The following is a 72,089-nucleotide window of genomic DNA, read 5'->3' on the forward strand; positions in this document are numbered from 1 at the left end:
GGAGTTTCTTTAACCGAGCAGCATATGGCATCTGTTTTAGCCCTTTGATCCTCTTGGTGAGCTACTTTTGGGGTCTTTCCAGTTGCTGTAGGTGTCTGTTAAGGTACATCCCAAAAGGGGCATTGTACTCAATTATGGGCCTGATGAGGGATGATTAGAGAGGCACGATGACCTCCCCTGATCTAGATGTGAATCCATTCATGATTAGGTGGGCTACATAAAATGTTTTTCTAACCACTTTGGCGACGTGGTTGTCAAATGAGAGATTGCTATCAACTTGTGTCCCCAGGTCCCTAATTACTTCTTCTGTAGTTAATGGATTACCAGCTATGTGGTAATTTGTGGGCACTTTGTTTTTGCCAAAGGGGATGACTATACACTTTTTGGCATTTAGCTTGAGGCCATGGCTCTGGCACCAGTTGTCTGTTTCTATGAGGCCCTTTTGGAGGATGCTTGTGTCGTCTGGAGAGTCGATTATGGCGCACAGTTTGCAGTCATCTGTGAACTTGTTCAGCCACAGTCCTTCCATGTTGGCCTGTACCTCCGAGAAATATATACCGAACAAGAGAGGTCCCAGGACTGAGCCTTGTGGGACACCACTTGTAACTGGTTTGGAGTATAACATGGCTCCAGCAATTCTAACCATGTGGGTTCTGTCCTTGAGCCAGTTTGCAATCCATCTAGTGACATAGTGGTTTATATTTAAGCTGGTGAGCTTATCTGTAATGCCCGAGTGGGGTATTGTATCGAAGGCTTTTGCAAGGTCCAGGTAGGTTGTGTGGACCACCTTCCCCTCGTCAATGGCCTTGGTGACTGTTTCAAAGAAATTAACCAGGTTTAAGAGGCAGGATCTGCCCTTAACAAAGCCAAACTGGGTAGGATCCAGTGTCTGTAGGTCCCCAATATCTTTATTTATGAGGTCCATGATGATCCTTTCCATAGCTTTGCAGACCAAGCTAGTCAGGCTTATGAGGCGATAGTTTCCAGGATCCGTTGAGGCACCACCTTTATGGAGAGGGACCACTGTTGCTGTACGCCACTCTTTGGGTACATATCCTGTAGTTAGGCTGAGACTGAACAGTAGTTTTATGTTTGTGTTTAGCTCTTCTTGGAGTTCATGTAGGATGCAGCCAGGGACACCGTCTGGTCCCATTGATGCTGTGTTTTTTGCTTTTGGAGAGGGCAGCTCTTACCTGAGCATCTGAGATGTCCGGGTGGCAGCACTCTGCTGGGATAGATATTTGCCCTATTGGTGGGTGTATTTTTGGCCAGTGCAGGTTTAGTAGGTCTATGTGAGGCTGGAGGTGTGGTGCAAGTATTAACCTTCTCCTCATGACTGTCTGTTCCAGTCTTAGCCAGAGTGACCTTAGCCTCCTCGTTGGCTGTATAATTGCATCTCTCGCATAGGTAAGTGTTTTGTGGTAGTAGCAGAGGGCTGTCTGTGTACATGAGCCACTTGTAACATTGCCTCAGGATACACAGATTCACCTGCTGGACTGGATAGTACATCTGAATTTGTCCTTTGGTCATGCATTTGTCCTTTGGTCATGCATGAATATTACGGACAGCTGCTTGGTTAGGGAGGGGTGGCTGAAGAGGCTTGACCTGCTCTGCAGTCAAGTCTCGGGGTATATTACTGCTTGCTTTTACGTCATGAGCAAGTGCTTGACTCTAGGATGCTTTTAGAGTGCTTAGGTTGAGAGTTAGACTAGTTTCAAGTGTACAACTGAAGCGGAGACTTAATGGAGCCATGAATAAATTAACCCTGGCTAACCGGTGCTGCACGGCACACAAAACCATGCAAACGCAGTTTTTAAACTACTAACTTCAAGGCTGGGACCACTCTTCCAGGGACAGTCTGATGCTCAAACTTACCCTCTCTCACAGGTGAACAGAGAAAGTTCCCTCTATCCAAGTAAGGCATGGGCAACTCAGACACTTGTAACACAGCCCTGAATTCAGCATTAGCCTGAAAAAGTTGAGTGAAAAGTACACTTAAAGCAGCTTGAAATGACTACAAGCGATCAGAAAAGGCTATCGCACTTTTTTGTGCAGCCTACAACAGTACCAAAATTTATATAAAAAAAAAAAATTTTTTTAAAAGTATGGGCAGTCAAATAAGTAAAACATATGTAAAAAAAAAAAAAAGCTTTTCAATCGCAAGTGCTGGGAAAATCAGCATTGAGGTGGAAAACAGTTAAATACAGCAAGAAAATACAGAAAACTGCTACTCAATCACTCCAAAGTCTCTCTTTTAAGCTAGAAGGCTTGTATCAAGTGCTTTCCATTTGGTTAGGTACAGGTAAAATGGGAAACAAGCACAGATGTGGTCTTTTAAAGCAGAAAGTTGAAATAGATGGGCAACTTTCCGAATGATCAATAAACTACAATTCCATTCAGTTTTGGCCCCAAACCTTGAGTGGGATGATAAAAAGCTGAAGCTGTAGATGAAGCGGAATTTCACCTTTCATCCCAACAATGACCCCAAGCTGACATCCAAATAAACAAAAGCATGGCTGGAAGAGATGAGAATTATACTTTTGCAATGGTCCAGCTAGAGGGCATACACAAATTCTATAAAAAATACTTGGCTGACCTGAATAAGACTGCGTACAAGAGATGGCCTTTTGCTAGGAAGAATGGGCAAGGCAAGATGTGCCATGATGATTGACTATGACCCAATCAGACTGAATGCTATTATAAAAAAATAAGGTGCCTCAACAAAGTATTAGTTTAAGGGTGTTGACACTTCTGCAACCTGCTTATTATTCTATGTTGCTGATTTATTATGTTTTTGACCCTTAACGAATTGTTTATATGTCAACTGAATTGTACAGATTAATGGTAAGACAAAAGTATTGAAATGAAGTTGTGTTCTCATTTGTTAGATCACAAACACCTGGCATTTTAACAGCATTGTGTAGACTATTATATGGACTGTACATAGATATGAAGTCAGGAGTACATACATTTAAAAATATGAGATAGAAAACTATTGATTGCACTGTGGCAACATGTGACTACATACAGCATGCTCAGCTGGACACATAGATCCTAAGTAAACAAGAAATGTCTACTATCAAAGATGACCCCATACATATGCAAAGGCAGTGGTGTAATACAGTGGAAAACTTTCTGTGGAGCTTCTATCAGCTGAGCTCTATACATTCAAATTAAAATGCAGTACAAAGCATAAGAATTAATGGCAATGGGTGGATGCAAAGACATTTACAGGAAAGCATAACACTAGTAACTACATATCTAGCAGTTGACATCTCATTACTTCAAAGGACAGCAGAAAAGACATGCACAGAAACAATTGAATAGCAAGGAAACTGATTACACTAGGAAAGGAGAGACTCAAAGAAATTGGGAGTCATTCCTTATGAAAGGCAAGTGCAGACATCAGGACTGCTATGTAAATACATTTGATTTCTGAAACAAAGGGAGTCATTCCTTATGAAAGGCAAGTGCAGACATCAGGACTGCTATGTAAATACATTTGATTTCTGAAACAAAGGGAGTCATTCCTTATGAAAGACAAGTGCAGACATTAGGACTGCTATGTAAATACATTTGATTTCTGAAACAAAGGGAGTCATTCCTTATGAAAGACAAATGCAGACATTGGGGCTGCTATGTAAATACAAATGTTTTGTGAAACAAAGGAAGACCAAGTTTGTAAAGACTAAAGTGTTGACAGTTCTGACACAGGTTGCCATGACACCCCATGGTGTCCTAATAGTGCTACAGGATGTCTTATGCAAGTAACATCTAAGAAAAGAAAGATCATGTTGTGAATGGCTGATGTGGAGGTTGAGAAATATGCCACATTTATCATGAAGGATCCTTCTATAATATGTTGCAATTTGTACAAACATAACAATTAACCGTGTTTCACATATGTTGTGGTATGTACAAGCAGTGAAATGCAACATTTCCCGAAATGACTAATTACATTATAAACTGTTTTTACTTGCATCAGTGTCTACAATGAAATGGCAGAAATGTGATGGTAATTAATGTGCATAATGCCAATTCAGGGGCAGCCAGCACTGCCAAGCAGTGCATCTTGACAGGGACACTTTATGCAGAAATAAAGAAGCGAAATGTACATATTTCATGTTATAAATAACTCTAACCAGACATATTAACAGGATAGTCTTGGATACAGGGTGCATATAGGCATTTTTCTTGATCCATATTCACAGCAACAGAGAAATTAATTGTGTGATTGTGGTAAATGTCTTGATTAAACATATCTTTCCATGTGTATTTCTATAATTTACTTTGTAATATACTTTATAAAACCAGTGTGCCACACAATATAACATACCCAACACACTAGAAATAGGTGCCTCTGTAGTCAGGCAGACTGACATCCCACTCACTATGCTGAACAAGGAGAATGTTCCAGTTAGCTGCCTGATGGGTACCATGATCTGCCACATAACACAAGCACTCAGGTCACTCCAGAAAAAGTACAAACTTGAGTCTGTCACTGTCCATGTTGGTGTGAATGACCTGAGCCATACCTCCATGGAATACATGAAAAGAGAAAGAGAATATGTCTGATGACGTAGCCCATGCTGGTATGACCCTGACCCTGAGTAGCATCCTTCACTCACCAAGAATGATAACACGGAATAGATAAAATAATATTAATTACAACAATTGGCTAAGCTTCTGGTGTCATTCAAAGGGGATTCAGAGTATGTCAGCTGTTCAACTATGCATAGACACTGGTAAATAGGTGACCCCATCTTACCCCATCTTTAAGATGTACAAGTAAGCACAAATGTCAATCTGAACCATATACTTAAACAACCCATCACTAATGTGTTGAGGGAAGCATGACTGGAATAATGACACATTAATCAAGTTAACCCCATGCCCCAGCATCCACAAAAAAAAAGTGAAACATAAGGATCCTGCAAGTATATGACCAGGTATGCACAAACACCAAATTACATTTTACGAAGTGAGCCCAGAAGTAATACGTTCAGCTATGTATGTGTACGGAAATGAAACATTTCACCAAGCAACCCCTAAAGTCAGATGTCCACTTATGCACAAACACTAGAAAAGAAACAATTACCCACAGTCTGTTGTCGATTTGTGTAGACGTCTGCAAGCATGCAAATGAACCGGTTACACTAGTCATACTATCAGTAATTAGTCGTACTATGCAGAGCCAGTAGAATGACTATTTTACCCATGGGAACCCCTTCATTAAAATGTAATAGTATGCTGAAACACTGAAATAAAGTGTACATCCCAGCAAGATCACCATTTATATGCCCAAGTACTGTATAGAAACACTTCCCTAAGCAAATCCCCTTAGTAATATGTCAAGCTTTGTACAAGTTCAAAAAATTAAATGGTTACATGAGTAATCTCTTCATTAGTATATTTTTGCATGTGCAACCTCGAGATTAACCATTTACCCAAGTGACACCTTAAATAATATGTTGCAGTATGCATACACATAAAAGTAAAATATTAACCACAGCAAACAATTTACTTATATATCCAGGTATGAGCAAATAAGCACAAACTGCAAGCGTGCACAAGCACAAATGTGAAACATTTACACAAGTTCACCCTTCATAAATAAGTCTCAGTATGCTGAAATACACAAACTAAATCTTTTACCCAAGCAGCCACTCGAGTGACCTGTTACAGTATGCAGAGGCACAATAAAACAGGTTACGCCTCCTGTAATATGTAGAAATAAGCCCAAATACAAATATGATGCAGGTAACCAAATGGCCCGGCGATATGTCCCAGTATGCATAACTACAGTAAGACACCCTCAGGACTATGGCCAAGCATTTGCAACAAAACCAGAAACACCACATTGAAATTGGTATCCAAGTTACCCCATCAATAGTATGTCCAAGTATCCACATGTACCATAATGAAAGGGACCTCCTCAGACCAATGCTAAAATATGCAAAAGCACTGCAAAAGAAACAATTAATGAATGTAGTTCGTCTAAAAATGTGTATACATGAACCAGTACATTAATGTTGGATGACCATCAAAGCAATCTATTTTCCTTACAGAGATGCAATGCTGATTGTCAAAGGTGCTAAAATTCTTGTTCCTGCTTCCTTACAACATGAATATATCCAGATTTAGCATCGTGGTTACACAGGTTTCACATCCAATAAGAGAAGAGTGAGAGAACTATCATTTTGGCATTCATTACTGAAAGACATTGATAAAGTACTTTCTTCTTGTTCAGTATGCAATAGTACTAAAGCACATTTGAACAGACAACCACTTCAGCTAAGTATAGTGCATGAACTGCCTTGATTAACAGTAGCCACTGATATCTTTGAGTGGGACAATAAACATTAATTAGTATTGGTAAACTCTTACTCAAGCTGGTTTAAGATTAATCTACTACCTAATCTAACTTCCACTACTGTTATTACTAATTTGAAATTTCATTTCTCAGTCCATGGTAGTCCACACAAAGTTAGTTCTGACAATGGTACTCAAATTACTATTATGTTATTTAAGAAATTTGTACATGTGAATAGCAGTCCAGAATATTCACAGTCAAATGGACTAGATGAACATGCAGTGCAGAGTGCAAAGCAATTACTGGAAAGTTCAAAGTGTGGCAATACTGACCTCTTTTAGAATTTACTTAATCTCAGTAACATACCCTGCGATAATATACTTGGCTCACCTGCTCAAAGACTTCGATCCAGGCAAACCGGAATGATGCTACAAATTAGTTCCAGTGTATTGAAGCCTAAAGCTATGAACAGCAGAACCATCAAGGCTCACTTGTTCAAGAAGCATGATATCCACCAGTTCAATTATGATAAATCCAGCAGATTTCTTCGTCTATTGAGGAAAGAGACAGTGAGGAAATAAATGCTGAAAGGTTTGGACTGGATTGGTCCGGTAGCAGGTATATGTACCAAGCTGAGATCCTACCTTGTAGAATCTGAGGGTGTGCAGTACAGGAGAAATTGCAGACATCTTCCTCCTGTACCAGAATCATCATCATTGCAACATTGTTCATGTGATACAGACTCTAGATCTCAGGGTGAAACGGGCATTGTTCCCATCCCAGGGTGTGCTTCAACCTGTACTTCCATTCCTGAGGATGTTCCAAATACTCTCAAGGTTGAACATTCTGTAGAGACAGCTCCAGTTGACAAACCTAATTCCCATTTGTATGTCACACGATATGGTCAAATTTGCTGGCTCTGTGTTAAATACACAGCAACATGGACATAACTGAATATATGTAGTCTTATATAATTGCATGACAAAACTACTTGTATTATGTGTATGCCAAATAGATTCACACTGTTAAATGATCTATTTTTCAAAGAGGGAGGATGTAGATCAGAGTGTGTGTGCATCAAGGACTGAACATGCACATATAAATACCAGGCACGTACCATTCCAAGTGCCATTTTAAGAGTGCAACCAGAGAGTGCGCATGTATGATTACAGTAGTTATTTTATATAAGTTACTTCAGTTACAGTCAGTAAACTACGATTGTCATGTGGTTGTATATAATAAAGCTGCTTGAACAGAACCCATGAAGACTGTTCTATTGTGTCCAAACTAGGAGACTGACAGTCCCCTAGCAATGAGCAGTAATACCTTTAGATTTTATTGGTTTTGCTTTGCTATGTTGTATGTATTGTTAGTTTGTAATTGCCTAAAAAAGGCACTCTGGGAGTGGGCACTATGGGAATATTTGGATGTGTATCCCATGGGTGGCCATTCCTTCAGGAGTTTTTGCTGCAGTATCAGTTCTTTCATTCTGAACTGTATGTGGACGGAAGTGTTAATGGCTCTTATATAGCTGACAAAAGCACAGGTGCAAGACTGGACATCTGTTCGCTGATGATGACTCTAATGAAATAAAATTAAGTGATTCAGTGGCAACCTCTTAAAATGTTGCAGGACAAATGATGTGTTTTCAATTGTCAATCTTGCACTGATGGATTCAAATTATAATATGGACACCCTCTCCCAGTGCAGGATGTTTATGTTTCATACATGTCCAGCATTTGGAGCCTTAAATAGGCAGTGTGGGTAGATTTATGATATATACAAATGCAGTGGGAGAAAGTATTAATAATCTGCATTTAAAAGACTCTCTTAAACCCATGTGAATTACTAAGTACAGTTTTTCTAAGTGTAGTGTTAGCTATTTGAAGTACAGAAAGTAGATGTTTAGGTTTTGATAGTGTGCAAAACAAACTTTCACCACTACTTTAACATTTAATTTTATCTGAGACTATAACCTCATCCTTGGTTTATATAAGATTGTAATATATATTTGTCTGAAGAAAAATCCATAACTTATGTCCCCAGGTGAAAGACTAGCTAGAATGCGTTATAATAAGTATTCTGTCTAGCGCATTATACCTATTACAGATACATACTATAGAATACAAGTATTGATTTACATTTATCAATCAATTTAGTCTCTCTGACAGGAAGTGAGCACATATGTGTATTACTAATATTTTCAGCTTCTACCTTATCTGTCATTGGATTCATATTCCACTGTGATAAAATTGAAATGGAAAGCCTGTGGAACAAATGACTTTGGATTCGGCAATCCACAGAGAAGAACACTGACTACTTCTTGTGCCTTATGATGAAAATATTTTATTTTAAACCATACATTTAACTCTCTTTTCCTTAATTCAAAGAGTCATATAGAAACTCATCAATGCCGGGTGAGTCAGTTAGCAAAAGGGACATTCACATAGCTAGACATAACTGACTTGATTTAAGTTGAAGCTCAAAGTGCCAAACTAAAACTGCCTGAATAAATCTAGCACATTTTAATTAAAACACAGGTAATGTTACTTTATGGACAATTGGGAAGCACAGAAAATATTCTTCTGTGTCTTCAAGAAATGCAGGTATCATTTATGTTAGGGTATGTGCTTTCCAAGATAAGCAGGCTATTATCAGTTCAGAGTCTATGTGCATTTACCTTATCAGATCTGCTGCATTTAATAGTTTCACCCCATCCCTGGATACCCTAGAGTGATACCTTCAATGATACTCAGATAATAGTAGTAAAACAGTTATTTCCTTTCCCTCTTCCTTTTAGTTTACGTGGTACTTGAAACTGTGGGTAAGGTCGATAACCTATAAGTATGACGTGGTACACAGGCAGTAATCTGTATTATTTATAAAAAACTAACCTAATATTCATGCAAACAGCATTTGCACAATATTAGTCTCTCTTTCTGTGTGCTGACTTGTATACTTAGCTCATGTTAACTCACTGGTATTGGATTAGTTCACAACAAAGCTGTGGTGGATGACATAGCACAGTAAAACCAATCACACTTTAATTGGATTGTGGCATGAAATTTCTACAAAATGTATAAGAAGATCAAAATGTTCAATAGTTTGGGTAAGAATCCTAATAACATTTACAAATGAACCACACCATTCACTATGACAGATTTATTGCCATTATTAACATTAGAATTTTGGAATGGCAAGCCATCTCCATATTCCAGAATGTCAGTCCCTCGTTTACTGAAAGTGCTAAGTATACCAAAATACTTCTTCCATGGGAACTAACACTATACATAGTCATTGAAATGCTAGTCTTACATATTTCTTTGCATATGCATTTTTTTAAACTGTTTAACATAAGTTTAATGACTGGCTTCATCCGTGATGAGTGATGCACTGCAATCTTTATGTCTCCTCCAGGGTGGCCTTAAAACTGAAGCGGTTAATAATAACTATAGACCTATTAGACTTGTACCCATCATCTGCAAAGCCATGGAACATATAATAACAGGCCTCATTACCTGTCATATCAAGAATATTATTCAATTTCAATTTCACCCCTGTGAAAGGTAGACCCTTACTACTGGATCTGCTTAACTTCTTTGCAAGGGTATCAGACAATGTGGGCAGTGGCCATGCAGTACTAATGGTATGCCTTGAACTGGCTGAAGCCTTCAACACCATTCCTCATGCTGTAATGACACACAAGCCAAATGCATTAAAATGAACCCAGATGTATTAAGATGGATAACAAGCTGACTGAAAAACAAAACGCACACAGGGAGAGTTGGTGGACGTCAGGGCTTGGTGCTAGGACCTCTCCGTTTTGGCCATTGATTCTCAGATCTCCAAGTCCTGTAGCAAAATTCACACAGTGAGAGCTGCAGGAATATCATCAACATGTCTGAAAGTTACAAGACGTTTACGCAGGGCTTAAGCCTAGGAACTGTCTTTTTTGGCCATTACTTCTCAGATCTCGAAGCACAGAGCCAAGTCCTATGACTATCAAAGTTTGCAGATGACTCCAAACTGAGTTTATATTGTTAAGGCACCCTCTGCCACTCAAACCCTCCAGCATGAAATTGCCCTGGTAAAGTTCAGGTAGTGTAAAACTGGATTCAAACTACATGTAAAAAAGTGTGATATGTTCATGTTTAACAGACAGCCTCTGACCTCATCACGCTATATAAACAACCCATACCTTCATAATTAAACTGTATTTATGACCTTTACATTTGGATCGATAACTCCTTCTCTTTTGACCATTATGAGACAATAGTTGTCAGGAAATACTTTTTAATACACCTAATTGCAAAAGGAATACTTTTAAGATCTAAAGAGGCAGTCATTCCTTTATAGTCAGCATTGATCATTGTTGTTATTAAGTACAATGCTGCCTGTGAGATGTATCTCACTGAATTTTTCAAACAACTAGAAAAATCCGAACGTTTCTTAACTGTAAAGACCACAGGCCTACAGTCCCTGAGCTACCAAGAGAGGTTGGAATCTATATATCTCTATTCAGTGTCTTCTAGGTATTTGAGAGAGCATACTGGTTTAATCGTGCCATAAAAGACCTGATTGTCTTGGACCTCCTGTATAACTGCATGTCTAGGGCTCCAAAAATACTCTAACCAATGCCATCAAGTTTTACCTAGAGATGATGAAAATATGGTAGATGGGCGAGCAGCTTCCAAATCATCTGGAATAAACCACCTCTAGATAGTAATCAACCCAGCTTGCTATCTTTTTTCAGGCATAACCTAAATGACTGGGTGGATATTCAAACATTTACTCTGGGAGGGACTGGTATGGTTGCCCTATAGTAAGGAGATGCAGTCTGAGGGAAGGCAGTGTCAAAGTGTAAATTGTCATGACACTAAATGGCCTAAGAATATCTATGAAAGCTATGAAAGTCATCACCAAATTTAACTACCCACAACCCCAGACAGTGAATGAGGATTTCTGGGGAGTATATCTTTCTGGTATTATAATAAATAAATTAAATACAATCAACTAAACAATTTAAAATGCCATTCAGCCAAAAAAAATCTAACTATGAACTGTTGCAGATAAACCATATAACAACAAATCCCAGAACATATCAATTCAGAAAATAGATAAATTATTTTTTAAAAAGTGTATGCCTGGCTACGTCATGGTCAAGAAAAAACTGTGATGCCACCAAAAGACATGCAGAAGAACTTTTTCGTCTGTCATTTAAAAAAATGATATGTGTTTCTAAGACATTACCTTATTTTTTCATGCAAGAACAAAGAACTTGTATTTCTGACTGCAAGTTAGAGAACAAATCGGGTAATGGCTACTTAGCAGAATAGCACAGCCTTGAATACCAAATTTAAAAAGCAGTATTGAATTCCACATATTAAAAATCCCAGAAATGCACCAAAAGGCACAATAAAATACAGAAACAAAATTTCTTGTGGGGGCATAAACCCCAGAAGTCTCTGCTTGTAGCTTTGTCTTCCTCATCTCCCTCTTTAAACCCCCTATACTTCACTTGTCTCCTGCATACCCTACGTAAACCCACTAAAAGTCTATGCTGGGGGCTGTATCTCCTGCATCCCCTACTTAAACCTCCTATATGACTGCACTGGGCTGTGCCACCTGCATCACCCTGCTTAAAATCAGGTCTGAAGTTGCCATATCATGACCCAAAGAGATGGCTTTCCCTGATCATTACCTACCTTAAAGACGCACACACTCACTATAATACCAAGATATCAACAGCAAGGCATTACTTATCAATGAATGATAATATGCAAATAATTCAGTTAAGCTAACATTTTTAAATCAAATATGTGTGAAGTTCAGGTTTATTAGCATGTTTAAGATTGTTAATGTTAGACACATATTTTGGAGGAGAAAATACCGAATAAATAAAAAATCTTTGGAAAATATGGCTAACAACATAACAAGAGAACATCATATTCCTGACTCCATTTTAACTAATATAGAAACTACATCGATCATCCCTCCAGTTTCACCATCTGTAGTCAAGTATGACAATAAACATAACTTTCTTTTTCAAAATCTCAAAATTCTTTACAATAAACTCTATGATGAACTATTCCAATTTACTTCTAACATCACCAGACCTGGTAATGATACAACTGATGACTAGACATATAACCATAAGGGGGTCATTAAAGCCCTTTGTATAAGTGTTTTAGTATTGTTTCTAGCACGGAAGCCAGAAAAAATATCATTGATATAGTTTTTCCAACTGTAGATGCAGTTGGTCATAATTCATATGACTAATAGCTTGAACTACAACTCTATTTGCATGCTTAAGATTAAGCATCACTATATAACTACCATCAAAGTATGGGATTTAATAGAATATAAACATTACAGTATGGTGCTTAATTGCAGATGTTTTAAAATAAGCAAGCATTGTGAAATGATAAAAACTAAAACAATTAATGTAAATGCAAACAATGACAATGTCTAAATAGTCTTCTGTGAGAAAAGTACTTGCAAAATCACCATAGGAAGTGTAATTTAGCTAACAATTAACCAGATGTATGGCAGTATTCTTGTCAGTCAGGTGCTGGACCCTGCCATGAATCTCATTTCTACAGCTGCATGTAGTATTACCATTTCCACACACTGATCGCTCAGAAAAACAAACATAAGAACATGAAAACATAAATAAATAAAGTCTTAATCTGTTGTAGCATGAGTACGTTAACGGTAGCATTAAACGCTGTCAAAATGCACCTTGCACAGACAATACGAGGTGAAGTTACAGCATTATCCGAGCACAAGCTTAGATGTAAAGTTTTAGCAGCAAATCAAGAACCAAAACGCCAACAGCACATTAGTTAACAACTGCAAAACCCACAGCACAATAATTTCTCACAATAATGACACATTGCAATAATCTTGGGAGTACTCACGAGGTAAGAGAAGGCAGGACAATCCAGAAGTTCTCACAGATTTATTTCAATAAAACGGCAGCGCTTTTCTGTAAATCCTGTAGCAGCTCTTAGCTGTAAAGCCCGAAGCAGCAAAATGATCCGATGCAGAAACAAAGACGTGCAGGAACAAATTGATAAGAAAGAAGTTCCTGCCTGATTTTCATGCTTGTTTTATGCACTTAGATGGGCGCGAGTGACGCCAAGGTCATGAATATTTAGCAAGTGGGTGTGTACCGGGCGAAAATACTGAACAGTGGGCGTGTAGAAGAAAAAAACAAGAAAAGTACTTGCTTTGTGATGGGCGATTTGTCGTGGAAAACTACAGGCGCGAGAGCAACTTACAATTTAAAATGGACTGCAGTACCGGTAAACGATCACCGGTAAGATCAAAAACAGTAGAAAATATATATATAGGGATACCAAATTATATTTTACTGCAACTGGAAGACTAGTAAGGGAGAGAAATAACCTTAATGAACAGAATTTATAGGCAGTTTCCCGTAGTTGTCCTTTAATGTTCTGTATGTCCAGAGATGGTGTCCTCTGAAAAAGTGAAAAGTTAGAGTTTTTGGCTATATGACTGGCTATGAAGCCCTTTGGTTGTCTTATAGGACTCTCTGCACCATCTCCAAATGCAGTAGACACTGTATTAGTAGGGTATAGGTATTTTATATCTGGTCTGGAGCAATTATTTGTCTGGTACGGCTCTCTCAGTATCATCTTTGCATGGCAATGGCTGTATGGATGATTACATAAAAGCACATCTGGAAGGACTGGGATGTCTGTCAACTTTTTTATGAAGTTTTAGTTGTTGTCAATCAGTAGTGTAAAAACCTATTATTTTTGCCTTGCCAAATGCCAAAATGCTGCATTTTTAGATTAAAGGCAAGGTGATATTATTACACTCTTGTGTGTAATGGTAAGTGCTGTTTGAATGGAGATTGTATCAACAGGATGATGGAAAAAATGCTCCCACAAATGCATTTGTTTGCACATTTTGTGGAATTACTCGACACATGGCGTGGGAGTTGGATTAATGGTTAAGGTGCTTACCTCAGAGATGTGAGGTACCTGGTAGGATGTTTCCCTTAGGGTAGCATGGCTAGGCTTAAAAAGGCCCTCTTGAATTGTTAAGCTAGTAATAACCTATGAAGAAAAGAAGTCCAAAAAGGAGAGGCCCCTTGCGTGATGATGATAGGCGTTCTCTTATTCTTACCTGTTGTATGCACCCATGTAGCCAGTTGTGAACTCAGCATATATGGCTTTGTTTGCTTTCACAGAAACAGTTTAATATAGTTTGCAGGGGTGATGGTCCCTTACCTGTACACTGGCTGATCTTGCTGGGCTGTAGCCCCCATTTACAAGGGCACACACAGTCCTACCCCATATGCAGAGGTGCAGTACCCATGTAATTTATACTCACTCTTTTTAAATGCAAGTCTCAAATGCAGACTGAATTTTTTGTATGGTTGAAATTTCTCGATGGGCAAAATAATACATTCATAAATCCAAGTCCAAATCTGGAAAAAGAAATGAGTAAACAGTGGTCAAAGAGTCATCCTTGTAATTGTACTGCAAAACAATGAAATGATGTACTTAAGTAGCAAAAATGTAGGAGTCTGACATGTAATACATAGAGAAAGATTAGAAACAAAGATGTGTGATTTGAATATCCCAGCAGTGGGGTGGAGTGATAACAGTAGAGTTACTGACATGCTGGATGTAATACTGTGCCTTACTCTAAAATAAGGCTCTACAAAGAACTGTAGGTCCATGAATTTTAGAGGTCTGTCTTAGGAAAGGCATAGACTGCCCACACCAGAAAGGCCATCGGCAGTCATACAACCATGTCAGATTTCAAATGAGAAAGGTGAAAGAGAAATGAACACATGCAGCCTAAAAATCACACTTTTGTACATAGTGAAAGAAATGGTAATATAGGACAAAAGTCTATTTGTTAGAAGACGGGCAGTTCAGGACAGATATGGAGTGATATTTGCCAACTCTTTCAAAAGAAAAATGGAGGACAAATACAAAACTGTATTAAAAAAAAACAGTTTAGAGGCAAGCAGAAATAAACTGAAAATAACTATACAGAGTAAAAGCCTATACTCTTTAAAGGGCCAACAGTTTACATAGGGTGAGAAAAATGCTAATTACCATATTTATTAGTTCTAATTCTCCTAGTTCTAATGAGAAGAGAAAAAAATGAAAAATACCAGTGTGTTACAGTGTTTTAAATGTTAACATCTCATAAGCTGTCAGTCTGCACTTGTGTACACATAATTCTCCATGACTGTAATTAGTACTATGTGGGATGCCCCAAGGGAATGAATAGTTTAGTAACACAATCAAGCTTTTAGTAATCCAACTCCACAGAAACTGTTTTTTGAACACTTTGAGAATTTTTACAGTCATTACATTTTTTATTTGCTGGAACTAATCATATACAGAGTCTGGAATGGTAATGACATGACAGGAAAATAAACTTTTTTTTTTTGAAAGCAGAAATTATTTAACAGCCTGAATGCTTAATATCCCAGTGTCTTAAATACAGTTAACTCATGTTCAGAGAGCCAGGGAGAAAACTTTCATTGTAAATACTTATAATATTATTAACAGTTTCATACTACAGAAAAGTGAATGTGCAGTATCAGTGGGAGACCTAAATATGACAAACTCAAGTTGCAGATTCATGGAAGCTCAAGATAATGCAAATTGTTTGTAAATATAAGTAAAGAGTCTCTTTTGGGTTAGCGGTGGTGGTGCTGCGGTAGCATTGCCGCCTCACAGTAAGACGCTGTCCGGTTCGATTCTCAGCTAGAGCATTTTCTGCGTGGAGACATGCGTGAATGGGCGTACCTTCGTTGAAGGTTGTGCGTCAGGGCTGGTAACTTGGCATGTAAAACTCAACTACCAATCATTAGCGGACCGGACTTCCGCTGTGGCGACCCCTAACCGGGAAAAGCTGAAAGACACAAACAAACCTGACAGCTCCCAGTAACCTACATTTTGCAGACCAGCTTATCACTGGCCGATAACCCTTCACAGTATCCTTAAAGGATGAACGATTCTAACAGATTTTCTCAGGGTCCCTTCAATCATGTAGTATAATACCTCCAAGGTCACACCACATCAGAGCAGAGGTTTATACTATTATTCCCTTTTATCTGAGTTTCTGCAACCTCAGAGGTAATATATTTAGAGAGAAGATATGCAATGTGTCAAAAAGACAACCTGATGAATTGGGAAAAAAAGTCGGTACACCAAAATCAACTTATCACAGGTACTGACTTTTATTTTGTGTTTGAGATAGCAGTACATTGGGGATCAGGGAATTTTCCCTTCCCATCTTGGAGTTGGTATATATATATATATATATATATATATATATATATATATATATATATATATATATATATATATATATATATATATATATATATATATACATATATAAAATATTGTTGTTGTGTCTTTCGGCTTTTCCCGGTTAGGGGTCGCCACAGCGGAACTCCACTCTGCTAATGATTGGCAGTAGAGTTTTACCTGCCGAGTTGCTGGCCCTGACGCACAACCTTCAACGAAGGTGCGCCCATTCACACATGTCTCCACACAGAAGACACTCCAGCTGAGAATCAAACAGGACAACGTCTTACTGTGAGGCGACAACGCTACCGCACCACCACCACCACGGTACACATGTATATAGTATGTGTATGTGTGTATGTATATATATATATATATATATATATATATATATATATATATATATATATATATATATATATATATATATATATATATATATATATATATATATATATATATATATATATATATATATATATATATAGGTTCATAGGTTAACTGCCCTTGCAAGCCAAGCCATTTATCCCTTGTGAGACTCGAACCCTGCACTTTGTGTTTGTAAGGCAAACACCATAACCATTAAGCCACCCTCCCAACTGAAATTCTAATGATGCTACAGTTTGTTAGGCAAACCACATAATTGTAATATATTATCACAAGAAGCAAGAGAGCCTTGAATAGATTAGTACTAAGCTAAATGCCTTTGCGAGCCATTTTAAGCTTGGCCAGTTATCTCTTGTGAGACTCAAACCCTGTATCTTGTGTTTGTAAGGCAAACACCTTAACCATTAGGCCACCCTCCCAATCCCCATAATTCACCGAACACACTTTGAAAGTGCTTTTACCAAAAAAGCACTTTTGCTAAAGTGCATTAAGAAAAAAAACAATAAAAAAAAGTTTATGCAGGGGGGCAAGCCCTCCTGCACCCCTACTTTAATATTCTCACTCCGAGATCGCACTACAGTGGGGAAAAGGAAAAAATTCCATCATGCGCACCATAGTACGATCTGTGTAACAGTCATTCCCCCACGACTCCCACTACCTGCAGGCATACTTCCACAAAAGTGCTTCTTCGGTGAAAAGTACTTTCGCGGAAGTATGCCCGGCCGTTTGAGTTTCAGTGAAAAGTTCCTTCAGGGATCAGTATGGATCCCATAGAGATATATATATATCTATATATCATTATCATCATCAGTCCCCTTTTTCCCATTTTTCCACATGCGGTTGGGGTATCATGTTAACTGTCGCAAGCCCTCTTGATTCAGTGCCACACTCCTGCTTTGTTCAACACTCATGCCTGACTGTCGCAGATCTTCTTTTACACAATCCATCCACCCACCTCTTTGCTGGACATCCTCGCTTCCTCTTACCTTCTTCCTGTCTGTCCCAAATCTTCCTCACCAGATTGTCTTCTGCTTTTCTACACTTGTGCCCAAACAACCATAATCTGTTCTCTTTGATCTTTTCTGCAATTCGAGCTACTTTGGCTTCTGCTGTTACATCCTCATTTCTTTGTCTGTCCAACAGTGTGCTTCCCACCTCTCTTCTCAAGCACTTCATTTCCATCACCTCTAGCTTCTTCAACAGTTCTGCCTTTAGTGCCCAGGTTTCTGTACCATACAGTAGTACTGGTCGTACCACTGTCTTGTATACCTTACTTTTCAGCTTCTGTGGCATTATTCTGTCATATACTACACCTGATTCTCTATGCCAGTTGGCTGCAGCCCCTCTGATTCTAGCTTTGACCTCTTCATTCAGACTACCCTTCTCCTCAATTACCCCTCCCTGATACTTGAAGCTGTTTACCTGTTCCACTATCTTCTCTTCTATCTCTATTCTAGGCTTCTTCTGATTTCCCCAATTTGCTGCCATTACCACGGTCTTATCTGTGCTTAGTTTTATCCCATGTGCCTTCAGATTTGCATTCCATTCTCCTATCCTTTGCTGAAGTTCTAGCTCAGAGTCTGCCTGTACTGCCACATCATCTGCATACAGCAGATTTGTTTCCCTCCCCTCCGACCTGTTTCCTAATGTAGTCCATCACCAGTATGAACAGCAGTGGTCTCAGAGCTGAACCCTGATGTACACCAACTCCCACTGGGAACCCCTCTGTGAGGCTGAACACTGTTCATGCTTAAGTCATTGGGTCCTTGTACATAGTGTGCACTAATTCTATCATTGTTTCTGGGACTTCAAAACACCGCAGTACTGCCCAGATCAGCTTTTTTGGGACCTTGTCATGCTTTCTCCAAGTTTAGGAATGCCCAGCTGGACTCTCTCCACATCTCTAGCTTCTTCACAAGTATCTGTCTCAGTGTAAACATTGGGTCAATTGTGCTGCATCCTGATCTGAATCCAAACTGCTCATCTCCCATCTTACATTCTACTACTCTGCGTATCTGTATATCAATCACCCTCTCCAGAACTTTCATGCAATGTGATAGGAGTTTAATACATTTATACTGCCCACAGCTGTTGATGTCCCCTTTGTTCTTGTACACTGGCATGAGTATGCTTGTTCTCGAGTCATCTGGGATATGCCTTTCTCTCCACACTGCTATTTGTACCCTCAGGAGCCATTTTTTCCCTGTCTCACCCAGCATCTTTATCATATCTGCTGTGACCTCATCTGAACCCGCTGCTTTCCCTGACTTCATCTTCCTTAGTGCTGTTCTTACTTCGTCTAGGATGGGCTCCTCTTCTTCTCTCATTGTAGGCTGTTTCTGGGGCAGTACAGCTTCTGTGTTTTTTTTTTTTTCATTCAGAAGCTGCTGGACATACTCCTTCCATCTGCCTTTGATGTCCTGTGGACTGCTGAACAGGTTGGTGCTGGGATCCCTTATGAAGGGTGTCTGACTATCTTCTTTATCTTTCTGTCTTTGCCTTGCAACCTGATATAGTTTCTTTGTACTACCTACTGAGTCACTTTCCAGACATTGGTAGAGTGCTTCTGATGGCCCTATTCTTTGCTATTGCAACTTCTCTCTTAGCCTCTTGGCTACCCAACCAGTAGTCCTTCCTAGCCTGGTCACTCTTTTCTATCTCCCACTTCTTCCTGCACTCCTTCTTTCTTTTGATGACTTCTTAGACTTCTGCATTACACCACAAGCTTTCCGTATGTATCTTATTTCTATACCTGGCTCTGACACACATCTTTTCCGTAGTCCTAACACATGCTGTTTTTAGGCTCTGCCATTCTTGTTCAACTCCACCTATTTCCTCCTCTTCTTGGGGTGCTATAGCCCTGAGTAATTCCTTGAACTGTTGTAGTTTCTCTTCAGTCAACTTTCAGTTCTTCAGCATGGTCTCAGTTGACCTTAGAGTCTTCTCTGACCACTGCTTGCAGCTGATTGTGGCAACTAGTGGTTTATGCTGTGAGCCGACTGTTTCACCAGGGATGACTTTGCAATCATGGATTCTACCCCAGTGCCTTTTCCTTACTAGGAGGAAGTCTACCTGCATTGCATGTTGGCTGCTCTTGTATGTGATCTTGTGACTGTCTCTCTTTGTGAACCATGTGTTGGCTACTATCAAGCCATTTGCCAGACAGAAGTCTAGAATGGCTTCTCCTTCTTTATTCCTGTTGCCCCACCCATGTGGACCCAGGCAGTCCTCCTATCCTGTTATGTCTGTCCTGATATGTGCATTCAAGCCACCCATTATCAACAGCTTTATGTCTGAATATTATGTCTGAATGCACTCTCTTCCTCACTATCACAACCTTGCTGTGGGCATAGGAGTATGGATATTGCCCTATCATTACACTGGAGTCTGACTACCATGAGTCTGTCATTAATTCTGATGATATCCCTTACTGCATTCTGAAGCCTCTCTCTCAGCACAATTCCTACACCATTTCTAGCCTGCCCTCCACCTGAATTGTAGACTCTGGATCCCAAGCCAAGTGGCTTTGCTGCTCTGCCCTTCCATCTCATCTCTTGGATACATAGGATGTCCAGCCTCCTCCACTGTATCATCATGTCATCCACTTCCAAGCTGCATCCTGTCAGTACACCTACATTAAGCATAGCAATTCTCAGTTCATGTTTGGCAGGTTGGTTGGTTTTACATCCAGCCTTCGCTCAACAGAGCTATCCCAGGTAACTCAGGCTGGGCAGCTAGACACCGGCCAGCCAGTAGTTTATTGACCCAGGGCTGCTGGGGCGAGCACACACTGGCCAATAGGAGCACATATACCTCTCCCACCATTAGCAAGGGTCCCTGGCGTGGGTCAGAGTAGACCGGGTCCTCAACCCACTTATCACCGTTAGCTACCCATGCCCAGTGACATTAGTCAACATGACTGAATCATCTAGAGCCATATTTTACACCATTGAGTGGCTAACACTGCCATGGCAAGCAGTCTGTGTCCATGTTCTCCTGTCTTGAGCATACTCCATTCATTGGTGAGTTTAAGATGGAAACACTCAGCATGTTTTTTGGCTATGGGAGAAACCCCACGGAGACACAGGGAGAACATGCAGACTCCAAACAAGCGTTGGTCTGAGGTCAGGATCGAACCTTGAACTCTATATATATATATATATATATATATATATATATATATATATATATATATATATATATATATAATTTAGAGGATATATAAATAGCAGGGGGAAGATAGTTTTGGTATACAGAAGTCGCTGATTGTGAATGCAGACTCAGTTTGATCCAGTTTGATTTCGATATGTTGCCTTTTTTCATGAGCCAGCATATTCCCATTTAAAGATTGAGGATACGAGGCAGAACCTCTCCACTTTAGGGGATGCAAGCCTCTTGACCAGCATTTCATTGTTGGTCTAATGTGCTGCTTTTTGCAGTAGTTTTCTGAGTAGGAGGAGAGTGTTACCAATATATTGTGCATTGGGACATGGTGGTTTGGAAGAACAAAATATATCCAAAGTTAATAACATTTACAAACTTAAAAAAAAAGAGTTTTCAGTAACTATATCCTCTGGTAAAGATGCATTATACATAAAGTATTAAACACCATATTTAAAATGTGAACAATATCATAAAGTGAAAATTATGTCCTCACATTTCAAACAAATGTTCATATCTCTGGAACCATAGCAGTTACGAAAAAAGTATAAAAAGCAAACTCTTCAGCACAAACTATTTTACACTGGTAGTATTTGTTAGGTTCTAGCTCTTAAACCAAACTTTATAAGTCACAATATATCTGCAACCACTGGCGTTACACACTACCGTCAGCGACATTTTATTCATCTGTCTGAGAGCTTTCCTGTGAGACCAAGAAGTTCTATCTGTGTTACTTGGTTATTGAGATGTTTAGAGAAAAATGATATCCATGTAAATTAATATTGTAAAAACAACAGTTAATATCTATTTACCTGCACTAGGCAGAGGTCAAATATTAATGCAGCTGAGTTTGCCACTGTGTAAGCTTTAAGATGAAATCTTTTAAAACCTTGTGCATAGCATGGTTTTACAATTATTGATGCAAATATGAACAAGCAATATTTGACACCTGGAGGCATCAGTAGGAGTTAACTGCAGATGCACCTGGAAGCGTCACTTGGATGCAATCAGTTAAGGTAACAATTTCACCAGTGTGGTTTGTTTTTGGTACCAGATCTGGGCTTACTTATAGCAGGTACGGCAGCCTCAGTGCAGCCATTTACATGTTTGTACAGGGTTTCTATAAATAATTCCACATAGGTAGATGTGTTCTTGCAGTCTGGGGGAGCCATGAATTTAATAACTGTTGTTTAATAGGATGTAGTCTGCTTTAGAATAATTCCTAACTGTAGCTTTGTGGTCCAACAGCACCAATGAAGATGTGACATGGGGGGGTGGGGGGTGCAACACTTTTTTGCATGTTGGTGACTACTAGATCCAATATATTTAATCCTCTGGTTGGAGAGTGAACTATCTGGTCCAGAGTGTTTGTGTTGATAAAGTCCAGGAAATATTGCGCCTTTGAGTTAGAGACAGTGTACATTTCCCAGTCTATAGAGTGTTTGTTAAAGTCTCCTATGAATAGGGTATTTGGTTGGATGGTGAGTACCTTTAATTGGTCTAGGTAAGAGCTGTGAGCTTTGTGGGAGACCTGCTGGCCAGAACATGGTAGGGAACCTTGTCTATGGGGACTTGGACAGGGATGAACTCCAGGGTATCATGCTGTTTAACCAACCTAGAGTTGTATTTGCTGCTAACATAGATTGAGACACCTCCACCTTTAGCCCTCTTCATTTACAGATGCAGCTGAGTATAGCAAGGCCGATTTGTCAGCATATGGATAAGAGGGGACGGGGTGTGCATCTTAAGGCAAGGTGTTAAATATGGTAAAAAGTAAGTCTTAGAATAGACTCTAGTGATACTCCAGTAGCAATGGGATTAGTTGTAAATAGGGCATCTAATGGATAGATTGAGATAATTTCAAAAGATGACATACAGAGAATATGCATTACATATAAAGAATTCTGTATTTAATGGAATTATTTGCTTATGGCATTGCACGTTTTAGTTTGCAGTTTTGCATGGTCCATGACTTAGCAATCACACATTTTTTGATGATAGGAAGATGTCAGAAATATTAGAAGCCTGTGGGTTATAGGTCCACACCATGTACTTATATTCATGTTTCAGTAATGACAACATAATGCAACACCAAATGTGAAGGTGGGAGGGGATGGTGCTGCACTTCGAGGTACTGTGTTTCAGACTGAATATTAAAATGAGGTTGCGTCTGTCTAAATGAATGATATCTAAGTTGATGTAAAAAATACCATGCAATTTAATAATAAAAAAAAATCCAATGGCACTTATTGAAAAAAGACAAATTGCCTCTAGTCCACATAATGCCAGTTTGTTTTTCACTAAAAGCAAACCAGATCTAATGGATCTAACCTGCTCAACAACATTAAATGAAAAGATCAGCAGTTCATGTTACACAGAGACATGGCAGACAAGGACTTCTTGTCCACCTAATATACCAGTTATTTCTTGGATACACTGTCAGTCCTGCTTATGTAATAGCTTATTCCTCTCCCCCAAGTGCACCCATGCACTCACACACTGTGCACACCCCATATTCACCAATATACATATACACATGCACACATATTGGACACCATCTGTAGACGTTGTCTTAGGTTTTTCCTATGCACTCAGCGTCGATGACTGCAAACTGGGCGCCATAATTGATTCTCCAGCAGACACAAGCATCCTACAAAAAGGTCTCATAGAAATGGATAACTGGTGCCAGAGCCATGGCCTTAAACTAAACGCCAAAAAACGTATAGTCATACCCTTTGGGAAGAACAAAGCACCCACAAATTACCACATAGGTGGTAATCCATTAAGTACGGAAGAAGTAATCAGGGACCTAGGGACCCAAGTTGACAGTAACCTCTCATTTGACACTCACATTGCCAAAGTGGTTAGAAAGACCTTCTATATTGCCCACCTTATCATGAAAGGATTCACATCTAGATCAAGAGAGGTCATTGTGCCCCTTTACTCCTCCCTTATCAGGCCCATAATTGAGTACAATGCCCCATTTGGGATGTACCTTACCCGACACCTGCAGCAGTTAGAAATACCCCAAAAGTACCTCACCAAGAGGATCAAGGGTCTCAAACATATGCCATATGCTGCCTGGCTAAAGAAACTCCAGCTCTATTCAGTAGCATACCGCCTACTCCGAGCTGATCTATGCCTGATGTACAAGGCCATGTCCAATCCGGAATTAATGGACATGCTCCACCTCAGAAAATCCAAATCCACCAGAGCCACGAGAGCGAGTGATTTGAACCTCAACACAGAAATAAATAGCACGTGCTGGAGGGACAGATTCATAACCCAGAGGCTCCCCTCACTCTGGAACAGAATCCCAGTCCATGTTAGGCAGAGCCCCTCACTGACTCTCTTCAAGAGAAATCTTGACGAGTGGATGGGAGATTGTAGGTTTACCCCGGGGGTCATCTCTGTGTCACTGCTAGACAGAGGCACAGTAAACTAAACCTTGAAAGGGCACAGTATCCTCATTTCAAGGGGTGGCGAAAGCCAAACGCACTCTGGCTAGGCTTATAAATGCCCTAGGGCAGATAGCCTAGTATGAACCTATGAACCTATGAACAAATCCATACATAAGGATAAAGGGATAAAGGTCCAAAAAATTAAGGATAGCTAATCCTCTTATAAATTTGATAGAATGACAGGTTTTTCATTCACATGTATTTTCAGAAGGATCTGAAATCTGAAACTGTAATGTCTATCATTATTTAGTGATTTCAGTCCTCAATTTGTCAGCTGTAAATCAGTTTAATGCCTCCTACAAATGTACTGGTCATATACTGCTCAGCATATAAAGCTGTGGGGGGAATCATGAATGTTTTCACCACAGGGTGTGAATATTACAGAAATTTAATGTGGTGTGGTAATAAACTCGTATTTTGGGTGCAGTTTAAGTCAGACTATTGCTACTTTCACTGTCCCAGCAATACTGATTATCTTTAAATAGCTCTAAGTATGGTACGATCCTTTACCACCCTCTCTGAGTCTCTAAGTATGGTACGATCCTTTACCACCCTTTCTGAGTGCAGGGAACATTGTTTGGGCATACAAAGGCTTCATCCGATGCCAACACTATCTCGCTTTTACATAATGTCATCTTCAAATTATTGTATTTGGAATATTTCCTAACACTTGCACACCAGCTGACAAAACCAACTTATTACTACCCACTGATATGTATTACCCAAGGTGCACTTAGTTTAAAGTAGACTCGCATTCTCTCTGGCTCTAAGAAAGATGGTATATTGGAAGGTTGCAGCCACTAGCTGGAGTAATCTATCTGTTAATATTATGAATGAATTTAATCTACTTTTAAGAGCAAAGTTTAGTGGATCACCTGATGCATACAAATATTAATGTTTCAAAGATCTCTTTTCAAAGATTATATAAGCATGATAACTATTTTACACAATAATTGCATCATTTTTAATGCACTTATTTATTTTTTAATTGTATACATTTGTTAACTAGGTAAGCCTACTGGACATGTATCTTATTTCAGGGATAACCTGGGAACACTATATGGTCAAGTGACTTGCTCAGAGTCACCCAGTATTCTAATGGAGGTGGAAAGACTTAAACCTCGTACATCTGATTGCAGGAAGGAACTCCTTAATAACTCAGAGCCTTAATGAGAGTCATTAGTTTGATTTCACCTTCACGTTATTGTATGAAATGCTCTACAATGTATTTCACAAGCAGACATAAGATGTTTGTGCGCTACTGTGAAAACTAGCATGCTGTTACTTACCCACTGACCACAACACATTTGCTTGGATAAAAATGTTAGCAGCCATGCATTTATTGTGCCAATCAAATGAACTAGATCAACTGAAAATCAAAGCCAAATGCTTGAATCAAATGTCAATGGACTGTTAATCATTGAATATCCAGATATGCACAAAGGGTAGAACTTGGAAGGAGAACCAGTGAGGCCGTCAAACACATCACTGAACCTGATTGGTCCTTTAATATTCAAACTCCAATGGCTGAAATGATCTACAAATCAACCACTCAAACACTCCCCTGACACCACTCAGCCAACAACAGTGGTCAAAGGGGATCTGCAACACAAAGACCCCAGACTGTGGCCTCCTGGCCTGTTTGTGATAACAGTGGACCAAGCTTCCTTTGCCTATGCCTCCCAGACTCCCATAAAATTTAGCCTAGCAAGTCTGCCCTTCTGCCACAGGAAGGTGGTGTGTCACCTCTCCCCTCAAGCACATCTGGTAAAACTACATAAGCCCTCATCCCAGGATATTCATAAACTGCTGATGTTGAAAGGTTAGCTCCCATACTTCTCATACAGTTTGGGTGACTTTACCCTAGTATCTGCATGTCTGCATTACCCACCCTCCAAGTGTTCTCCCTACTGTCTGATAAATCAGTTTGAGGATTCTACCCATCTCAGTTGCTTTACATTTTTAACTCCCACCAGGTGTTTCTCTCTGGTAATATCTAACCAAATTAACTTGATGTCCGGACACTTCTGCCCCATCTGCCAAAACAATCCTGCCTCTCCAATTCTCACAACCTAAGAAAGACCGAATTAGCCAAACTTGAATCTTGCTACAACAAAATAGCTAAGTTCACCACAGACTCTCCTTATAGGTTTCACCACTATACTGCTCTTAAACAACTTAAATGGCTGTAACTTCCACACCTCTTGCTATAGAATCAGTTAACCATAGCCCATAAAATCCTATACCAGCCAGAGAAAACCCCTGCACTCAAAAATCTATTATTTCCTTATTTTAGCAGCAGGTCTCTTCACTCCAGCAACAAATTACTTCTTGAGGTAACTAAATCAAGAAACATGGCAGGTGATTCCCCCTTCTCTAACCTCATTTCAGAAATATGGAATATACTGCCCTCCCACATCTCATCTAATTCCTCCTTGGCACAGTTCAAAAAGTATCTAAAAATGTACCTAATACATGTCTCTGTTCCTGTACTAAGCCTGACTTAACTCCTACCCACTACTCTAACCCTTATTGTCAGCACAAATAACTCTGATACTGACTTACTACAATCTCTTCCCCTGAGGATTTACTAATAGAAAACACCTGAATAATCTCTAAATATTCTCTAAATCACAAGTATTTTGATGAGTTGGCTGTCTGTATTTATACAATATATACCTATCTACCATATACCAATGAATACCTATCTGGAATTCATTAATTCCAATGCCCTGGACTAGGTTGTTCTTATCCCTACTAGAGGTATCAACATCCTTGACCTGGTCATTACTAACATGGGCGACCATTGCCCTATACCATTAGTCAACTCCTCCCTGGTTAGGTCCGACCACAAACTAATCACCTTGGAAATCCACTTGGAATTGCCAATATACTGGCCAAAAGATTCAGTACTAACTTTATCCCTCCCTCCCCAAAGGTCCAATCACAATACCAGTAGATTGCCAGGCACCCAGTATTACTGCTGAACAGGTTAAAACAGCACTGTCCAAGGCCAAGAATACAGTTTCTATGGGACCTGACAATATCCCTGGCTGTGTTCTACATGAGCTACAGAGTGAACTGGCACCTCACCTGTGTGCTCTGTTCAATCACAGCCTCACCGCAGGCTTTGTCTCTACCAAATGGTGAACTGCTACAGTCATCCCTTTCCACAAAGGAGGAGAGACTACAGACTCTGGGAACTATTGCTCCATTAGCCTGACGAGTCTGATATGCAAAGCTATGGAACGTGTCATCATGGACCTAATAAACAAGGATATAGGGAATCTCCAAACTCCGGATCCCACACAGTTTGGTTTTGTGAGGCATAGATCATGCCTGCTCAATTTGATTGAATTCTTTGAGTCGGTCACCAGAGCTGTGGATGAAAGCAAGGTGGTTCATACGGCCTACCTTGATCTCGCCAAGGCCTTTGATATCATTCCCCACTCAGGAATTGTAGAAAAACTCACTAAGCTAGGCATCAACCCCTATATCACTAGGTGGGTTGCAAACTGGCTCACAGATAGAACCCACAGTGTGAAAGTAGCTGACTCCAAGTCAGACTGCTGACCAGTCAAGAGTGGAGTCCCGTAGGGTTAGGTCCTGGGTCCTCTTCTGTTTGGTATCTACTTCTCTGAAGTCCAGGCCAACATGATGGGACTCTGGCTGACAAAGTTCTCAGACAGTTGCAAGTTGGGAGCTGTTATTAACTCCCCAAGTGATGTTGACATCCTACAGAAAGGCCTCAATGAGACCAATGACTGGTGTCAGAACAATGGCCTTAAGCTCAATGCCAAAAAAATGTGTTGTCATCCCCTTTGGGAAAAACCCGGTTCCCATGAATTACCACAGCGATGGTTGTCCACTGAACACAGAAGGCATTATAAGATATCTGTGAACACAGGCTGACAGCAGCCTCTCTTTTGACCACCACATTGCCACTGTGGTCAGAAAGTCCTTCTATGTGGCACATCTCATTACTAAGGGTTTTGCATCCAGGAAGAAAGTGGTCATTGTCTCCCTCTACTCTTCCCTCATTAGGCTAATCAAGTACAATGCCCCATTTGGCATGTACCTCACTAGACACCTGCAACAACTGGAGAGGCTGCAAAAGTACCTCACAAAGAGGATCATAAGCCTTAAATACTTGTCCTATATGGACAGACTAATAAAACTCCAACTATTCTGTCTCATATTGCCTACTTAGAGGTGATCTCTGCTTGACTTACAAAGCCATGTCTGACCTAGCTCTGTTAGAAATGCTACATCTAAAGAAATCCCAATCCCTCACCACCACATGCTCCAGAGACCTCAACCTCATTACCACAATCAACAGAATGTGCTGGGAGGACAGGTTCATAACACAGAGGCTGCCCATGCTATGGAATAGACTTCTCATACATGTCAAATAGAGCACCTCACTGGCCCTCTTCAAGAGAAACCTTGATGAGTGGATGGGAAATAGAAAATTCACCCTGGGCATCATTCCAGTGGGTCTACTCGACTGAGGCACTGGGAACTAAGGTCAGGTGGCACGATGCCAGGGTAATCCTATGGGCTAGGTTTGCAAAGGCTCTAGGGCCATTAGCCTATTACACACCTATGAACCTATGAACCTATATTGATTGTAAAGTGAAAATTCCTAACTCCCCAAAACTGAACATTTGGGTGTTTTCTTAAATTACTATATAGGTTTATCATTTTGTATTGGATGCATTTTTCTGTATTTTATGCATGTTATGTATGCAGTTATGGTAAGTGAAGCTTTTCTGCCCAGGCCTCTGCTGAAAAAGGACGTATGTCCCATTAGACTTTCCTGGTAAAGAAATGTAAAATAAATAAATAATGAATAAAATAAAATAAATAACAAGTAGATAATCTCTTCTTTAAATGATAGCAGTATATTGTTAGTAGCTTCATTCCTCTCTTAATGTTACACAATAACATCTGGTTCTGGTAATTTATCAGAATGTCCCATCAGAGATTATAGCAGGTATTAATATTTCATCTCACTCCTTCACAGCCACTGGACCCGTATGCCTTTTGTTATAAATCTTGAGTTGTTCCTCTGTGTTATGCCATGCTCTTGACCTGCAGGATAAACATAAGAATGAATGAGTACCCAAATCTCCGGTGCCACCTTCTTGCTATATATTGAAGAGGATATGCATTACAATGATTGCAGCCTGGCATATAGGTTCATAGGTTCATACTAGGCTAGGTTCATACTAGGCTATCTGCCCTAGGGCATTTATAAGCCTAGCCAGAGTGTGTTTGGATTTCGCCACCCATTTTAAATTAATTTTGTTATGGCCTTTTTCGAGGTTAGTATACTGTGCCTCTGTCTAACAGAGACACAGAAGTGATACCTGGGGTAAACCTATGATCTCCCATCCACTCATCAAGATTCCTCTTGAAGAGAGTCAATGAGGGACTCTGCCTAACCTGGACTGGGATTTTATTCCAGAGTGAAGGGAGCATCTGGGTTATGAATCTGTCCCTCCAGCATGTCCTATTTATTTCAGTGCTGGGGTTCAAGTCTCTCGAGCGCGTAGCTCGATGGGATTTGGATTTTCTGAGGTGCAGCATGTCCATTAATTCCGGGTTGGACATGGCTTTATATGTCAGGCACAGATCGCCTCTGAGCAGGCGGTATGCCACTGAGTAGAGCTGGAGGTTCTTTAACCGGGCAGCATATGGCATCTGTTTGAGCCCTTTGATCCTCTTGGTGAGGTACTTTTGGGGTCTTTCCAGTTGCTGCAGGTGTCTGGTAAGGTACATCCCAAAAGGGGCATTGTACTCAATTATGGGCCTGATGAGGGATGAGTAAAGAGGCACGATGACCTCCCCTGATCTAGATGTGAATCCCTTCATGATTAGGTGGGCTATATAAAATGTTTTTCTAACCACTTTGGCCATGTGGTTGTCAAATGAGAGATTGCTATCAACTTGGATCCCCAGGTCCCTAATTACTTTTTCTGTACTTAATGGATTACCACCTATGTGGTAATTTGTGGGCACTTTGGTTTTGCCAGAGGGGATGACTATACACTTTTTGGCGTTTAGCTTGAGGCCATGGCTCTGGCACCAGTTGTCTGTTTCTATGAGGCCCTTTTGGAGGATGCTTGTGTCGGCTGGAGAGTCGATTATGGTGCCCAGTTTGCAGTCATCTGCGAACTTGGTCAGCCACAGTCCTTCCATGTTGGCCTGTACCTCCGAGAAATATATACCGAACAAGAGAGGTCCCAGGACTGAGCCTTGTGGGATGCCACTTGTAACTGATTTGGAGTCTGACATGGCTGCAACAATTCTAACCATGTGGGTTCTGTCCTTGAGCCAGTTTGCAACCCATCTAGTGACACAGGGGTTTATATTTAAGCTGGTGAGCTTATCTAACTGGGGTATTGTATCGAAGGCTTTTGCAAGGTCCAGGTAGGCTGTGTGGACCACCTTCCCCTCGTCAATGGCCTTGGTGACTGTTTCAAAGAAATCGACCAGGTTTAAGAGGCAGGATCTGCCCTTAACAAAGCCGAACTGGGTAGGATCCAGTGTCTGTAGGTCCCCAATATCTTTATTTATGAGGTCCATGATGATCCTTTCCATAGCTTTGCAGACCAAGCTAGTCAAACTTATGGGGCGATAGTTTCCAGGATCCATTGAGGCACCACCTTTGTGGAGAGGGACCACTGTTGCTGTATGCCACTCTTTGGGTACATATCCTGTAGTAAGGCTGAGATTGAACAGTAGTTTTATGTTTGGGTTTAGCTCTTCTTGGAGTTCATGTAGGACTCAGCCTGGGACACTGTCTGGTCCCATTGATGCTGTGTTTTTTTGCTTTGGAGAGGGCAGCTCTTACCTGAGCATCTGAGATGTCAGGGGGGCAGCAATCTGCTGGACAGATATTTGCCCTTTTCGTGGGGGGGGGTTGCACTGAACCTGTCAGCTAGGATGTTGGCAATGTCTGTGGGTTTGGTGTATTTTTTGTCATTTTGGACTAATTCTGAGCATATCTGGGAATTCCCACCCAGGTTCCTAACATAACTAAAGGAAGCCTTGTGATTATCCTTAGTGTCCTATGCAATTTTTCTCTCGAAGCTGGCCTTAGACGATTTTATGAGTGCCCATAGTTTTTTGCTAATACTGATCAGAGATGCCTTCCCTTTTTGGGATTTTGCTCTATCATGTAGTAGCTTCCTCCTTCTATTGTATAGTTTGTTTATGGCTGGGGTCCACCAGACAGGACGTCTGCCTTTGGAGGATTTGGGTCTTGGTTTTATCTGGGATTGCATGATCCATGCATTCCTGAAGGTGTTCATAGAATGCGTTTATAAAGGATTCTGCGGTCTGGGCTGTATTTTCCACAGGCCCGGGGGCTTTGAAGGATTCCACCTCGAATTTGAGGAGTGTGAAATTTGCTTTAGAGAAGTTTTTTCACTGTGGTTTTCTGGGCAGGGGTTGGGGTCAGGATGTGAATATCCAGTGAGATTAGTTTATGGTTTGATCTTACCAGTGAGGGATACACTTCTGGTCTGGAGCATAGAGTCCCCATGTTGGTGATGATCAGGTCCAGTATGTTTTCCCCTCTTGTGGGAGTGGTAACAAGTTGTTCCATAGCATTTGAGTTTATAAATTCTAGGAACCTTTGGGCTGGGGTGTTGGAGCTAGAGTAATGCTCCCAGTCTATGTTTGGGTAGTTGAAGTCGCCTAATATAATGGTGTTTGGAGAGACCTTCATATTTTCCAGTGTTTTCAGGAAGGCCGAGTGGGGTTCCTGGGTTTGGGAGGGTGGTCTGTAGCAGGCTATAAACTGGAAGGCAGTTTTACCCACTGTTAGTTGCACATGGATAGTCTCTGATGCTTCGTGCTGTTCCACCAACCTGGAGGTGTGGGTATCTTTGACGAATATAGATACTCCCCCTCCTTTTGTGGTTCGGTCCAAGTTTTGAGGCCAAAAAGCATGGTATGAGGTATAACCTGGTAGTGCTGGGGTGCTCTCGGGAGCCTTGAACCAGGTTTCTGTTACTGCACAGATATCGATGTTCTCCATGCTAAGGAGAGTTTCGAGTGCATGCATCTTGAGGTTTAGACTTCTGGCGTTGAGTAGCATTACTCTTAGTTTCTTATCCCTTGTGATACCTATGGAGGTGGGTTTGTCTTTTGAGCCTTGCCTAAAAAAGGCACTATAGGCGTAGCAAGAGCCTTTGCCAATATCCAAAAGCCTAGGGGTGACAGGTGCAAGCCGTCCCTAGAGAAGCATTGTGGCTTGTCAAGCATGTCATCCCAGGCTGATAGGCATTGGATCCCCTTTGAATGACACCAATACTTAAGCCAATTGTTGAAATTGATCATCTTGTCTTCATATTGTGGCATCATTCTTGGTGAGGGTAAGATGCTACTTAAGGTCAGGGTCATACTGGCCTGGACTACATGCTCAGAGAGCTCCTCTATGTCTCTTTTCATGTAGTCCAGGGAGGTACATCTCAGATCATTCACACCAGCATGGACAATGACCGAGTCATATTTGTACTTGCCTTGGAGTGACCTGAGTGCTTGTGTTATGTGGCAGATCCTAGCGCCCAACAGGCAGCTCACCATGACCTTCTCCTTGTTCAGCCTGGTGAGCGGGACGTCAGTGTGCCTGACGATAGTCACCTATTACAAGTGTATATCTTCTTCATGTCTGCAGTTGCTCCCAGCCGAAATGCTGTTCTTCCTTTAACACTCCGTGTGTGTGTGTGTGTGTGTGTGTGTGTGTGTGTGTGTGTGTGTCTGTGTGTGTATATATACAATGCTGCCTTCATCTTTCTACAGTCTACCCAGAGCTTTCCAACATCTCTCAACACCACGCTGACCTGAAATTTCTGTACAGATGAGCCATCCTTGTTGCACACAATAGGAGCCTCCTGATTCAGCAGTATGGCCTTATACTTCGCAGTCCAACCTACTACCGACTAGCCAGTACTCAGTGGAGTTGGGAGCTGTCATCAAACTCTACTCTCCTTTGGTCCAACATACTTTTCCTACCATGAATCACAATGCCATCTCTGCCCATCCAAACATCACTGGGCCCTCTCATACAGGGAGGAGTGTTACACTTGCCATGTTCCTCTATCTCTGATACACAACAGGCCTTCTGTAAGGCTAGTGATTACCTGCTTATAATAACCATGATTTATATAGTGAGCTGTGTACCCCTTTCAAACCCCCCCAGGTGTGCACCCAGATTGTTTGGCCCCAGTACCCAGTGGTCATTAATCAGCTCTTGGCTCCATTCCTAATCAATCCTGGCACACGTTTGTCACTGCAATGCTTGTGCTGTGTCTTGCCACCCATGGGCCCTCTCATAACAGCTAAGTAATGCAGCATGGCCCCTATGCACTGCTCCTAGATACTGCACTATCTCAGTCATGCTATTGGCACAAGCCATGTCACTTCTCATCCCTTTGTAGCTCTGACTTTGATAACTTGCACCATATAGTTTTTGTATCACACCCTTCTCCTTGGGTGCAGTACCCTCGCTATAATGCTGCAGAAAATATCTTCAGGTTCTAGAGCTAGTCCAGAAGCCTGGATGGTTTTGATTCTGTCATTTGTACCAGTTTCCTAAATATGTCCCAATCAGGGCATGAATCAGCAGTGGCATTATGTACACTTTGCTTGTGCTGAATTTTGAAAGTTATGTTGTATTGTGTACAATTCAGCACAGATTCCCTCATCATTCCCTTTGTGTTGCCAGACCTCCAGATGCTTTTGTAGCTAGTTGACTACTACCATATTTTGTTCCTAAAGAAACCGATTGACCAGTAGCCCCCCCTTCCAATGTGTACTGCCATTACCAGTAGGAAGAGTTCCACCTCTATGATGAATGTCAGCCTCTACAACTGTTAATATCCCTCATATCATCACTTTGCAAACCATTTTCTGTTCGAATACCTTCAAACTGATGCTACCTGCTGCACCTGTGTACAAGTGAATCATTAATTCTACATGACAAAAGGATGTTAGGTGCTTACTAGGCTATTGATCTGTGAGGATCTTCAGAGGCCTCACCTTATATTCCTGTGGTAGTGTTTAACCCTTATATATTGCATATGAATAACCCAGTGATGAGCCAAGCAAGGATATGTTGGGATATTTACAAGTTGCTCCTATTGTTGAGGGACAAAAGTGCTAAACTGGGAGTGAATTTGTGGTTAAACATCCATTTATCTAAATGACATTTGAACAGAGTAGAAGTACTTTGCTTTTTGTGGAGCAGAAGACATTTCAATAAATGTGATGTTCTCCGTGATACAAACCTATCCCTCCAGCATGTAGTGTTTATTTTGTAAAAGAGATTGAGACCTCTTGAGTTGGATATTCATGATATGATTGGACTTACGAATTTGTAATATGTCTGACAGAACAGGGTCTGTTGAAGCTGTATACACAAGACAACAATCAAATCTCAGTAGCCTGCATGCCACTGAAAAGGACAAGGCTTTGTGAAGGTCTGCACAGTTTTTATAATGTATTCTCTTAGCTTTTTAATGAGAAAGTGTTGTGGTCATTCCAGGTGTGATATGTGTTTGGACCAGTACAAAAAAAAGAACATTATACTCAATGATCATCCTAATGTGTATCAGACACACTGAAACGATTACATCCCTGGATATGGATGTAATACCTGTAGATATAAGCTGTGTGATAAAAAAGGACTGCCTTATAACAGCAGATATGTGGTGATCAAAGGACAGCTGGCTTGAAATAGGGATCTGGGATCCTAACTACAGGATCACTTTCTAGGGATGCATTCTCAAAGTGATAGTTACAAGGGAGTCATGTTTGCAGGACGATGTGATTATACATTTCCTGACATTTAGTTTAGTCCATGGTTATGACACCAGCTATTTGTTTGGGACAGGCCCTCTTGGAGAATTCTGACATCTTCTGGTGAGTTTATGATGGCACGAAATTTGCCGACACAATGAATTCATATTATAAAACAGTTTATTTGATCCAGAGGGTGAGCTGTACTTACCATCTAAGACTTTTAAATCTTCTTAGCTGCCACTGAAGACCATAGCACATAATTGCAGGAGAGCGGGAAGCAAAGTTCCCTTTCTCACAACTCTCTTTTTATCTTGAAAACAATAACTTATTATTGGTTACACAGGCTTCATGAAAGTAGAATCCTCAGCTACAAGGACTTTATTGCAAAACTTTCTGTGGTAATAGTTATGCTGGAATCCTCTGTTGCTACAACAGCAGTCAGTTTAACTCTTCAAATTACTCCTGCCAAACAGTAAGTTAGACACCTTTATGCTACTCCTTCAGTAGTTTATCAAATGGCCATTGAGGAAGCAGGAGTACCATTCCCTTTATCAGTGGTTCCCACTACCACTTTTATATTAGGAGATTCCAAAACATTGCTTCTCCCTAGCACTGGTCCTCAGTGTATAGCTTTAAGCAGTATGTACTTTGGACTAAGGTTTTACCTTCCATGAACTCTTATTAATATTGCATATTGTCCCCACCCAAGCCTGCACGTGGCCTCTAGTATGACAGACCTCAACCGTTCATGATGTACTTTTCTTCCTGCCTCAGACTGCCCTTATTTTTTTACATGCAATTATTCATGCCTGCATTTTTTTTTTGTGATTGATATTTGTGATTCGGTGATTCGGTCATGTTGACTGTCGCCAAAAAATGGGTATGGGTAGTTACCGGTGATGAGTGGGTTGAGGATCCGGTCTACTCTCTGACCCACACCAGGGACCCATGCTAATGGTGGGAGGGGTATATGTGCCCCTATTGGCCAGTGTGTGCCCGCCATAAAAAAGCCCAGCAGCCCTGGGTTAATAGGCTACTGGCTGGCTGGTGTCTAGTTGCTCAGCCCGGGTTACCTGGGATAGCTCTGTTGAATGAAAGCTGGACATAAAACCAACCAACCAGCCAAACATGAACTAAGAATTGCTATGCTTAATGTAGGTTTACTGACAGGATGCAGAAGTGGATGACATGATGATACGGAGGAGGCTGGACATCCTATGTATCCAAGAGACGAGATGGAAGGGCAGTGCAACAAAGCCACTTGGCTTGGGATCCAGACTCTACTACTCAGGTGGTGGACAGGCTAGAAATGGTGTAGGAATTGTGGTGAGACCGAGGCTTCAGAAGTCAGTGAGGGATATCATCAGAATTAATGACAGACTCATGGCAATCAGACTCCAGTGTAATGATAGGACAGTATTCATAATCTCAGCCTATGCTCCACAGCAGGGTTGTGATAGTGAGGAAAATAGTGCATTCAGACAGCAGTTGCAGGACCTACTAGATAAAGCAGGACAACATGAATTGGTGTTGATAATGGGTGACTTAAATGCACATATTGGGACAGACAGAACAGGATATGAGGACTGCCTGGGTCCACATGGGTGGAGCAATAGGAATAAAGAAAGAAAAGACATTCTAGACTTCTGTCTGGCAAATGGCTGGATAGTAGCCAACACATGGTTCACAAAGAGAGACAGTCACAAGATCACATACAAGAGTAGCCAACATGCAACTCAGGTAGACTTCCTCCTCGTGAGGAAAAGGCACTGGGGTAGAATCCATGATTGCAAAGTCATCCCCAGTGAAACAGTCAGTTCACAGCATAAATCAGTAGTTGCCACAATCAGCTGCAAGCAGTGGTCAGAGAAGGCTCTAAGGCCAACAGAGACCAGGCTGAAGACCTGGAAGTTGACTGGAGAGAAAGCACAGCAGTTCAAGGAACTACTCAGGGCTCTAACACCCCAAGAAGAGGAGGAAATAGGTGGAGCTGAAGAAGAGTGGCAGTGCCTAAAAACAGCATGTGTTAGGACTACAGAAAAGATATGTGGCCGAGCCAGGTATGGAAATAAGGTACATAAGGAAAGCTGGTGGTGGAATGCAGAAGTGCAGGAAGTAATCAAAAGAAAGAAGGAGTGCAGGAAGAAGTGGGAGATTGAAAAGACTGACCAAGCTAGGAAGGACTACTGGTTGGCTAACAAAGAAACTAAGAAAGAAGTTGCAATAGCAAAGAATAGGGCATCAGCGGCACTCTATCAGCTTCTGGAAAGTGACTCAGTAAGGGGCACAAAGAAACTATACCAGGTTGCAAGGCAAAGACAGAAAGATAAAGAAGATAGTCAGACACCCTTCATAAGGGATTCCAGCAACAACCTGCTTACCAGCCCACAGGACATCAAGGCAGATGGAAGGAGTATTTCCAGCAGCTTCTGAATGAAGTAAACCCCACAGAAGCAGTACTGCCCCAGAAACAGCCTACAATGAGAGTAGAAGAGGAGCCCAGCTTAGAAGAAGTAAGAGCAGCACTAAGGAAAATGAAGTCAGGGAAAGCAGCAGGATCAGATGAGGTCACAGCCCATATGATAAAGATGCTGGGTGAGCTAGGGGAGAAATGGCTCCTGAGGGTACTAATTGCAGTGTGGAGAGAAAGGTGTATTCCAGATGACTGGAGAATAAGCATACTCGTGCCAGTGTACAAGAAAAAAGGGGACATCCACAACTGTGGACAGCACAGAGGCATCAAACTCCTACCACATTGTATGAAAGTTCTGGAGAGGGTGATTGATAAATGGATAGGCAGAATAGTAGAATGTAAGATGGGAGATGAACAATTAGGATTCAGATCAGGATGCAGCACAATTGACCTGATGTTTGCATTGAGACAGATACATGAGAAGAAACTAGAGAAGAGGAGAGAGTCAAACTGGGCTTTCCTAGACTTGGAGAAAGCATATGACAAGCTCCCAAGAAAGCTGATCTGGGCAGTACTGTGGTGGTTTGAAGTCCGAGAAACATTGGTAGAATTAGTACAGGCTATGTACAAGGACCCAGTGACTCAAGTACGAACAGTGTTTGGCCTCATTGAGGGGTTCCCAGTGGGAGTGGGTGTGCACCAGGGTTCAGCTCTGAGCCCACTGCTGTTCATACTGGTAATGGACTACATCAGCAAACAGGTTGGAGGGGTCAGAGTAACAAAGCTGCTGTATGCAGACGATGTGGCAGTACAGGCAGACTCTGACCTGGAACTTCAGCAAAGGATAGGAGAATGGAATGCAAATCTGAAGGCTCATGGGATGAAACTAAGCACAGATAAAACAGTGGTAATAGCAGCAGATTGGGGAAATCAGAAGAAGCTGAGAATAGAGATAGATGGGAAGATAGTGGAACAGGTAAACAGCTTCAAGTATCTGGGAGGGGTGGTTGAGGAGAAGGGTAGTCTGAATGAAGAGGTCAAAGCTAGAATCAGAAGGGCTGCAGTCAACTGGCATAGAGTATCAGGTGTAGTGTATGACAGAATAATGCCAAAGAAGCTGAAAAGTAAGGTGTATAAGACAGTGGTAAGACCAGTACTACTGTATGGTACAGAAACCTGGGCAGTAAAGGCAGAACAGTTGAAGAAGCTAGAGGTGATGGAAATTAAGTGCCTGATAAAGGTGGTAGGATGCACACTGTGGGACAAATGAAGAAATGAGGGCATAAACATGGGGACAAAATGCTCCACACCGGAAGTATATCCCTCATTGGTGAGATCTGATCATAAACTAATCTCACTGGAAATCCACATCCCGCCCCCACCCCAAACAAAAAAGACCATAGTGAAGAACTTCTCTAAAGCAAACTTCACACTACTCAAGACTGGTGTGGTATCCTTCAAGGCCCCTGAGCCAGTGGAAACCACAACCCAAGCTGCGGAAGCCCTTACAAATGCCTTCTATGAACACTTCCAGGACTGCATGGATCAGGCAATCCCAAATAAAACCAAGACTCTTTCCACAAAGGGCAAACGTCCAGTCTGGTGGACCCCAGCCATTAACAAACTTTACAATAAGAGGAGAAAGCTATTACATGATAGAACAAAATCCATAAAAGGGAAGTCACCCTGATCATTATTAGTAAAAAATATGAGCACTCATAAAATCAACTAAGGCCAATTTTGAGAGAAAAATTGCCATGGATTCAAAGGACAATCATAAGGCCTTTTTCAGCTATGTTAGGAACCTGGGTGGAAACTCCCAGATATGCTCAGAATTAGTCCAAAATGATACAAAAATCACTGAACCCACAGACATTGCCAACATACTGGCAGACAGGTTCAGTGCAAACTTCACCCCCCTCTCCCCCCCTAAAGGAGAGATAACTATCCCAGCCGAGTGTAGCCTCCCGGACATCTCAAATGCGCAGGTGAAAGCTGTTCTCTCTAAAGCTAAAAACACAGCATCAATGGGACCGGATGTTGTCCCCGGCTGTGTGCTACACGAGCTAAATGAGGAATTAAACCCGCACATAAGGCAGCTGTTTAATCTCAGCCTTACCACAGGATACGTGCCCAAGGAGTGGCATACGGCAACTGTGGTCCCACTCCACAAAGGCGGCCTCACGGACCCTGGTAATTACCGCCCCATAAGCTTAACAAGTCTAGTCTGCAAAGCTATGGAGAGGATCATAATGGAGCTCATAAACAAAGATATAGGGGACTTGCAGACATTGGACCCGACCCAGTTTGGCTTTGTCAAGGGAAGATCATGCCTTTTGAACTTGGTCGACTTCTTGAAACAGTCACCAAGGCTATTGATGAGGAAAGGCAGTCCATACAGCCTACCTTGACCTTGCAAGGCTTTCGACACAATACCCCACTCGGGTATTGTAGAAAAACTTACCAGCTTAAATGTAAACCCATATGTCACAAGATGGGTTGCAAACTGGCTTAAGGACAGAACCCACAGGGTTAGAGTTGCTGGCGCTGTGTCAGACTCCAAGCCGGTCACAAGTGGTGTCCCACAGGGCTCGGTCCTTGGCCCCTATTGTTTGGCATCTACTTCTCAGAAGTACAGGCCAACATGGGAGGACTTTGGCTGACAAAGTTTGCAGATGACTGCAAACTGGGCCATAGTGGAAAGTGCATCGGACACGGATATCCTTCAGAAGGGACTCACGGAAACAGATAGCTGGTGCCAGAGCCATGGCCTGAAGTTAAACGCCAAAAATGTATAGTCATACCCTTCGGGAAAAACAAGGTAACCCCAAGCTACCATATAGGTGGCAATCCACTAAGCACAGAAGAGGTTATCAGGGACTTGGGGACCCAGGTTGACAGTGGCCTTTCTTTTGACACTCACATTGCTAAAGTGGTTAGAAAGACCTTCTACATTGCCCACCTGATCATGAAGGGATTCACATCCAGATCTAGTGAGGTCATTGTTCCCCTGTACTCTTCACTTATCAGACCAATGATCGAGTACAATGCCCCATTCGGGATGTATCTCACCCGACATCTGCAGCAATTGGAGAGACCCCAAAGTTCCTCACCAAAAGGATAAAGGGACTCCAAAATCTGTCATATGCTGCCAGATTGAAGAAACTCCAGCTCTATTCAGTCGCATACCGTCTGCTCAGAGGTGACATGTGCCTGACATACAAGGCCATGTCCAACCCGGAATTAATGGACATGCTCCACCTCAAAAAGTCCAAATCCACCAAAACCACTAGAGCAAGCGACTTAAACCTTAGCACGGATATAAATAGGACGTGCTGGAGGGATAGATTTATCACTCAGAGACTCCCTATGCTGTGGAATAAAATCCCGGTCCATGTGAGGCAGAGCACCTCGCTGACTCTGTTCAAGAGAAATCTAGACCTGTGGATGGGAGATCGTAGGTTTACCCCGGGAATCATCTCTGTGTCACTGCTGGACAGAGGCACAACAAACTAATGGGCACAGTATTTTTTCATATAAGGGGTGGCGTAAGCCACAAAAATTTGGGCTAGGCTTATAAATGCCTTAGGGCAGATAGCCTAGTATAAACCTATGAACCTATGAACCTATAAGAGCAGAAGGCAAAGTAGCTCCAATTGCAGAAAAGATCAAAGAAAACAGATTACAATGGTATGGGCACATGTGTAGAAAAGCAGAAGACAATCTGGTGAGGGAGATTTGGGACAGACAGGAAGAAGGTAAGAGGAAGCAAGAGTGTCCAGCAAAGAGGTGGATGGATTGTGTGAAAGAAGATCTGCGACAGTCAGGCATGAGTGTTGAAGAAGGCAGGAGAGTGGCACTGAATCGAGAGAGTTGGCGACAGTTAATACGATACCCTGACCCCATGTAAATGGGAAAAAGGGGATGATGATGATGATGATGATATGTGTACCTGCAAAAGAAGATGGAACTTATTCCAGGAACCTTTCCTCTGCAGTTATCCACTCACAAGGACAGTTGAGTTGAACCTTCATCTGTAAGTGAGCCAATAACTATTCATTAGATAGTCAGCTTCCAATCCCAAGTGTTTATTTTATTTATTTATTTTTTGTGGTAATGCACTCTTTCATCATCACCTATTAACCTAGTTGATTGTACCCTAGTTCATAGGTTCATAGGAGGTTAATAAGCTAATAGCCCTAGGACCTTTACATGGCTGGCCATGTAAAAAACCCATATACCCTAACTGATCATAGTTAGATGATCGTTGTTAGCAGAGTGATTCATTGATCAACACTGACTATCCATGCCCATGAGGGACGTAGGTCATAGTAACCCACCACGTTCACTAAGTTACTGTTCCACTGATGCTCATACCTTACTTGTATCAGCTTGACAGTTTTGCTGTTGATTTATTCCCAAGATTCCCTGAAAACTGTTTATACTCCAAAAACTTATGATGTTATCTACATTTCTGTGATGTAGCATGTAGTCCCTGATAGTCTGTGAAAATGAACCATTTCCTTCCTAGGCCTAGGTTCACCCAGGGACAAATAGGTCTGTGCCTGTCAATCAAGCCTCAATTAATTGCATTTTATGGCTAAACCTAAAGCCTGCTGATCCTCCAAGCTATTATCTACTAAGTTTGACTTTAATAAAATAATTTTGCTACTCATTACTGGTTTCCTTCAGTTAAATATTTCCATCTTGTTTAACTCATCCGGCACCCTTGCCCCACAAATCATCAATGAGGCCTCAGCAATGTGTCTGCAGAAATGACACCCCCAAACTTACTGCAAAATACTGATTATTGCCTTACCAAACCTCCCTTTATACACATCTAGCTATTTTCTCTGTCTGGTTCAATGTATTTATTCATCTTTGTTTACTGGGAAAGTCTGACTGGGTAATACCCATTTTCAGCAGAGGCCCGGGGCGAAAAGCTCCATTTGTTTATATTGCATTATACTTAGCTCCAGTTAAACACAGAGAAGTTACATTTCTATTTACATTTGTACACATACAGTAGTTACATTGTATTATACTTGGTTCCGGTTAAACACAAAGTAGTTACATTTCTATTTACATTTAAACACACGCAATAGTTACATTTATACATTCTAAGATTTTACAGAGGTAGAAATTAAAGAGAAAGCCCACATGCATCTTAATGGATTGTACAGGCAGCAGTTATATATAAAAATTGTTTTGTCATTTCGGTGAGAGGTTGAGAGTATTCTGTTTAAGGAGAGTATTTGGAGAGTATTGTACAGTGAACACAAAGTCTTAACCTTGTGACGAGCATGTGCAGGACCAGGACTGGTTAAGATGTTGTTTAAGCAGTGGTTTAAAACTATTGAGCTTGTCAGAGAGCTTTATTTGTGTGGGGATACCATTCCAGAGTTTAGGAATGTACTGGGAGTAGAGGAAGTCTCCCGCAACATTATTTGACTTACTTGTGAGTATAAGAATTTACTAGAACAGATGTCCCTTGTTGGACAGTAGGGCAGTAGTAAGTTTTGTAGTGCAGGGCATTTTTCTGGATGATTGAGTTTGTGTGCTGTAGTTAGTTGTGAACAAGCCAGGTAATTGTACAGTTCAAGCTAGTTTACTTGCTTTCAGCTATGATGATGTGGGTCCTATGAGGGAGACTGGTGGCAAATTTAGCTATTTTATTGTAGCAGAAGGTGTTTCTTTCTTTGAGTATTGTTTAAGTCTGTTATAAAAGGTGCTTCATATAAGAGAGTTGGCAGTAAGAAGCTGTTGGCTAAAGTTTTTTTTTTTTTTTTTTTTTTTTTTTTTGGCAGTATTTGTGAGGACTCCCTTGTTCCTGTAAAGGGAGCTTAATTTCTGATGTCTAGATTTAATGGTGTGCAGTATATGCAGGTCGTTATTTGAGATGGTCATCTATTGTAACACCTAGAAGTTTAATGTGAGTTACAGTTTCAATGACAGTATTATTTGCTGACCTTATATGAAAGACTGCTTTTGATTTTGGCAACTTTTTGAGGTAAAAAGTATTAACTTAGTTTTCTTAGGGTTGAGTATCAGGTTAGAGTCTTTGAGCCAGGTTTCTACAAAGGAGAAAGTTTTTTTTGGGGTAATGTCTTGGAGCTTATTTATTGTTGAGACTGCACATATTAACATTGAGTCATCTGCATACTGAACTAAACTAGCATTGTGAATAGAGCTGCGGAGGGTATTAATAAATATGTTAAATAGGAGAGGACCAAGATAGAGCCCTGAGGGACACCTATAGTAACTGGTTGAAAGGATGAGTAGGTTTGCTGCCATTTAATGGCTGTTTGCCTTTCAGATGGCTAACTAAGTAACCACAACAAGGAGAGTTGTGAAAGCCCTATTGAGGAGAGCTGAAACAGTAGTTGTTGGTGCGAGGCAGTATTAAATGTCTTTGACAATTCTAAGAGCATGGTGAACACAAGCAGATCATTGTTTCTGTGTTGGTTAATTACATTGGTAAAATGTAGTGGAGCAGTAGTGGTCCTGTGCTGTGGTCTAAAACCGTGTTGTATTTCTGAGAGTTATTTGAGGTTAGGTATTGCATCAGCTGTATATGGATGCATTTCTCAAATATTTTGGAGAGGACTGGTCTATAGTTATTACACTCTGTAGATCTGCCACATTTGTGCAGTGGTATGATGTTGGATTTTTTCCAAAGTGATGCAATTTATCTTTCTGCTATGGACCTATTAATTAGTATGGACACAAGGAAGCTTATGACTTCTGCAGCCATTTCTAGGTAGTTTGTCTACAGCTACGGAGGTAGTTTTTAGTTTAATGAGCAACTTCACTATGAATGAGGTAGGTACTGTACTAAAATTGAAAAGCTGTGAGTTATTTTGATTAGACAGGTAAAGAGAAGGGGCAGATGTATTTGTGTCTGAGATAATATTGATTATATAAATAGGAATTAAACTGTGTGGGGATAGAGTCTATTGTTTTGTCTGTTTTTGGAGAGGTAGTGGTGCTGTTGCTAGGCTGGAGTAGTTTATTTAGCCACAACCAAAAATATTTTCAGTTGTTTTGTTGTCTTTTCGGCTGGTTTAGTTTGTTGCTTGTCCTGTTTGACATGGAGTTTTGAAAGCTTTTTAAGATGTCTAAATTGCTGGAAGGCATTTTGAGTTCTATTTTTACACCAATTTTTCCAGGCTTTATCCCTTTTTATCATGAGTTTTTTTTTGTTTCTTTTGTTAGCCATGATGCAGGGCTAGACTTTACTCTTATTATATACTGATGATAGATTATTTAAGGTCTGCAAGAATACATTACTAAAGTGTTCTACTGCAATGCTTTAAATATATAGAAATGTTTCATTGTACATGATGCAATAAATGATGTGCACTAAGGTGCTTTGAAGTCAATTACATGACACTACATGAATGTAACTGTTTTATAAAGCTCACAATTTAAAGATGCAAAGTCTATATTTGGGGATTCCTGTATTGTTTTGTAATATTTATTTAAAATAAATGGGGGATAAATGGTGGGGCAACATCGTTTATGACATTCATGAAGTGTTGCGAGTAGTGCAGAATTTAAAGGTACATAACCTATGTTAAGGGACTTCTGTATTACATTGAGGAGGTTAAGAGGCAGCACCCCTCCATAAAGCATGTACAAAGTGTAATGATTATTACTGCGCTGTTATTTTTAATCACCTTCACAAAATACTTTTTTTCCATTTTCTTTAACTTATTGAAGAAAAATGAATGGCGTTTATTTTAGACTATATATTGCTGCCATCTTTTCTTTTCATTTTCTGCAACTCTCTAAAAAATAATTAAAATAAGTGATTCTTTCCGCATATGTCTGAAATATAATTAATGGATTCTACAAGCATATGCATACAGCAGTGCACTGATGATGTGGTGTTAGAAAAATATGTATTTGAGCATATGTGAAGTGCTAGTTAAAAAGCAAAGTAGTATGTAATGCATTTTATTCTATTAATGACATGACAAGAAAAATTAATTCATATGAAATTGCAAGAAGCCTTTGGAAACTGCAGTGTGCCTTTTTGCAAGTTGGCCTCTGACCCCAGCAGCTGCTAGCTTAGCAAGTTTTAATGTTTATGCTTCTCACAAGTGATTATCTGCTGGGTCAGGAAATTAAACGTGTGAAATAATGAAAATCTTCTGCTCCTTCCTGCTGGAACGATTGGCCTTGTATATGTTTTTAGATAACGCACAGCTGTGGGAAGAAATGTTACATGAGAACAAAGAGGTGGTTAGAGAAATGTATTAAAAGACTGAATCTGCTATTGTATTCAAACCAACTTGGACACCTTGAATAGTAACTTCTACAGAAAGACATTATAATTGACCAGGTGGTTAGCAAGGCCGTATTGTTACCAGAGGAAAACTTTTTTTAAAATATAGCATCAGCATCTTTTATGAATAGAATATTGTAAGCTAAAGTGATGTAGATGTCCTGTGACTGACCACGTCAGTCAGGTGGGCTTAGACTAAATGTGAATGACTATAAAAATTGTGTACTTCCTGCTTCATGTCAGACAAAATTCTGTACTTGTATGTTTTTTGCCTCCTGGTGTACACTAGTAAAAACCTGAACCTGAACCTCCTGTGTATTGATCTTTTGTTACAGAACTTTTTTCATTTAACAGATTGGTCCTTCGGACCGGAAATCCCTCAAAAGCTGCAGATCAGAACTTAGTGGTGGTTAAAAACTGCATGCAGGAGAAGACACTGAAATAGTTCTTCTTGAGTGAAAAGACCTCTGACTGAATTGTCATTTAAAGAGGCTGGCCACTTTCTGATCTGTGGCCGAAGAGCAGATCGAATCGTGACTGTTCAATACCGGAGGCTCAGGTAGGGAGACTTTTTGCCTTTTTTCTGTTTTAGATCAGGGACTAGGTTGCAGTAAATATTGTGTTTTTTGTCAGATTTGTTATACAGATCAGGGACAAGAAAAAGTTACTGTTTATTTGGTCATAGATCAGGGTAACAGAATAAGGTAGGCAGTTATTCTAGATAAACTGTGAAAGGAACTGAAACTGTGGTACCATGTGATAAGAAGGGTTACGTAACATTTTTTAGCAGTTAAAATAACATGGGAAATCAGTGCACTAAAACATCATGAGACCCGCCACTAACCGAAGATACAAAATATATGCAATCACAACGTGCTGATAATGTTAGATATTACACGAAATGGGTTAACAAATATGAATTTGATGGTAAATTAGATAAACCTTCACTGGTTAAACTCCTTAAACAACTTAAATCAGATGCGAAAGGTCAGGCAAAAAAACAACGGCAATTAGGTATTCCTCAGGCACACAGGTGGATTGAGGAAGCAAACCGTAGGGAACAAAAGAGTAATAATTCAAAAGCATTGTTCTTAGACAAAGAAGATAATAACATAGTAATAGCAACGGCTCCTCCTCCTCCTCCCCCTCCGCTACCTTTTTCAGGATATGAAGCGGGTGGACAAGCTGGCCCACCTCCGCGATATCCTGATGTCTCAGTGAATCCAAAATCATTTGTTAGAGATCCCATTGAAACTAGGTCCCGAACATGCAAAACACAGAGGGACATAGAATCATATCAAATGGAGAGAAATCTACAAGATGAGAGCGAGGAAGAAATATGCCCGCTTATAGAGGTCCCAAATCCTCAGGCAGGACAGGTAGGGCAGGACCCAACCCTCTTAGTATATAGGCCGTGGACACCGGAGGATATCCGGAAGGCTACAGAGGGAATTCCCCATCCAAAAGTTAATTTTACGAAATTTTTAGAAGATTTACAAGGTATGAGGCTGAGTTACCACTTGAATGGGGAAGAAGTAGAAAAAGTAGTTAGACAAATTGTAGGTCCAGATCCTCGTAATGCAGAGTTCAAGCCACACCCACATAATGATGCAGAACTAGACAATAGGGTGCAAGGACTTAAAGACCGAATCTCTGAAAAATGGAAACCTAGAGCAGACTGGACTTGTATTAACCAATACATACAGCAAGAAAATGAAACGGTAGATCGTTACTATGCCAGATTATTGGAATGTTTTAATAACCATAGCGGTATGACTGTTCCTGAAAATCAAACAAATTATTCCCCATATGAACAACAATTGAAAAATGCATTTTTAAAAGGTTGCATTGCACCTATCAGTAGCTTCATTACAAAGCATATGATAGATCATTGAACTAGTAGGTTACAAGCCTTACTTGAATATGCTAGGCATGCTGAAAGACATTTTAATAGTAAGAAGAAAAAAAAAGCGCAAGTCTTCACTGCTGAAGATGGAGCTGAAGTTTATGTATTGCAGTCTGGTAGAAAGGGTAAGAAAAATGCCCAGGGCAATAAACAATCTGACAAGCAGTCAGAGGACTTTGAAGAAAGGAAAATGAGAGGTGAATGCTTTAAGTGTGGGAAGAAGGGACATCTAGCAAGGGATTGTAAACAGAATAAGAAGGTAACCACAGAGGATAAGGGAGATGAGGACTGACTATATGATGGTGAAGATACACCATATGAAAGTCAGAAATCATCAGGAAAAGACAATAAAGAAAGGACAAATGTAAATGTAATAGAAGGAATAGAGGAAGTGCAAGTAGATATGGAAGATGAAGAAAATGAGATTTTAGATTTAGCATTATTGAGCCTAGAGCTCTACCTAGCAGACACGAAACCGGAAGTTACACTTCTGGTGGAGGGGAGGGAAATTAAATTCCTGTGTGATTCAGGAGCATCACGGACCCTGATACACCCTTCCAAGTTACCACAACATTCCAAATCACCTGATTACATATTAGTGAAAGCTGCAAATGGACAGCTATACCGGGAACCACTTTCCCATGATATAGCAATAACTGACCCTGTTTCAGGTATGACTCAAAGAAGTAAGATTGTTGTTTCTGCAAAGTGTCCAGTAAACCTATTGGGCAGGGACCTTATGCAGATATTTGGCATAGCAGTAGTCCCAACTATGCAGGGTATGGAGGCACAGCGACAAATGGATACTTTTGTGGTGCGACCGGAGGGTGAGACTTTTTACTGGTACAGCCAGGACTTAGTTACAACTGGTCCACGGGCAGTGACCGAGAAACTGATGAATGTAGCCATCAGTAAATCCCCCTCCCTTGACACCGACAGACCGCATTTGTTACATTGTACTCTGTACTACTGTAGCACACCAGGACCTGATAAGGAGTATGAGCAAGAATTGTTCAGAAATCGTGCAAACAGATTAGTATTGCGTAATCTGTATTGGGATACTGAGGGAAACAGTGTTGTTAGCTGTTCATTACCTCAAGAATTCCTCGCACTATACAAATCTAATCGATTACCACATGTTAGTTTAACTAAAAACAAAAATGTAAAATGGGCAGACCTAGGAGAAAAGGTAACGAGATGGGAGAAACAAACTGATTTACAATTATCAGGGCAGGGAATACAGAAACAAAAACTGAATTGGTTAACGCAGACACACCCAGCTGTACACTTGCAGTCTAGCGAGGACAACTGATTAGCATTCTTACTAGAAGAAGAAGAGAAAGCCTTACGTGACATACCAAAGATTCTTTGGTCAACTGGCAAGTCAGATGTAGGGCTTATTTGAACAGCAGGACCAGTTACTATTACACTGAAGTCAGCATTTAGACCAAAAAAGAGACAATATCCTTTGAGAAAGGATGCAGAGATAGGAATCAAACCTATAATAGCAGCATTACTTAAAGAAGGAGAACTGGTAGAATCTCCTGATTCACCATGTAATACACCAGTATTTCCTGTTAAAAAGGCAAAAGGGGAATGGCGAATGGTTCAAGATTTACAAGCTGTAAATAATACAGTAATACCTAGAGCACCCATGGTGCCAGATCCACACACCTTGTTAAACGATTTGAAACCACATCAGAAATATTTCTCTGTGGTAGATATCAGCAATGCTTTCTTTTCAATACCTATACATCCTGATAGCCAATACTGGTTTGCCTTTACATTTTAGGGGAGGAGGTATACCTATACTCGACTACCACAGGGATATTGTGAAAGTCCGACAATATTCGCACAAGAAATGGCTAGTAATTTGGCGGGATTTACCCCACCGGGGGGTAGTCAAATTCTACTTTATGTAGATGACATCTTGCTAGCAGCCCCTACCCAGCAGCAATGCAGGGAGGATACTATAGCGCTGTTGCAATTCTTAGCAACACAGGGACACAAGGTAAACAAAAGAAAATTACAGCTCTGGCAAGATCAAGTTAGATACCTAGGATATGTAATATCCAGAGAAGGTAGAATACTGGATGAGGATAGAAAAACAGCAATTCTGCAGGCACCCAAATCAGCGACCAAGAAGGAAATGATGTCCTTCCTGGGAACAACTAATTTCTGCCGGAGTTGGATACCAAACTATGCTTTGGAATCTGCTCCACTAACTGACCTGATATACAAAAAGCCGATGGCAGCACAGGATCTATTACAATGGACACCTAAAGCAGAAATAGCTTTCTGCAGGTTGAAGCAATTGATAGCTTCTTCATTGGTCTTAGGACTACCAAACTATCATAAACGTTTCTTTCAAACCATAGACTGTAAGCAGGGATATATGACATCAGTATTGACACAACAACATGGGGATAAGCAATGCCCCATGGCTTACTATTCATCACAGTTAGACCCAGTGGTGTATCCTTGCCCCACTGTGTACCATACCTCTCAACCTGGAAACATCAGAAATCTGGACAAAGCCCATGAAAAATAGGTACAAATCTGTATGCTGATTAACATAAAATTTGCATACATGATTACACAACCCCACCCACTCCAGCAGAATTATGGGATACCAAGTGTCAAACGCAAACTGAAGAACAGAACCAAAATATAACACCAGAGTCCCTCTGCGGCCATTCCAATGCCCCATTACCTGGCTATTCCACCCCATTTACCATAAACACTAATATGTGCATAGTGCATACTGCTTTTTATTTTTTTTTACATTCTACAGCACAATGCACAAACACCAATAGCTATCTACTAAACAAAACAATACTGTCTCACAATGAAAATCGACTGGGCTATAATGGACAGCAGCTTGTAATTATTATTTTAGCTTTGCTCCCATTTAACTGCACTTAGTGCATGTTAATGTCTTTTATAAGCCCTATTTTTCCACATGCTTTTCTGAACTTAGAAACCTTGCCCAAATCTTGTATTCCTTTAACAGTGACCTGACCACAAACCACAGGATCACTTTTAGCAAGTGATAAACATTCAGAACTATTATAAAAGGGTATAGACAGATCAAAGAAGCAACAACCACTTTTATTTGGTCTGCCTTCCTACGATCAAAAAAGTGCTTGTGCATTTTACTCTAAGGAAAATGAATATTGTTATAACCCCTTTCCATAATGAGTACATACATACAATTTGCTTCAGCACTTAGCCACCAATCTATAATTAGGTCAGAAAGACATAACGATTACTTTGAGTACTGATTTATTATCTTTGCCCATTCTGTCAGTGCTTCCAACACTAAGCATTTTGAAAGTACAATTATTTTGTCTTTTGGCAGTGTAAGTTGCTGACTGCTATGCTACTGTATGTGATTAATTCCATCAGGGGCAACACATTCCAGTAATTATGAAGAGATAGCATGACCTGATTAGTTAAGGTGCTTCAACAGTTTACAGAACTGTAAGGCAATCAGGTAACACCTTAAATGAAAGTACATTAACAATACACATGTCCATGTATAATCTACAACTTAACCTAAAAAATAACCTTCATGATTCAAACTAGCTAGCGTCAATAATGTGCTATAGTTTAATGAATATGCACCACAGTATGCTACAGAACCAGTTTGCAGCTGCCATTTTATGAGCTAATCCAAGCAAATTACACACAGTAAGGCAGGTATAGCTTGATAAAGCAAAAATAAATAAATAAATAAAATATGCTTGTCTGTACTAGCACCACATTAGTATGAATAGTGTTCATAATTTATATTCAAAATGTTTTCAAAATATCTGAAGGAAATATAATCATACCTTAAACCTTACACAAAGGCAGGCTAGTATATTATTTTCTTAAAGGAGTACATATACATTTATCACATATGCAGAAAAATTCAATAAGAATTTGAAAGACCTTCAGTTATTTATTTTTCTTCTCTGTGAAATGTTAGCTATTAAATTCTTACTTCCATGCTGCTTCAAAAGAAAACGGATTTCTCATCACAGAGAGCAAGAGCAGTTCCTTTTACATAAAGAAGTGCATGTTACCTTAAAGAAGCTCTCGACGCTCACTGCTGGGTGCTGGCATTTGTATTTCTGTCATTGGCTCCAGTCCGGACTCACACATTCAGACCAGGTAAAGCTGCTTTGAGACTCCATTCGCGACCCCTTTTTAAATAAAGCTAAAAATGTATTAGAGCATAATTTTTGAAAAGTAAAATGTATTAGGTAGACATGCCGCCAGCAGCCGGAAAGCTTCTTCCAGCTCAATTCACTGGCTGGACGGCCTGATGGTGCTGACGCCATCGCGTCGCCGATGACGCCAGCACCAACAGCACAAAAATTTAAAAATTCAAAAAGAAAAAAAAAGGAAAATGAAGAAGGGGTGCCACCGGGAATCGTGACACCCCTTCATATGGATCCCAAATGGTTGGGAGGTCTGCTGTGTACAAGCAATGGTCGCAGCTGCAATGGTAGTGCAAGCTTCAGCTTCAGTGGTGTTATTCCACCCTCTCACATTGAGAGTGCCTCATGCAGTTGCGATAATTTTACTGCAAGAAAAAGTAGCATATCTCTCTCCTGCTAGACATCTTTCTTGTATGACTATACTGTTGAGCCAACCTCATATGACAATTGAACGATGTACGACATTAAATCCATCAACTTTGCTCCCAACTCCTGCGGATGGCACACCACACAGTTGCCTGCAGGAAATTGAGCAAAAAACCCTACTCAGACCAGATCTCATGGATATTCCCATGGACAATGCCGAGGTGACATATTACGTGGACGGGTCATGCAGAAGGGGCCCTGCAGGGAAAAATCTAGTGGGGTATGCAATGGTTACAGACACTGAAACCTTAGAAGCCCAATCCTTACCACATAACTTGTCTGCACAAGCAGCAGAATTGATTGCCTTAACACGAGCTTGTACCTTAGCGAAAGACAAATGTGTAAACATATATACTGACAGTCAGTATGCTTTCTCTACTGTACATGTTTTTGTGCAGCAGTGAAAAAATAGATGGATGATAACATCTAGTGGTAAATGAATTAATCATGCGCAATTGATTTTAGAATTGTTGAAATCTATTCAGTTACCTACTAAAGTAGCTATTTGCAAATGCATAGCTCATACGAAACAGCAGGACAGAATTTCAAAAGGAAATGCGAGAGCTGATACAGCTGCGAAAAAAGCAGCTTCAGACTCGGAAACTTTACTTTTAGACGAAGAATTACAACCCTCTGAAATTTTAGATCTAGAAATGTTAAAAACGATGCAGATGCTTGCCACAAAAGCAGAGAAACAAAAGTGGGAAAAACGAGGAGCAATCCTTGAAAATGGACTGCACATCTCCAAAGACAAAAAAAACAATTTTGCCGTCTAATTTATTTAGATATGCAGCTTTGTTGAGCCATGGGCAGTGCCATGTCTCAACAGGGGGGATGGTACAGTTAGTAAATCGAATATTCCAAACATATGGATTCACAAATTATACAAAAAAATTTTGTGCGGCATGTCATACTTGTAACAAACATCATGCACAAGGGGCATTTAAACCCAAGCAAGGAAATTTTCCTATACCGCCATATCCGTTCCATACCATTTGCATGGATTTTATAGAATTGAATAAATGTGAGAATAAGAAATACCACCTAGTTATTGTAGATATGTTTTCTAAATGAGTAGAAGCTTTTCCAGCCAAAAATTTGGATGCAGCGACAGTGGCAAAAGCCCTTATAAAGGAAATAATTCCTAGGTTTGGCATACCGAAAAGAATTTATAGTGACAATGGAACACATTTCGTGAATTAAACCGTACAACAGTTGGGGTGGTTCTTCGGCATTTCTTTGAAGAACCATTGTGCTTATCACCCTCAGTCTGCAGGACTGGTGGAGAGGTACAATGGAGTTCTTAAAAGCAAACTTAGGAAGTTGGTAGAAGAGACACAGAAGAGTTGGGTGCACTGTTTGCCTTTGGCACTGCTGAGCATAAGAACAGTTCCAAATGCAAAGGGTTTGACTCCCTCTGAAATGGTGTTTGGGAGGGCATATTATGTACCTCAGTGGAAAGCTCTCATGCCTGCAAATCAGGAGGCTGACAGTTCACTAGCTAGTTATATGAGGAAATTGTTAACAAATAAATCTCTTTTGCAGTTTAACTCTTTTTCAGATAAAGGACAAACCAGACCATTGGAAGAAGTCCTAGCCCCAGGAACCTGTATCTGGGTGAAGGTGATGAAGAGGAAGAATTGGGTGAGTCTGATGTGGGAAGGACCATACCAGGTACTGTTGGCAACGCCTACTGCAGTCAGAGTAGCTGAGAGGCCATCCTGGGTCCATTTGATGCATTGCAAACCGGTAAAGAACTTTCAACTTGATAAAAACATTGTGACTGTCACACATCAGGGACAAAATGGCCAAGAACAAAACAAATAGAAATACAGACCAACCTCAAAAGTATTGCATAATCATTTTATTGAGCGTGCATTTATTAACTGTACTTGTGACAATTTTCTTTTTATTGTGGGTTTTTCTTCACACAACCACGCAAGTGAAATTGGAAAAACGTGATGAATCACCCATAGACTGGCATCCAAATTTTAACACATACCTAGCAATGAAGCATGTATATGCTGAGACTATGAACATTTCAAACTGCTGGGTTTGTACAGCTATACCAACAGCATATGGAGGACTATTAATGTCCGCTGTCCCTTTAGGGATCAATGAGACTTGGGAAAATCTGCTTTTTGACACTGGAACTGTGAGATCACAAGACAAAATAGCATTGTATTTACCTATTGCACAGAAAGGGATTGTGTGTTTTTATAAAAATGACACTCTACAAGTGGGCTGGAGTAATTGTAATATAACCATATCTTATAAATGTTACATTAAGGTCAGAGGTGGGGGTACTGTTTGTAATACTAATTATGATTCATATTTGAGTTCAATGAAAACAACATTGAATGAGATACAAAGAAATCCTGTTTTAATTAAGCAATTGTCTATTATAGATAAAAAAATGTTTCATGCAGGGTTAGCTCGTATCAGCACTAAAGAAGAGAACTGTTACTTTGTATGTGGGGGAAAAAAGCATACAAATAGATACCTGAGAATTGGTCCGGCAGTTGTTTTTTGGGTTACCTGGTTCCGGCCATAAGACACACTGCAGAATTGCCTCTGGGTAAAATACGGAACATGAGAGATGTTGTCTGGAAACCTGAAAATCCAGTCGAGAAACCTGTGAATCCAGTAGGGCGGATTGAAGCAGGATGGAAAGACCATAATTCCGTGAAGGATAAAGACAAATTGACTCATATGGACTTGAGTGACAGTGTTATATCTTGGGCAGGTATACTCCCAGTGTATGGTGCAGTCAAATCAATCTGGGAGCTGAGAAAGCTGTCAAAACTTCTCGAAGTAATGAGCAATGCAACTTTTTCTGCTCTTGAATTAGTGACTGATGAACTGAATGCCATGAGAACTGTTGTGTTGCAAAATCGAATGGCTCTTGACTTCACCCTAGCGGCGAGAAGTGGTACGTGCGCGCTTATCAAAGAAGAATGCTGTGCGTTCATACCAGATAACAGACATGAGATCAACAACCACCTGGAGGTAATTCAGCAAGTGTCGGCCATGACTCAACCAGGCCCAAACCCACTGATGAACTTTTTCCAGAATCTGTTTGGGGGGTGGGGTTCCTTCCTAATGAATATCCTGATTGCCATTTGTGTAGGTTTACTCCAATTGGGAGCATGTGTTTGCTGTGGAATTCCCTGCATGAAAAGGTTAATCAAAGATTTTATTGATGTATCTGTTACTGAGACATTATATCAAGATGTTGATTTAGAAAAATTGATTACAGAAGAAATTCTTTCTGAAGTATAAACTAAATGACTCTCTTAGCTGCAAATCCTAAGTGGAAGAGGTTAGGAGAAGAAATGACATCATTTGTACTTCAAAACAGAATAAAAAGTATTAACAGGGGGGAAAATGTTAGAAAAATATGTATTTGAGCATATGTGAAGTGCTAGTTAAAAAGCAAAGTAGTATGTAATGCATTTTATTCTATTAATGACATGACAAGAAAAATGAATTCATATGAAATTGCAAGAAGCCTTTGGAAACTGCAGTGTGCCTTTTTGCAAGCTGGCCTCTGACCCCAGCAGCTGCTAGCTTAGCAAGTTTTAATGTTTATGCTTCTCACAAGTGATTATCTGCTGGGCCAGGAAATTAAACATGTGAAATAATGAAAATCTTCTGCTCCTTCCTGCTGGAACGATTGGCCTTGTATATGTTTTTAGATAACGCACAGCTGTGGGAAGAAATGTTACATGAGAACAAAGAGGTGGTTAGAGAAATGTATTAAACGACTGAATCTGCTATTGTATTCGAACCAACTTGGAACCTTGAATAGTAACTTCTACAGAAATACATTATAATTGACCAGGTGGTTAGCAAGGCCGTATTGTTACCAGAGGAAAACTTTTTTTAAAATATAGCATCAGCATCTTTTATGAATAGAATATTGTAAGCTAAAGTGATGTAGATGTCCTGTGACTGACCATGTCAGTCAGGTGGGCTTAGACTAAATGTGACTGACTATAAAAATTGTGTACTTCCTGCTTCATGTCAGACAAAATTCTGTACTTGTACATTTTTTGCCTCCTGGTGTACACTAGTAAAAACCTGAACCTGAACCTCCTGTGTATTGATCTTTTGTTAAAGAACTTTTTTCATTTAACATGTAGCCAAGCCATATCATAAATATAACACAGGTGAACCTTGGGTGGGGTTTGTTACTGTACATCCAACGTGGAGCATTTTGAGGTATAGCCAAATACTTTTTTGCTTTCCTTAAAAAATAAAGTTAGAAATTTGAAGAAGACCATGGGGTCATGAACTGCAAGGCATGTTCCTTTGATTGTGTGGGACTGGGGGAAGGGCTGTTGCACAACCTCCATCTCAGCTACATCTGTCATGTGAAAAAAAGAAAACTTGGTAGGAAAAACCAGTTTAATACAGAGCAAAGCTTTCGGGCAGAACCCTTCTTCAATACTAATACATTCAAATCTAAAAACTGAAAGCTTAAATACAGGTCTAAAATCACATGACCAGCAGCCAAGTGGAATCATGTGACAACAAAACACAAAAAAAAAAAAAAAAACATAATACAAATATATACACATAAAATATGAATAAAAATAAATATAAAATACAGAAGCAGAAATTCATCCTATCCTGCTATGACGTACCTTCACTAATATAGGTTTTAAACTAACCGTGCTGTTCAAACCAGGGGGTGAATCAGCAGCCAGTCTCAAAATCCACTCAAACTCCTTAACCTCAAGGTAGTTATTAATGTCACCACCCCTTGCATTTGGACATACTACATCAATCACCCTAAACTTAAAAGTATGTTCATGGCCATAAGTACCTATGTGTTTATATAATGCATTTTTATCACAACATCTCCTGATCTCAGAGTTGTGATCAATAATGCATTCTTTCAGCTTACGTGTGGTTTTTCCCACATAATATGAGGCACATGAAACACAAGTAGCCAAATAAACAACAAATGGGGTGTTGCACGTAGCTGAGGTTTTGAAATTAAATATTTTACCATTGGTGGGATGTGTAAACGTATCACACGTATCACTGCCATTACCAAGAATATAAGTGCAAATGGCACAGTTAAAACATTGAAATGTACCATGCTTAACAGCAATGGGTACATAAACAGGTCTATAAAAATCCTTATAGCATAGTAAACTCTTAATCGTCTTCATATTTCTGTAAGTAAAATGTGGTCTGTCACCCAGTAGTGCCTTCAGCTCATCCAGTGCCATTAGAATAACCCAATTCCTAGAAATAATTTGTCTGATAGAGTTAGACCTTCTGTTATAAGTTGTGATATATCTGGTCAAAGATGGTTGATTATTCATATTATTGTTTAAGGTATTTGGGGGGCTAGCCATACCCTCCAGAAAAGTGGGTCTCAAAGAAATCTGCCTGGCTTCCATCGTGTCTAATTTAAATTGAGAAAGTAATTGTGCATCATATCCACTAGATAAGAAGTCATCTACCACTTCTTCCAGCTGTGAAACAAACTGTGTGTCATCCGTAGTCAGCCTACTAACTCTAGTAAATTGCGATTTCACTACACCCTTAAAGATATGTGGTGCATGCATACTACTGTAATGTGTGTATCTACCACAGCTTACATCCTTTCTATATACACTGGTATTCAAAAGCCCTTCTTGCAACTGAAGTTTAACATCTAGAAAAACTATCGTACTATCAGACACTTCCATTTTGAACTTCAAAAAATTAGTCGTGGAATTTAGATAGTCGACAAAGCCATTCAAGTCATTCAGTGTGCCATTCCACACCAAAAAACAGTCATCCACGAACCGTTGGTAAAAACTAATGCTGTGGACAAACATATTCCTATCATTAAATAGATGATTCCGTTCCCACTGATAGAGAACTAAATTGGCATAGGTGTTTGCAACCGAGGTACCCATGGCTACCCCTGTGAGTTGAAGAAATAGGGAGTCATTAAACATAAAGACATTGTTTTTCAGGACTACGTCCATGAGACAGCAGATATTATCAATAAGTCTATAGTCGGGGTTAGGTTGAGATAGCAGAAAATCTCTCAGAAGTTCTAAGCCAACATCATTAGGGATGACTGTAAAGAGGGATACAATATCAAGAGTTACCAGGCAGTGTGTCTTAGTACTTAAATCTATTCTTACATTGTTGTACCATACATGTAACTTAGATAACAAGTCATACATATCCTTTAAAATAGTACTACACCCAAGCAGGTAGGGCTGCAGCTGTCTATGCAAGTATACAGATATCGGTTCTGTAACCCAACCTCCCCCGGACACAATAGGTCTCATCGGTGGATTCTCTAAAGATTTATGAATTTTAGGGATGCCATATAGGTGTGGAATCAAAGGGCATGGTACAGTAAAAAAATGAAAGAGATCTAAATCAATATCACCGTTCAGCTGTAGATCATAAATTACCATATTCACATAGCTTACACACTTTTTCACATCTGCTGGTGTAATAACTTTAAAAGCAGTGTCATCCTCAAGTAACAGAGAAACAGCTGATAGATATTTATCACGGTCCATTATAACAACCATGCCACCTTTGTCCGCTTGCTTAATAACAATGTCATTGCAATGCTGTAAACTTTTAAGTGCTTTATACTCAGAAAAATTCAAGTTATAAATCTTATTCTTCAGGGGTTTAGAGTAAAGTTCTCTAATCTGGGACTCACAAATGTCATGAAAGGCCCTTACAACCGGAACACTAACAGGAATAAAGATACTACATTGTTTACATTGTTCTCCAAGTGAACCAGAGTCCCCAAATAAAAGTCTCAAATTCAAATTTCGAACAAATACTTTAAGGTCAGTCAGAGCGGAGACGACATCATCACAGCAGGAGGGTATATACTTAAATCCCTTACTAAGAAGGGAGAAATGGGCTGTTTGTAGCTCAAAAGTAGATAAATTTAAAACAACATTTACTTGCGAATTACTTTGTTGAGTCCTAAAGGGCTCTCATTCTTCTGTTTACCTACATGTGGAATCTGTGCAGCTGGCGGTCCTCTAGATTTCGGGGACCTATTAGACACCGTTTCTGGATGCTCTAATTGAAAACGCTTATGCGCAAAATTTAAAGTAAGTTGCTGTGATTTCTTTCCAGCTCCATTCACGGCGTTGTCACTGCCATCATGTTTGTTTCTAGCTTCAGTAGGTGCGCATGCGCTACTAGTTGTAGACGTTGACGTCAGCTGGGTCGTCTCACTTGCTGCCAGAGCTGAGGGAGCCTCCTTCATCAGCGGTGTACATGGGGCGTCCATAGCCGTTGCATTGTTCTGAAAAGTATCTAGAGTATCTAACGCCTCTCTCTGAGCAGTTTTCTGATAATTAACATTAGGGAAATTCTCCAATTTGGGCCAAGAAAAGATATGGCCTCTCTGGAAATCCCCAATGTCTCGTAACAGCTTCCGTTTTTTGGTAGCTTCCATTTGTGTATCAAAGGCTTGTAGTCCGTCAAGCATTTGCTGGTAAGTATGAGTAACCTTTGAAAACACTGACATTTCCATGATAGTGTTCTCCAGAACAAAAATTTCACTTTTATAGTCCTCTTCTATTTTAACAAAAAAGTCATTCATTAGGCACATATAATCCAATGACAGCTTAATATTAAGTTGTTGCCATGATTTCAGTAACTCAGGAAAAGTGTTACCATACGAAGGCATTTTGAGAATTCTGAGTCCACGTGGAACAATGCCTCTTTCCACATAGGCTAAGAAGCTGAAACGTTGCCATTGTAAACCCTTGAAAGCAGTCACTTTTCTTTCAAGTAGTTGTAAAGTCCTATGAAACTCAGCAAGACTTTCAGAGTCAGGAGCAGTGTTGATCACAGTAACAGAGTTCACTGAGTCAGTGTAGTTCAACAATGGGTTGGTCTCAATGTTAATAAGAGACCTAAGAGAACTCAAACCCATTTGAACTGCCATTACAAGGCTAAAGGCTGCGAGATAGACCTATGCAGGAATTCCCAATTACAGCAATGAAAACAAGTAAAGACACTGACTGCAAAAAGTGGAGCGAAAAAAGAAAACTTGGTAGGAAAAAACAGTTTAATACAGAGCAAAGCTTTCAGGCAGAACCCTTCTTCAATACTAATACATTCAAATCTAAAAACTGAAAGCTTAAATACAGGTCTAAAATCACATGACCAGCAGCCAAGTGGAATCATGTGACAACAAAACACACACAAAAAAAAAAAAATAAAACAACATAATACAAATATATACACATAAAATATGAATAAAAATAAATATAAAATACAAAAGCAGAAATTCATCCTATCCTGCTATTATGTAACTTCACTAATATAGGTTTTAAACTAACCGTGCTGTTCAAACCAGGGGGTGAATCAGCAGCCAGTCTCAAAATCCACTCAAACTCCTTAACCTCAAGGTAGTTATTAATGTCACCACCCCTTGCATTTGGACATACTACATCAATCACCCTAAACTTAAAAGTATGTTCATGGCCATAAGTACCTATGTGTTTATATAAAGCATTTTTATCACAACATCTCCTGATCTCAGAGTTGTGATCAATAATGTGGTTTTACCCACATAAAATGAGGCACATGAAACACAAGTAGCCAGATAAACAACAAATGGGGTGTTGCGTTTTGAAATTAAATATTTTACCATTGGTGGGATGTGTAAACGTATCACTGCCATTACCAAGAATATAAGTGCAAATTACACAGTTAAAACAGTGAAATGTACCATGCTTAACAGCAATGGGTACATAAACAGGTCTATAAAAATCCTTATAGCATAGTAAACTCTTAATCGTCTTCATATTTCTGTAAGTAAAATGTGGTCTGTCACCCAGCAGTGCCTTCAGCTCATCCAGTGCCATTAGAATAACCCAATTCCTAGAAATAATTTGTTTGATAGAATTAGACCTTCTGTTATAAGTTGTGATATATCTGGTCAAAGATGGTTGATTATTCATATTATTGTTTAAGGTATTTGGGGGACTAGCCATACCCTCCAGAAAAGTGGGTCTCAAAGAAATCTTACTGTACCATGCCCTTTGATTCCACACCTATATGGCATCCCTAAAATTCATAAATCTTTAGAGAATCCACCGATGAGACCTATTGTGTCTGGGGGAGGTTGGGTTACAGAACCGATATCTGTATACTTGCATAGACAGCTGCAGCCCTACCTGCTTGGGTGTAGTACTATTTTAAAAGATATGTATGACTTGTTATCTAAGTTACATGTATGGTACAACAATGTAAGAATAGATTTAAGTACTAAGACACACTACCTGGTAACTCTTGATATTGTATCCCTCTTCACAGTCATCCATAATGATGTTGGCTTAGAACGTTTGAGAGATTTTCTGCTATCTCAACCTAACCCCGACTATAGACTTATTGATAATATCTGCTGTCTCATGGATGTAGTCCTGAAAAACAATGTCTTTATGTTTAATGACTCCCTATTTCTTCAACTCACAGGGGTAGGGGGAACGGAATCATCTATTTAATGATAGGAATATGTTTGTCCACAGCATTAGTTTTTACCAACAGTTCGTGGATGACTGTTTTTTGGTGTGGAATGGCACACTGAATGACTTGAATGGCTTTGTCGACTATCTAAATTCCACGACTAATTTTTTGAAGTTCAAAATGGAAGTGTCTGATAGTACGATAGTTTTTCTAGATGTCAAACTTCAGTTGCAAGAAGGGGTTTTAAATACCAGTGTATATAGAAAGGATGTAAGCTGTGGTAGATGCACACATTACAGTAGTATGCATGCACCACATATCTTTAAGGGTGTAGTGAAATCGCAATTTACTAGAGTTAGTAGGCTGACTACGGATGACACACAGTTCGTTTCATGGCTGGAAGAAGTGGTAGATGAGTTAGTAGGCTGACTACGGATGACACACAGTTGGTTTCACGGCTGGAAGAAGTGGTAGATGAGTTAGTAGGCTGACTACGGATGACACACAGTTGGTTTCACAGCTGGAGGAAGTGGTAGATGAGTTAGTAGGCTGACTACGGATGACACACAGTTGGTTTCACAGCTGGAAGAAGTGGTAGATGAGTTAGTAGGCTGACTACGGATGACACACAGTTTGTTTCACAGCTGGAAGAAGTGGTAGATGAGTTAGTAGGCTGACTACGGATGACACACAGTTGGTTTCACAGCTGGAAGAAGTGGTAGATGAGTTAGTAGGCTGACTACGGATGACACACAGTTGGTTTCACAGCTGGAAGAAGTGGTAGATGAGTTAGTAGGCTGACTACGGATGACACACAGTTTGTTTCACAGCTGGAAGAAGTGGTAGATGAGTTAGTAGGCTGACTACGGATGACACACAGTTTGTTTCACAGCTGGAAGAAGTGGTAGATGAGTTAGTAGGCTGACTACGGATGACACACAGTTTGTTTCACAGCTGGAAGAAGTGGTAGATGAGTTAGTAGGCTGACTACGGATGACACAAAGTTTGTTTCACAGCTGGAAGAAGTGGTAGATGAGTTAGTAGGCTGACTACGGATGACACACAGTTTGTTTCACAGCTGGAAGAAGTGGTAGATGAGTTAGTAGGCTGACTATGGATGACACACAGTTGGTTTCACAGCTGGAAGAAGTGGTAGATGAGTTAGTAGGCTGACTACGGATGACACACAGTTGGTTTCACAGCTGGAAGAAGTGGTAGATGAGTTAGTAGGCTGACTACGGATGACACACAGTTGGTTTCACAGCTGGAAGAAGTGGTAGATGAGTTAGTAGGCTGACTGCAGATGACACACAGTTGGTTTCACAGCTGGAAGAACTGGTAGATGAGTTAGTAGGCTGACTACAGATGACACACAGTTGGATTCACAGCTGGAAGAAGTGGTAGATGAGTTAGTAGGCTGACTACGGATGACACACAGTTGGTTTCACAGCTGGAAGAAGTGGTAGTTGAGTTAGTAGGCAGACTACGGATGACACACAGTTGGTTTCACAGCTGGAAGAAGTGGTAGATGAGTTAGTAGGCCGACTACGGATGACACACAGTTTGTTTCACAGCTGGAAGAAGTGGTAGATGAGTTAGTAGGCTGACTACGGATGACACACAGTTGGTTTCACAGCTGAAAGAAGTGGTAGATGAGTTAGTAGGCTGACTTCAGATGACACACAGTTGGTTTCACAGCTGGAAGAAGTGGTAGATGAGTTAGTAGGCTGACTACGGATGACACACAGTTGGTTTCACAGCTGGAAGAAGTGGTAGATGAGTTAGTAGGCTGACTACGGCTGGCACACAGTTGGTTTCACAGCTGGAAGAAGTGGTAGATGAGTTAGGCTGACTACGGCTGACACACAGTTGGTTTCACAGCTGGAAGAAGTGGTAGATGAGTTAGTAGGCTGACTACGGCTGACACACAGTTGGTTTCACGGCTGGAAGAAGTGGTAGATGAGTTAGTAGGCTGACTACGGATGACACACAGTTGGTTTCACAGCTGGAAGAAGTGGTAGATGAGTTAGTAGGCTGACTACGGATGACACACAGTTGGTTTCACGGCTGGAAGAAGTGGTAGATGAGTTAGTAGGCTGACTACGGATGACACACAGTTGGTTTCACGGCTGGAAGAAGTGGTAGATGAGTTAGTAGGCTGACTACGGATGACACACAGTTTGTTTCACAGCTGGAAGAAGTGGTAGATGAGTTAGTAGGCTGACTACGGATGACACACAGTTGGTTTCACGGCTGGAAGAAGTGGTAGATGAGTTAGTAGGCTGACGGATGACACACAGTTGGTTTCACAGCTGGAAGAAGTGGTAGATGAGTTAGTAGGCTGACTACGGATGACACACAGTTTGTTTCACAGCTGGAAGAAGTGGTAGATGAGTTAGTAGGCTGACTACGGATGCCACACAGTTTGTTTCATGGCTGGAAGAAGTGGTAGATGAGTTAGTAGACAGTGGGTTTCACAGCTGGAAGAAGTGGTAGATGAGTTAGTAGGCTGACTACGGATGACACACAGTTTGTTTCACAGCTGGAAGAAGTGGTAGATGAGTTAGTAGGCTGACTACGGATGACACACAGTTGGTTTCACAGCTGGAAGAAGTGGTAGATGAGTTAGTAGGCTGACTACGGATGACACACAGTTGGTTTCATGGCTGGAAGAAGTGGTAGATGAGTTAGTAGGCTGCCTACGGATGACACACAGTTGGTTTCACAGCTGGAAGAAGTGGTAGATGAGTTAGTAGGCTGACTACGGATGACACACAGTTGGTTTCACAGCTGGAAGAAGTGGATATGATGCACAATTACTTTCTCAATTTAAATTAGACACGATGGAAGCCAGGCAGATTTCTTTGAGACCCACTTTTCTGGAGGGTATGGCTAGCCCCCCAAATACCTTAAACAATAATATGAATAATCAACCATCTTTGACCAGATATATCATAACTTATAACAGAAGGTCTAATTCTATCAGACAAATTATTTCTAGGAATTGGGTTATTCTAATGGCACTGGATGAGCTGAAGGCACTACTGGGTGACAGACCACATTTTACTTACAGAAATATGAAGACGATTAAGAGTTTACTATGCTATAAGGATTTTTATAGACCTGTTTATGTACCCATTGCTGTTAAGCATGGTACATTTCAATGTTTTAACTGTGTCATTTGCACTTATATTCTTGGTAATGGCAGTGATACGTTTACACATCCCACCAATGGTAAAATATTTAATTTCAAAACCTCAGCTACGTGCAACACCCCATTTGTTGTTTATTTGGCTACTTGTGTTTCATGTGCCTCATTTTATGTGGGTAAAACCACACGTAAGCTGAAAGAACGCATTATTGATCACAACTCTGAGATCAGGAGATGTTGTGATAAAAATGCATTATATAAACACATAGGTACTTATGGCCATGAACATACTTTTAAGTTTAGGGTGATTGATGTAGTATGTCCAAATGCAAGGGGTGGTGACATTAATAACTACCTTGAGGTTAAGGAGTTTGAGTGGATTTTGAGACTGGCTGCTGATTCACCCCCTGGTTTGAACAGCACGGTTAGTTTAAAACCTATATTAGTGAAGTTACGTAATAGCAGGATAGGATGAATTTCTGCTTTTGTATTTTATATTTATTTTTATTCATATTTTATGTGTATATATTTGTATTATGTTTTTTTTTTTGTGTGTTTTGTTGTCACATGATTCCACTTGGCTGCTGGTCATGTGATTTTAGACCTGTATTTAAGCTTTCAGTTTTTAGATTTGACTGTATTAGTATTGAAGAAGGGTTCTGCCCGAAAGCTTTGCTCTGTATTAAACTGGTTTTTCCTACCAAGTTTTCTTTTTTTGCTCAACTTTTTGCAGTCAGTGTCTTTACATCTGTCATGTGAGCCTGAACAAGTCCCAGAGTGGCATCCTAAAACTTCTTAGAGTACCTTTGCACTGTTCAATTACAATTAATACCCATTTATTTATTTACCCCCTCCAACTGTCTACAAGGCCTAGCGTATTTATTTCTGCAGCAAAACCCAACTTAGATTTATTGTAGCAACAAGTCCATTTTTGACTTAAAAGCTTTAAAAAGTACAAATTTGTGGCAGTCGTTAGCATTGTTGCCCAACAGCTGGAGGTTCTCTGGTTTGATTCTAGGCTGGGGTGCCTTCTGTGTGGAGACTTCATGTCCTCCCTATGTTTGCATGGATTTCCTCTGGGTGCTACAGTTTCCTCCTACATTCCAAAGACATGCGTCCAGAGCATATCTCCCCAGGACTCTGCTGCAAATGGACTCTGTCCCAGTCAGACTTTCCTGTAAACAAATGTTACATAAATTGTTCTGTTTGTGTAAATATTTAAACAAACATAGTTTACCTTGCATTAAGCAATGAATAAGTAATACAGATTTTTATAGGCTCATAGGTGTGTTCTACGCTAATGGCTGTGGAGCCTTTACAAGCCTAGCCCATAGGATTACCCTGGCATCGAGCCACCCAACCTTAGTTCCCAGTGCCTCTGTCGAGTAAAGCCACTGGAGTGATCCCTGGGGTGATTTTTTTATTTCCCATCCACTCATCAAGATTTCTCTTGAAGATGGCCAGTGTGGTGCTCTGTTTGACATGTATAGGAAGGGGTCTACTTTGTTTGCCCGAGATTTCATTTGCCCGACACCCATTTGCCCGACCCCATTTGACTGACACTTCATTTGACCGACACTTCATTTGACCGACAAGCATTATTAGCAAGAAAATGGGATATGCCCCCTTCCCCACTGCAGTGCAACCCTGGAGTTAGAATATATAGTTAGGGGTGTGTGGGAGGCACATTTCTGTTACTAAAGAATATTAAAGCAAAACTAAACATTATAATATGTGCCCCACGCACACCCCTAACTATATATTCTAACTCCTGGGTCGCACTGCAGTGGGGAAGAGGGCATATCCCATTTTCTTGCCAATAATGCTTGTCGGTCAAATGAACTGTCGGGCAAATTAAGTGTTGGTCAAATGATCTTTCGGTCATTTGGTCTCTGGAAAATGGTTGTCGGGCAAATGAAAGTTCAGGCAAACAAAGTAGACCCATAGGAAGTCTATGCCATAGCATGGAAAGTCTCTGTGTTATGAACCTGCCCCTCCAGCACGTTCTGTTGATTGCGGTAATGAGGCTGAGATCTCTGGAGCATGTAGTGCAGATGGACTGTGATTTGTTTAGATGTAGCATTTCTAACAGAGCTGGGTCAGACATGGCTTTGTAAGTCAAGCAGGGATCACCTCTAAGTAGGCGATATGAAACAGAGAATAGTTGGAGTTTTTTAAGTCTATCCATATAGGACAAGTGTTTAAGGCCTAGGGCGCTCTTTGTGAGGTACTTTTGCGGCCTCTCCAGTTGTTGCAGGTGTCTAGTAAGGTACATGCCAAATGGGGCATTGTACTCGATGACTGGCCTAATGAGGAAAGAGTAGAGGGAGACAATGACCTCTTTCTTCCTGGATGCAAAACCAGTAGTAATGAGATGTGCTACATAGAAGGGCTTTCTGACCAAAGTGGCAATGTGGTGGTCAAAAGAGAGGTTGCTGTCAGCCTGTGTTCCCAGATCTCTTATAATGCCTTCTGTTTTCAGTGGACTACCAGTGATGTGGTCATTCATGGAAACTGGGTTTTTCCCAAAGGGGATGATGACACTTTATTTGGCATTGAGCTTAAGGCCATGGTTCTGACACCAGTTGTTGGTCTCAGTGAGGTCTTTCTGTAGGATGTCAGCATCACTTGGGGAGTTAATAATAGCTCCCAACTTGCAATCCTCTGGGAACTTTGTCAGCCAGTCCCTTCATGTTGGCCTGGACTTCAGAGAAGTAGATACCAAACAGGAGTGGACCCAGGACCTATCCCTGTGGGACTCCACTCGTGACTGGTCGACAGTCTGACTTGGAGTCAGCTACTTTCACATTGTGGGTTCTATCTGTGAACCAGTTTGCAACCCACCTAGTGATACAGGGGTTGATGCCTAGTGTAGTCAGTTTTTCTATGATTCTTGAGTGGGGAATGGTATCAAAGGCCTTGGCCAGATCAAGGTAAGTTGTGCAAACCACCTTGCCTTCATCCACACCTCTGGTGACTAACTCAAAGAAGTTGACCAAGTTGAGCAGGCATGATCTACCCTTCGCAAAACCAAACTGTGCGGGATCCAGAGTTTGGAGATTCCCTATATCCTTGTTTATTAGATCCATGATGATGCGTTCCATAGCTTTGCATATCAGACTCTTCAGGCTAATGGGGCAATAGTTCCCAGGGTCTGTAGTCGCACCTCCTTTGTGGAGAGGGATGACTGTAGCAGTGTGCCATTTGATAGGGACAAAGCATGAGGAGAGGCTGTGATTGAACAGGTCACACAGGTGAGGTGCCAGTTCACTCTGTAGTTCATGTAGAACACAGCCAGGGATATTGTCAGGTCCTATAGAAGCTGTATTTTTGGCCTTAGACAGTGCTGGTTTTAACCTGTGCAGCAGTAATACTGGGTGCCTGGCAATCTACTGGTATTGTGATTGGTCCTTTGGGGGGAGAGGGGTAAAGTTGGCACTGAATCTGTCAGCCAGTATATTGGCAATATCTGTTGGCTTGCTATAGGAAGTACCATTGTGCAGTAGCTCAGAGCAAATCTGGGTATTGCCATGGAGATTCTTTATATAACTATAGAAGGCATTGTGGTTGTCTTTACTATCTGCTGCAATTCTGTTTTCATAGCTAGCTTTAGAGGATTTGATGAAGGATCTCAACTTTTTGTTGAGTCTGACAAGGGAGTTTTTCCAGTCTTGGGAATTCACCTTATTCTGCATCAGTTTCCTCCTTCTGTTGTAGAGTTTGTTTATGAGAGGGGGTGACCAGAATGGCTTCCTTTTTTTGGAGGAGAGCGTCTTGGTTCGATTGGGTATGGTGGGTACATGCATTTGTGTATGTGCTCGTACAGTGCATTGGTGTATGATTCGGCGGTCATGCAGCTATTCTCCATTTGCATGGATGCCATGAAGTTAGCCACCTCTGTTTTTTTGGAGTCCAAAATTAGCTTTGGAGAAGTTTTTCATGGTGGTTACCTTTGGGGGGGGGGGGGTTAGGGATGTAGGGATGTGGATTTCCAAGGTGATTAGATTGTAGTCAGATCTAACCAGGGAGGAGTTGACTATTGGGGTAGAGCAATGGTCACCCATGTTAGTAATGACCAGGTCAAGGATGTTGCTACCTCTAGTGTGGGTAAAAACAAGTTGGTCCAGGGCATTGGAATTAATGAATTCCAGGAAATGTTGGGCAAGTGTATTGGTACATGAGTAGTTTTCCCAGTTAATGGAGGGATAGTTGAAGTCGCCCAGTATGAGAGTGTTAGTTTGGACCCTAATATCCTCTAGAGTGCTTAGGAACATGGAGTGTTAAGTCTTGGGATGTGGTTGGAGGCATATAGCAGGTTATGACCTGAATCGCTGTCTTACCCAATGTTAGCTGCACCTGAAGTATCTCTTAAGCATTACGTTGGGCCACCAGTCCGGAGGTGTGCACATTCTTTATGAATATAGAAACACTACCACCTTTGGAGCTTCGGTCCAAGTTCTGGGGCTGAAAGGTGTGGAATGAGTTATAGCCTGGTAGTGCAGGGGTGCTTTATGCTGCCTTGAACCAGGTCTCTGTTACAACACAAATGTCAATGTTCTCCATTTTAAGGAGTGCTTCGAGTGAGTGCATTTTATGATTTACACTTCTAGCACTGAGCAGCATGACCCTCAGATTGCATTTGTTTGTAGCTGTTATAGTGGTAATTTGGTCTTTGGAACATCACCTAATAAAGGCACTATAGGGGTGGCAAGAGCCTTGGCTATTGTCCGGAAGCCCAGGGGTGACAGATGCAGGCCACCTCTGGTAAAGCATTGAGGTCTGTCAATCATGTCATCCCAGGCAGACGCATACTGGATCCCCTTAGAATGATACCAGAAACTTAGCCAATTGTTGAAATCAATAATTTTCTGCTTGCACTGTGATATCATTATGGGTGATGGTAGGATGCTGCTCAGGGCTAGGTTCATACCCGCCAGGGCTACATAATCCAAGATCTCTTCCATGTCTCTTTTCATATAGTCCAGAGAGGTATGTCTCAGGTCATTCACACCCACAAGTACAATGACAGTCATATTTCTACCTGTTGTTGAGGGACCTGAGTGCATGTGTTATGTGGCAGATCCCAGCACCTGACAGGCAGCTGGCTGTTACTTTCTCTTTATTCAACCTAGTGAGTGGGACATCGGTGTGCCTCACTATTGAGTCACCTATGACTACTGTGTTGGGCATGCTCTTTTGCCTTAGAGGCTTTGGTTGAGTGGCACACTGTTTAGGAGAGTTATGTGTCTCATGATTAGTGTTGTGTTCTGGTGAGTGAATGCATTTCTGCCTTGGAGGCCTCTGCTGTTCGGGTAGATTTTTATTGACAGCCTCTGCGAAGGTGGGTGTGTGGTTTGTGTTTTTATGTGAAGGCAGTGCTGGTGTGTGTTCTGGAGGGCTATGTGTTCCTTGTGATGTGGTGCAAGTGTTGACCTTCTGGTCTTGACTAGAGAGTGCCTGGCTTCCAATATGGATATACAATGGGAGGGGTGGCCTAATGGTTAAGGTGTTTGCCTTACAAACACAAGGTGCAGAGTTTAAGTCTCACAAGGGATAATTGGCTAGACTTACAATGACTCACAAGGGCAGTTAGTTTAGTACTAACCTATGAACCTATGAACAAGTGCATCTCTCACAAGTCAGAATGTTGGTAGGTAAGAGGTGAGCATTGTCGGTGTACATGAGGCAGTTGCTACATTGCCTCAAGATTCCCAAGTTCACCAGGTTAATAGGACAAAGCAGAGGGAGCTGACCTTTAGACATGCCTGGAGGGGTGGGCAATAATAATAAGTACAGGAGCTGTTTTCTTGTACAGTATTTAGTGCTGGTAGTACCTTTGTGTGCTACAATAATTGCTACAAGAAGTCTGGTAAAGTGCTAGACTAATAAGTTAGTAAAAGTGCAGGAGATGCGAGAACTAGCAGATCTAAGGGAAAATTTGAAGAGCAGACTTTGGCACCACTCAGAAGCTTACAAACAGTCCTGGATACAGCAAATCTGTATCTGGACTAGACTAGTTACAGGAAAGGTGGGAAACAAGCACAAATGTGAGCTTTTAAACCAGAAAGTTGAGAGAGATGGAAAAACTGTCCAAACGGCCACTCCTCTTGTGGTAGATAGGCTACCTAGTGCTTACCACTGCCACTGATAAGCTAGTAAGCTTCCCTCCAACACAGAAAGGCTTGAGGGGCTCAGAAACTTTACAAACAGTCCTCAATACGGCAAATCTGTATCTGGACTAGACTAGTTACAGGAAAGGGAGGAAACGAGTGGATGGGAGATGCTTGTTGTCTGTTTTCAAGATAGGATGAGAACCAGGTTAAGGAAGAGAAATCCAAGGCAAGGGATTTTAATATGTGTAGAAGAAGTGTTTACCATATCAAGGCTTTTGACAGGTCTAGGAAAGAGAAGAGGTTAGTTTGTTGTTACGGTTACAGTTGATGGTGTTGGTGAAAGAAAGTAATGCTGTGGTAGTACTATGTGAAGGTCTAAATCCATGTTGAGTGTTAGCTAGTAGGTTGTTATGGAGGAGATGGTTAAGTAGTTGTTTGTGTATACATTTTTCCATGATTTTAGCTAGTGGAGATATAAAATAGTGGCGAAAGTTAGAAAGGTCAGTGGATTTACCTCCTTTGTGTAAGGGTATGATGTGTGATATCTTCCAAATTGCTGGAAAAGTACTTTCTTTTATGGATCGGTTTATTAGGATAGAAACAGGGTAGGCAATAGCTTTAGCTGCTACTTGAAGGAATTCAGCAGGAAGCTTATCTGCTGAGG

Source organism: Protopterus annectens, chromosome 1.part1 (genome assembly GCF_019279795.1).
Source record: "Protopterus annectens isolate FY-2018-M chromosome 1.part1, PAN1.0, whole genome shotgun sequence".
NCBI classification, from domain to species: domain Eukaryota; kingdom Metazoa; phylum Chordata; order Ceratodontiformes; family Protopteridae; genus Protopterus; species Protopterus annectens.